The 72,089-nt window shown below is 38.4% G+C and overlaps 1 pseudogene; it reads left to right on the top strand.

Annotated features, from left to right (window-relative positions):
* The first annotated feature begins 49,182 nt into the window (after window positions 1-49,182).
* Window positions 49,183-50,289, top strand: LOC117695250 (inactive 2'-5' oligoadenylate synthetase 1C pseudogene; annotated as a pseudogene).
* Window positions 50,290-72,089: the final 21,800 nt, after the last annotated feature.

The following is a 72,089-nucleotide window of genomic DNA, read 5'->3' as shown; positions in this document are numbered from 1 at the left end:
ATAAAATCCTTTATAAGGAAGAGAAACACTACTGGCTTGGAAATAGAGAAGAAAATATATAACTACTTCAAGTTCCGTATTGCCTATTTAAGTCCTTGTGGAGTTAACACTAAAAGCCCGAGGCTCTGGATTTATCACAGGATCATGTAGTCTTTCTCTGAAAATTCAGCATCCAGTTTTAAGGGGAAATACACTCCATATAGTTAAACCTCGCAGTTGACTAAATGACATAGTCATTTAGTCATGGAGGTATGTCTTCAAAACACCGTTCTGGTGATAGTCCTAAAGAAGCAAGATGAAAGAATAATTGCCTCTGATTACACTTCAGGCAAGTATGATCCTTTTAATTTAATATTTACTGGAGTTAAATAACCACCTTCCCTTATAAACAGCTCAGGAGTATGTTCCAGGATTTCCCAAGGGGGGAAAAAGACTTCAGTGAAGACAAGCCTTTGAATTTTTTTTTGTTTTTTTGGATCAAGATCTTACTTCATCTTTGAATGATTCTCTGCTGAGTGTCTCCTTCCCTGTAGTCCCTAATGTATCTCCTTCCAGGATCTCTCATTCGGATCATTAGCTGATGCTCACATCTTTGGGTCCTGTCTTCCTACAAGAGTCTGTGTCTCATGCTTATCTACTACATCTTCTATCTGGCAAGCACTGGCTGTTTACTCAGTTAATAAATTCTATTCCCTTTCCTCTTGCCTGACCCAAACAAACTGCAGCTCTGCAATCCCAGCTGTAGCTTTTGCCTGCTGTCCTCTGTGCTTAAACTAAGCCCAAGCTGTGGCTTCCTTGATTATAGCAAACTGGGCAAAGTAAATTCAACCTACATTTTGAAAAGCCAGTCATGCTAGCTATTTAATCCAATGGATTGATTTTTGTTGTGTTTTGTCTTGAGAATTATGAATGCATGGAACTAGCAGATACCAACTGCAAGCAGGCAAACTAGAGCAGTAAGCTTAAGACCACTGACCACTCCAACAGTGAATAATCTGGTTTTGAGTCTCATTATAACGTCATTGTAATGTATTAGTCTAATAAAATCCATACCCATGTTAGAGCTGTAACATAAGTAGAGGCATATTTTGAGCTGCATGCTGACATGTGTAAAGTATAAGTCTCTTCCTTTTCCAGGAAAAACATGAATATTAAAGCCCTTCCCCATAAAGTGAAATGCACATCTTTATGTATGGCTATTCTGCTTATGTTGTAGCTATCTGTCTTTTTAAAAATGCTTTCATTAGTATATATTAAAGATATACAATAACAGGCTTCATTACGGCATTTTTATGTATGTACACAATGCATTTTGGTCATATTCACCCCCATTACTCTCTTGTTTCCACTCCAACTCCCACAAATCCCCTTACTTTTCCCAAATAGGCCCCCTTATAATTTCCTTTCATAGCAAACTTCATTAGGACTATATACAGGAGCACAAATAAGGGTTTATTTATAGGAGCATAGGCACTTTACCAGTGGGTACAGCAGTGGAAGCAAGGCCTGTCTTTCCCCATCAATCATTAGCTATGTATATGTCCTTCTTTTAGTGGTTGTTTTAACCTGTGGAGAACCCTGCTAGAGTTAGTTTGTGTCGTCAACTTTTACTGATCCTACTTACCCGTAATTTGAGAATGATTCTGTGTCTAATTTCTGTATTGCAATAAAGAAGCTGACTAATCAGGGACATGATCAAACAATTTTTGTTTTCCTATTTTAATATTTTTGAGACAGGATCTTCACTGTGTAGCCCTGCTTAACCTTGTAGTCTTGGTCCTCCTATTTTATTCTTCTGAGTACTTAGACTACAGATATCCTCCACTATTCTCAGCACAAATTTTTATGTATGTACGTTAAGTATGTACATACCTATGTATATGTCTGTCTATTTATCTATCTTCCAAAATACATATTGTTTTTTCAATATTATTTAATGTATATGAGTACACTGTAGCTGTCTTCAGACACACCAGAAGAGGGCATCTGATCCCATTACAGATGGTTGTGTGCCACCATGTGGTTGCTGGGAATTGAACTCAGGACCTCTCTTATCTGCTTAACCACAGAATATATTGTGATTATGCTTGCCTTCCCCTAACTCCTCCCAGATCTTATCCACCCTGTTTCATCTCCCCATCTCTCTCTGTCTTTGTCTCTGTCTGTGTCTGTCTGTCTCTCTCTCTCTCTCTCTCTCTCTCTCTCTCTCTCTCTCTCTCTGTGTGTGTGTGTGTGTATTACTGACTATGGAACCTAAATTTCTCTTGGGCTTTCGCTCAGCTGTTTGGCTACTTCCTGAGGCCAGCCTTTTAATATAAACAGAAATAGAGAATAAGAAAATAATAGCATGGCCCTGCTTCTAAAACTCAGTCTGTACACTCTACTCTACTTAGTTTATGAGCTCTTCATTCTCATAGTAAGTGTAAATGCTCTGAGCTTCAGCATATCTCACTCATTTTTATACCTTTAGAAACTCCTGGCATGGTATTTATTATCTAATAAGTTTCTAATAATTACTGAACTTTGCTCAATATCTGGCTTATCTAAGGAAGGAAGGGATTACACTGAGAAATATTCGTGGTCTGTATTAAAGGTGGTAAATGTTTATATGTCATATGAAGGATGGAGGCTAGAAATAATTAAAAAAAAACCCTCAAAAAATCTTCAGTGAAAACTTTAAACACTAAGAATACATGGGTGCTACAACATTTTGACTAGTAGTATTCAAACAGCATGTAGAATAAAATACAAAAAAGTCCAGTATAATATTTTCACCAAAAGTCACAAACCATTGGATTGGAAAAGTACATTGAAAGAATCATTAGACTTGGCTAATTCATTCAGAATAAAACGAGTTATTAAATTTTATCTGGCCCTAGAGGCATCCAGATACCTTCATATTCAATAGAAACATTTACACCAATGAGAGAAATGCATACACTATTAAACATGTTCTATGTATCACTAGATCATAAATGAACACAAGTCATTCTTTAAAGTGTCGAACAAAGTCTGGAGTACTACCACGGTAAAAGAGCTGACATTGATTTAATTTACTTCTTGAGATCTAAATTAGAAACTCAAAAAAAAAAAAGATCAGCTAGAACACAGGTCTTCATGATATACTGTAATCAAAGACAGTATAGGATTGAGTCTATAATGCCTAATATTAAGTCTTAAAGGATAGCATTTGGAGATTCTATGATGGAGAGATGAGTTACCATTATCAGAGTGACCTTTGTTCTTCAACTTAATGCTTTATTTCTTGTGTGGCCAATTCACAGATCATTGTCTTGTCTCCCAGACAAAGAAGTCTGAAAGTTGATAAAGAATAAAGGCCTAAATTCACACAATTATATACAAACATGAAAAAAACTAATTTGCTTTCTTATGACTTTTATTTTTACTAAAATAAAAAAATAAACAGGCACTCAAAACACTTCTCTGTGGTTAGGTAGAAAAGAAGAATTGATAATATTTTAAGGAGATGGATTTCACAGAGAACTGTTTATAAGAGAAATACACACATGTGTGTGTTTATGTGTGTGCATGTGTGTGTGTCTGTGTGTGTGTGTGCCATAATTGATATGTATAGATGTTAAAATGTAGCTGGAGAGTCTAGAATCAGGTTTGGAATTTCTGCTTCCTTTGCCAGGGAACTGCTCCATTAATTACTGCACTGTGAAAAGTTGGCCTTCTTGCTCTCAGGCAAAAATCTAACTGATTCCCCATTTCTACAATGTTCAAAGACCAAGAATGGTTTTGACAGTTAGACCTGTTGCAAAATATTTTGAAATGAATGATATCCCATGCCATGTAAAAAAATGAAATTCAACTTTGTATTCACAGTCTCATCCATGAATTCCAGATATTTTATAGCAGTCACCATGCTTACAACAGCCAATTTAAATAATTGTGAAAGCCCATGGGACCTACAAAGCTTACAATGCTTGTTATCTGGCTCTATGGAAGAGTTTGACAACTCCTGCATTATATCATTTATCACATATTTATACCCAAGAAGAAGATATGGCCAAATATATTTAGAGGCCCATTAGTACTGCATACAAGTTAACATCTAAATAAAAAAAACAGTTGTGACAATATGCAGTTATCCTTCAATATATACACACATACACAACACCTGTATAGTTGACCTGTAATGACTGTTAATGTAAGTGATGAAGATTTTTAATAGAGGAATTCATAAGACCATACTAAGACTTGAAATATATTTTTGGTATTTTTTAATCTGCCCTCTTTGTGACTTTGTAATAAACAGGATGGATTTTACTCAGCCTATTCATAAAATTCTTGGAACATGTAACAAAAAGGAAGACCAAAGTTAGATTTTTACAAATTTAAATAAGTTGATTGCTATCAGTTACAATGTGGACTCAATTATACTTTAAAACTCATAAAACTTAAAAACAGACAAACAAACCAAGATGGACATATAGCAATGAAAACAGAGGAAATACCTTTAAAAAATTGTACTCCATCAAATTGGAAAAAATCTAAAAGAAATGGATAATTTTCTCAATACGTACCATTTACCGAAGTTAAATCAAGATCAGATAATCAATTTAAATAGAACTATAACCAATAGTGAGATAGAAACAGTGTTTAAAATTTCAAGACCAGAGCCAGATGGTTTTAGCACAGAATTTTCTAAGAAGAGTTAGTGTTATTACTCTTTTAACTATTCTACAAAATAGAAACAAGGAACATTGCCAAATTCTTTTATGAGTTCAAAGTTGCTCTGATACCCAAACCAAATAAAACCCCAACACAGGAAGATTATGGACAAATTTACCTTATAAAAATAGATGCAAAATTCAATAAAATAATCCACCATGATCAAGTCAGCTTCATCCCAGAGACATGGTGATGCTTCAATATATGAAAATCAATAAATTGTAATCTAACATATAAATAAGCTGAAAGACAAAAACCACATGATTATCTCATTTGGATGTAAAAATGCTCTTTGACAAAATCCAATACTCATTTATAATAAAAGTCCTGGAGATATTGGGGATACAAGACACATACCTAAACACAAGAAAGACAGTTTACAGCAAGCTTATAGACAACATCAAATTAAATGAAGAGAAACTCAAATCAATTCCACTAAAATCAGGAAGAAGGCAAGGTTGTTCACTGTTTTGCTATTTAATATAGTACTTGAAGTTTTAGCTAGAGTAATCAGACAAACAATGGAGATCAAGGGAATGCAAATTGGAAACTAAGAAATGGAAGTATCTTTATTTGTAGGATATATAAGTGACCGTAAACATTCTACCAGCAAAATCCTACAGTTGATATAAACCTTCATCAAAGTAACTGGATACAAGATTAACTCACAGAAATTTGTAGCCCTTTTATATACAGATTGCAAATGGAATAAGAAAGATATTAGGAAATAACATCTTTCACAATATCCTCAATTAATATGAAATGTATTGAGGTAACACTAACCAAGCAAGTGAAAGACATGTGTCTTATTTAGGCTTTTACAGCTGTAAACAGACACCATGATCAAAGCAACTCTTATAAGAACAATATTTCATTGGGGGTGGCTTACAGGTTCAGAGGTTTAGTCCATTATCATCAAGGCAGGAACATAGCATCATCTAGGCTGGCATGGTGCAGGACGAGCTGAGAGTTCTAAATCTTCATCTGAAGGCTGCTAGTGGAAGACTGGCTTCCTGGCAGCTAAGACAAGGGTTTTAAAGCTTACACCCACAGTGACACACCTACTGAAACAAGGCCACACCTACTCCAACAGGACTACACCTCCTAGTAGTGATACTCTCTGGGTCAAGCATATACAAACCATCATAACATATATGACAAAAACTTCAAACCTTTGAAGAAAGAAATTGAAGAAGATATCTGAAGATGAAAAGATTTTCCATGGTCACAGATAGGTAGGATTAACTTAGTAAAAATTGTCATCCTACCAAAAGCAATCTACAGATTCAATGTAATTCCCATCATAACTCTTACGCTTTTTTACCACAGACCTTGTAAAGATAATTCTTAAATTCAAATAAAAAAACAAAAAGCCCAGGATGGCTAAAACAATACTGAACAATAAGAGAACTGCTGGAGGTTTCAACATTCCCGATTTCAAGTTGTATTACAAAGCCCTCATAATGAAAACAATGTAGTCTTGCCATAAACACAGACATGTTGATCAATGGAATTGAACTGAAGACAGAGACATACATTCACATCAATATTGACATCTGATTTTTGATAAAGAAGCCAGAAATACACACTGAAATAAGAAAGCATCTTCAACAAACGGTGCTAATCAAACTAAACCTCTGTATGTAAAAGAATACAAATAGGTCTGTACTTATCCTGTTGCACAAAACTCAAGTCCAAATTGATCAAAAATTTAAACAGAAAACCAAACACAATGAACCTAGAAGAGAAATAATGGCTTATCCTTAAACTCACCAACACAGTAAAAGACTTTATGAGTAGAACACCATTTGTACAAGTACTAAGATCAACAAGTAATAAACGGGACCTCATGCAACTGAAAAGCTTCTGCATGACAAAGGACACTGTCAATAGTACAAATCTGGAAGCTACAGACTGGGAAAATATTTTTACTAACCCTACATCTGATAGAGAACTAATATCCAAAATATATAAAGAACTCAAAAAAACTAGATATAAAAAATCTGAAATAATCCAATTAAAAATAGGTTATAGATCTAAACAGGAAATTCTCAATAGAGGAGTCTCTACTGGCTGAGAAACTCTTAAAGAAATGTTTAACATCCTTGGCCATCGGGGAAATGCCCATGAAAACTCCACAGAGATTTTATCTTACATCTGTCAGAATGGCTAAAGTCAAAAAGCACAAGTGACAGTTCATGTAGAAGAGGATGTGGAATAAGGGAAAGGGAAACACTCATCTACTGTTGGTTGGAGTACATATGTACAGCTACTATGGAAAATAATGTAGTAGTTGCTCAGAAAGTTGGAGATCAATCTAATTCAAGGGTCAGCAATACCACTCTTGATCATATATCTAAAAGATGCTTCATCCTAACACAAGAGCACCTGCCCAAACATGTTGATTGCTGCTCTATTCATAAAAGTCAGAAAATGGAAATAACTTAGATGTCCCCCAACAGAAGAATGAATAAAGAAAATGTGAAATATTTACACAATGGACTATTACTTGTTTAAAATAATGACATCATGAAATTTAGAGACAAATGAGAGGAACTAGAAAAATCATCCAGAGTGAGGTAACACAGACTCAGGAAGATATATATATATATATATATATATATATGGTATATATTCAGTTACAAGTGGGTATTAACTTTAAATAAATGATAACCAATCTACAATCAGTAGACCTGGGGAGGTTAGGTATAGAGTAAGGGACTGGGATTGTGAAACATAGATCTCTCTAAAAGCAGGAAATATAATAGATTTTATGGGTTGAATGGGGGCAGGGCAGGATATGAATTGGAGGATCAGGTGGGAAGGGGGAGGACACATAGTGTTTAGGGAGAGAATGTGGGGAGAGACAGCTAGAATAGAGGGATATTTGAGGGATGGTATACTAACCCAGTGCAGTGGAAAATCCCTCAAATACTGGAAGGTGATTTTAATGAAATCTCCCAATAACACAAGTGATTGGGTCCCAACTGGCCATTTCTTGTCAAAAATACAAGTCTTCCAATAATAAGATTGAGTTGCATTTAATTGAGTTGTTGGCCAAGGAGGTCCTATGGAAATCCCTAAACAACTCAGGCTATTGCTGAGACAATGGGTTGCCCTTCACAAGTTGACTTTGGGTTCCCATTGCTGAGGATAATGCCCACACAAGTCATTGTACATGGAGAAGCCAAAGTGTACCCTACATGGACCCTTTGCTCCCCATATTCTATTGTCTTTGGTGTGTTGAGGTACACTGTGGGCTACTAAAAGAGAATTCAAACACCAACCAAGCTACTAAAAGAGAATGCAGATACCAGCCCAGCCACAAAACCTTTAACCTACAATCTGTCCTGCCTACAAGATATGCTAGGGCAATAATGGCTCAGAACTTGTGGGACTAGTTAACCATTGCTTGATTTGACTTAAGGCTCACTCCGTAAGATGGAAACCACAGCCAGCACCGAGTGATCAAGAACCAGAGACTAGATAGCCCATAGACCTAGAGTAAAACCAAATATTACTTGTTAAAAAGGTAATAATAAATAAAATGACTCTTAATGATATTCTGCTATACTCATAGACAGTACCTTATTGAGCCATCATCCATTGTCAGAGAGGCTTCCTTCTGCAGAAGATGGGAACAAATCCAGAGACCCATAGCCAGACATGAGAGAGAGAGAGAGAGAGAGAGAGAGAGAGAGAGAGAGAGAGAGAGAGAGAGAAGAGAGAAGAGAGGAGAGGGGAGAGGGGAGGAGAGGGGAGAGGGGAGGAGAGGGGAGGAGAGGGGAGAGGGGAGGAGAGGGGAGAGGGGAGGAGAGGGGAGAGGGGAGGAGAGGGGAGAGGGGAGGAGAGGGGAGAGGGGAAGAGAGGGGAGAGGAGAGGGGAGAGGGGAGAGGGGAGGAGAGGGGAGAGGGGAGGAGAGGTGAGAGGGGAGGAGAGGGGGGGATAGGGGAGGAGAGGGGAGAGGGGAGAGGGGAGAGGGGAGGAGAGGGGAGGAGAGGGGAGAGGGGAGGAGAGGGGAGAGGGGAGGAGAGGGGAGAGGGGAGGAGAGGGGAGAGGGGAGGAGAGGGGAGAGGGGAGGAGAGGGGAGAGGGGAGGAGAGGGGAGGAGAGGGGGGGAGAGGGGAGGAGAGGGGGGAGAGGGGAGGAGAGGGGGGAAGAGGGGAGGAGAGGGGAGGAGAGGGGAGGAGAGGGGAGGAGAGGGGAGAGGGGTGGAGAGGGGAGAGGGGAGGAGAGGGGAGAGGGGAGGAGAGGGGAGAGGGAAGGAGTGGGGAGAGGGGAGGAGAGGGGAGAGGGGAGGAGAGGGGAGAGGGGAGGAGAGGGGAGAGGGGAGGAGAGGGGAGAGGGGAGGCGAGGGGAGAGGGGAGAGGGGAGAGGAGAGAGAGAGAGAGAGAGAGAGAGAGAGAGAGAGAGAGAGAGAGAGAGAAATAGCAACAGTGACAGAGAGACCTTTGAACACTCAGCTAGAAATGGGATGTCTCCATCAAATCCCTTCCCTTAGAACTCAGGAAAATCCATGGAAGAGGAAGCAGAAGGAGAGTAAGCACCAGAGAAGATGAACACCAGAACAAGTCCCTCTGAATTAACTGAACAGGGCTCTTATAAACTCACGAAGAAAGAAGCAAAGAACAAAAGCTACAGCAGGGTCTGTGCCACATCCTCTGCATACATATTTGAGCTTTCAGCTTAGTATTTTTATGGGACTCCTGAATGTGTGACTGAGTGGGTCACTGGTCTTGTGCTTACTTTTGGGGCTATTTTTCTTATGTTGGATTTCCTTGTCCAGGGTTGATGTGATAGTTTTGGTTTTATTTTGTTCTGTTTAGTTGTTATCGTCTATAAGCCTATTTTCTTTCTAATGAGAGACAGAAGAAGAGTAGACCCAGAGGGCAGGGGAGCTGGGGAGGGAATGGGAAGAGTAGAGGGACATGAAACTACAATCAGGACATATTGTATGAGAAAAGAATCTATTTTCAATAAATGAAAAAAAAAAACAAAAACAAAAACAATTGCCAATTCCCTGGTACACCTCACTCCAGTGTTCCATTGTATACATATGATTGTATGTTTTCTAAATATTTGAAAACTCAGCCAAAGAGAAAATAAAGGAGCCACTGGAAAATATATTGGCAAATTCTCCTTTATCTTAGACTTTATTTTTAATCAACGGAACAGTAAATGAAATCTTGTCCTTTAAATATCCACAGAATGATGTGTGAAAGGTATAATCGTCCCTTTGTACCTGTGTACCTGTGAGAAATTGACTCTAAGATTCTCTGTGAGCACCAAATTCTGTGATTGTTAAGTTCTTTATCCAAAATAACATAGTATCTGTATATAACCTAGACATTTCCAACTGCATACTTTAATCTTTATTCCATATACTGTAATCTTCATCTCTAGGCTGGTTATATTCATTAATACAATGTAAACCATATATAAATACCCATTTTCTTAAGAAAATAATGAAAGAGAAATGTATGTGCATCCTTAGTGTAGAAAGGAATATTTTTGCTTCCGATGTTTTTGATCCATAGGTGCTGGTGGGAAGACATCTGCCCAATGTAAAAACTCATAACCAGGTGGAAAAGAAAGCAAATGTTCAAATCTTCCTAATTTGATAATTTCATTATTTTCCATAGATTCTAGTGTGCTCTGATATTTAAGCTATAAACAATCAAATCGTCCAAGCATCATCTTTCCCCCTGAATTTGTTAATTTTGTTAATTGGATTACAGAATTTACCATGTTGATCAGGTACAGATTTTTGTTTTGTTTTTTTGAGACAGGGTTTCTCCATATAGCCCTGGCTGTCCTGGAACTCACTTTGTAGACCAGGCTGTCCTCGAACTCAGAAATCTGCCTGCCTCTGCCTTCCAAATGCTGGGATAAAGGCATGTGCCACCACTGCCTGGCGATCAGGTACAGATTAATAGCTTGAAGTATATATGAATTGTAGAACGGTTAAGAATAACTAATTAACAAATGCATTGACACCTTATGTTCCAATTTAGTGGGCTACCCTCCTGTAGCATGGTAATTTGCTGCATATAAGCTGTTGTTGGACAGAGAGTCAATGCCAACAAATAGGATTTCAGAGGAAAACTTTTCTATAAAAATTCTTAATAAATTAAATACATACAAGTTTTTTTATTCTTAAGGATATCCATGAATGTAACAAGTAAAGTTTTTAACATACATTTAATTTATATGGGCTATATGTATATATATATATATGTATGTGTGTGTGTGTGTGTGTGGTGTGTGTGTGTGTGTGTCAGGAGGTATGCAGGTACACATATACACACATACTATGTGTGTGGTGTATATGATATGCAAAACTAACACCATTGGTTGAAATTTTATGTCATGATATTGTGATGAATATGTGGGAGTCAGTAATTCTAAAGGCAAAGTGGGAGATTATGGGAATTAAGGATGAGTCTCAATACAAAGTTTCCTGGAGAATATTTCTTCTGCAACAAATAAGATTGCAAAACAACAACTAAGATCACAAAAGCAATCAAAATTCCAATCTCCTCTGTATTTATGTCATTTGCGAGGTAACTCTGAACATTGTAAACATATTTATGTATTTCCCTATCTCTTGATTCTGGATTTGGCCATGGACTATAACAAATATGACACAAGTACAATCTTGAGTGACACGCGCCCTTTGGAATTTGCCCTTTTTTGCTGCTCATGCACCTCTGAGTTCATTGTGTAATGAATTTCAGGACATCCTAATAGACAATCAGAAGGAAAGAAGCCATCCCAGCTGCAGCTTTTCAGTCCAATAGCCTTGACAACTACCAAACACATGAAATACACTATGCAGCCCAGCCCAGGAAAAAAATACTCTTACATCAGAAAAAATAACCAATACTTGTTATTTTAATCTACCACATTTTGGAGTGGTGTGTTATACAACAAATGGTAGACTAGGTAGCAGCAACTAAGCAGTTTCTGCATTGGAAGCCCAACCACACTGCTCCTGCCTAGAATTTGCCTTACTATGGGGCCCATTAGGTTAGGTCCAATACATGTTACTGGACTACCTGCTTATTACTGAGACTTGTTTATGAGATTCAGTTATCAGAGATAACATGGAATCATGCAAAATCTGGGGAATCATTATGATATAGAAATCACCATTGTAAAGGCCTTGAGTCTTTCAGGTCTACTAGAACTTCTCTAGTATTGTGTAGTCTTAACCGCCTGATATTTATATTTTATATTTAATATATTTCCTGAACTGGTTGTGTCTGGCTCTATTGAGAATCATTTTTATTTGATATTTTATTTATTTACATTTCAGATGCTATCCCCTTTTCTCATTCCCCCAATTAATCCCCTATCCCATCCCTCCTCCTTTTTTTGCATTTGTTTAAATTACATGTAAGTAATAAGGTCAGTTCTAGGTTGAGGAATTAGCAATACAATAGATGCAAATAGTCAAGGGACAAGCAAGACAAAATACCCAGATAGTCAAAGAACATGCAGGACAATAAACAGAGTCCTGTGATCACTCCTGTGATCACTATTTCTAAGGGCTTATCAGGATGACCAAAATCTTTATGCTGTAGAAACACCAAGAATAGAGACAAGGAAAGATGGTCACAGTATAGATTCAGAAGTTAGCATATACCATCTATCTGAAGGTAACTTACACTCATGAAGAGGAAAACTAATTTCTCAAAGAACAGAGACTTTCACTGAGGGCCTTGGTTTCAGGGTAGACTTGGCCGAAAACTATCTCCACCATACTAATCTTGGATCTCAGTTTCTAAACCAAATTATTAGGGAGAAATGGGCTGGATTGTATTTACTGTTTCTTCTGTATTCAGGAGACTTTGAAATCAATCTCAATGCCTCTATAAACATCAACTAATGGTAGATCAAATACATTAATATACAACCAGAAAATTAGAAAATACTGCTAGAAGAAAACATGGCAGGATATTTCTTTTTTTTTCTTTTTTATTAGATATTTTATTTACACTTCAGATGCCATCCCCTTTCCCCATTCCCCCCCTTAGAAAATCCCTATCCCATGCCCCCTTTTCCTTTTTGCATTTATACATTTTTTTTTAAAATAATGTTAATCATAAGTGTTATAAGTTTGGTATTGTTCAATCAGAGGTGTAACCCACTACCCAACCTAGATATATCAACTATCTTTGACTGGTGGAGATATGTGAACATCTGCTGCCCTGTCTCACCCCTCTTTCTCTCTTTCATCACCTAGCTTCTCCTCTCCTTCTTCTCCTCCTCTTCTTACTCCTTCTCTTCCTCTCAGTACTCCTCCCACCTTAGCTCCTCCTACATATCACCCTTCCTGTTAAAATGAAACTTTTCTCTCAAAATACAATTAGAGCATAAATATGCCAATTTGTACCAGTGAGGTACAAGATGGTCCTATACCCAGCCCATCATTTTGTTGACTAACCAGCACCTCTGTCATCTATCCTAACTAAAACATTTAGTTCTGAACCTGGCTTTAGGATGAATGTCAGCTGATGACCATCCACTCAAATCTTTTCTCTCAAGGTAAATAGCCAGGATTGGCTATAAGGCTATAAGTTTTCAACCCCATCAGAAATCCAGTTAATTGAGTTAACTATAATTGTGGGAAGCACAAAGCATAGCTTCTAAAACTTAGCCAATTTATAGAGACCTCTGAACACCTGGACACTCACTCTACTTCAAAACGTTGGAGCATTTGTTCTTCCGCCTTCTGGCCCAGGATCATCTGACAGACCTTAGTGATGCAGAATTATTAAGGGCTGATTACTCTGTCTAGGCAGATATAATCAGTCGACTATTTTGCAAGTGTGTCCTTTTCTGGACAGTAAATTTTCTGTAGATGGGAAGAGGCAATTCTTGTCTAGTGGCTGTCTCACCACAACTGGAGTAACTCCAAAGATGCTCAGTTTCTTCTTAGAATTCAATATAGAAAGCTGTCAGGAGCAGACGGGTCTCTAATCAAAATGAACATTAATACAGAAATGTTTGTCACGTCAATTCTGTGGATTTCTGATGTTTTGAAAACCAACTATCCATGTAAGGTAATCTGGATTGTTGTCTGTTAACTCCACTCAGCTATCTCTAAATAAAACATAGGAAACACCCTAACAATAAACTCCAAGCCATGAATTTGCTATAGTCCCTTAACTCACAGGCTGTCCATCTCAAATCAGTTAAAAAAAAAAGTTAAAGAAGGACTGGGTCTAAGCCTTGTATTCCTAAATGTGTTATACTGGTACAATGCCTATGAGAGTAACAATATTCATCCCACTTTTATATCAATAAGAAGCTCGTACCAATGAAGACCTTAAAATTTGCAATCAAAGTAAATTGGTGCCATTTAAGAATTTATATCTTCATCTTGGTAATAATTGTACAGATTTCTACTAATAGGTTATGGCTATGCAACAAATCCTAGCTAATCCTCTCTATTCCCACAAAACCACTACTTTTCCCTAGAAAGACAGCCCAACATTTACCACCTTAGTCCCCAAGCCCAGGGAATAGGGGCACTGACTTTTCATTAGCTTCTTAAAGCTGATTATGGGCATTGAGATATTAGAAGAGGAGTGGGGGGAAGAACAAATTGGCAAGCCTCTGATGCTGTGTCTTCACTGCCTCCAGATGGAATTCCCGGACCTCAGAGGTTTGAGCAGGTCTGGCAGGCTATGTCAAGATAAAATCACAGACAACTTTTTAAATAGCATTAAGTGGACGAGGCTCCTTTCAAATTTCTGTCCAACAAAGGAAGCATTTACCAGAGTGATGAAATGGACTATTGAATGGGAAAGAATCTTTGTCATGTAATATCAAGAATCTGGAAAATGTTGAAAATATATAAAGATCTCAAAATTTAATCTCCAAAAGTTTAAGTTGTCCAAATAGTAAAAGGAGAAATGAATGGAACACAAAATATAGATGGTTGATAATTAGATTGAGAACTTATTCATCCTCCATAGCCATCAGTTAAAATGGGGACTGAAAACCTGTGACTAAATGGGGGAGGGCACCTACTACTATTATTTTGCTAAATGGACACAGTATTAATCCAACTCTGAATGATTTATTATTATACTCATAGAGTAAGGTATCTCTCAACCCTTATCAGAGAAGTTTCTGTTTGAAGTAAATAACACATAAGCCCACAAAAGGCTAGACAATAAATACTGCATAATGCTAAGCCTTAAGGTGAATCACACACACACACACACACACACACACACACACACACACCACACACACACACACAAAATCAGGCACACAGGCATGCAAACATGCACACATACATGCACATGTATAAACACAACTTCTAAGGCTCAGGGATCACTTCAGAAAGGGAAAAATATATAAAAATGTATGAGAGTAAGAAGTGATAGATGACTAAAAGGAACAGTGTCTTCTAAACACAGCATGACAGCTGCACATATGAACTCAGATCAGTTATGACAGCATTCATAAGACCTGCGAAAGTTCAAGCCAGATCAAATCCTGGCATGGAGAAGGGAACTGGGCATGACATTTCACTACTTGCCATGGAGCAGAAAGAAAGGGTCAGTTTCTCTAAGGATATAACTGCTGATCAGTCAGCCATGCTACATCCTTGAAAAGATAATGTGTCCCTCAGTCCGTACTATCTTATATGACCTTAAAATGGTAAGGATGTTTTAATTTCTACTTTTAACTACATTTATATGTGAGTATCTGTCTGTCTATGTATAGTTGCATGCAAGGTTAGTACCTGTATAGGTGAGAAGACCTGAAGTTATAGGTAGTTTTTGTGCTGCCCAGTGTGAGTGATGGGAATCAAACTCAGTTTCTCAGGAAGAGAACTATGTGTCCTTAAACCACTGGGCAGACTATCCAGCCCTGCAGCGAAGGATTGCAACCACAGGTTTTCTTAATTTGCTTTCATCTATGAATCTTGTGACTCTAACAGAATTTTGAATTTCATACTAAACTGCTAAGATATTCTCAGTTTACATATAAAGGCATTTTGTTGCTGCTGCTACTATTTTTGATGAGTAAAGAAATAAGAAAGTATAAAACAACAATCTATTTAGCTCAAGGCTTAGGGTTTGATTTTTGATTCAGTATTACTATTTCTATTTTGAGATAAGATTTCATTTAGCTCAATTCACCCTCCAACTCTCTGTGTAAGCTGTGGCTTTGAACTCTTGGTCTACTTTCCTCTACATCTAGAGTGTTGAGATTCCTGGGATATACTACCACACTCTGTAATATTGAATGCTTCCAAAACCCACCAATGATTTTCTCTCCAATAAAATCCTCATTAATTCCAATGGAGTGAAAACTGAACTAACATTTCTCTTTTCACTGACCTCTACATCCTTAAAGAAAACTGACTCTCCTTTCCTGAGAAACTCTCAAGTATTCATAGGCACTAAATTATGCCATGTGGGGGAATTGTGAGACCTTCTCCCCTCCATATTGACTGATTTGACCTTGGACAGATTTTGTGTAGGCAATCACAGTCTCTGTGGGCTCATGAGTGCACTGGTCCTATCATGTCTAGAAGACACTGTTTCTCTCTGGTTCCTCCTATCCTCTAACTCCTACAATTGTCCCATCCCCAATTCCACGATTATCTCCAAGCCTTGTGAGGGGAGTCTTATAGATATTCTATTTGTAGCTGAGCACTTCACTGACACTAACTCTGAAGTTTGATCAGTTGTGAGTTTTTGCCTTAGCTACTGTCCACTGCACAAAGAAACTTCTTTAATAAAGTCCAAATGCTGCATTAATCTATGAATAATAAAGATAAACATTAAGATGCCAGTTTGTTTGTATGTCCATTTATGAGAATAATAGTAGTACATTTACCTCCAGTACATTTGAGCTTCCCAATCACATGTTCTTGGACAGATTTATAGACCCCAAAATACAATTGTTATATGATCTTATTTATATATGGGACATAAGCACTGAATCTTTAGATGTGTGTTTACTTTGGAGTATTGGCAGAAGCCAGAAAACTGGAAAAGTATCCTTGGTGGGAAGGGTTGAAAAAACATAGTCTTTCTTAGAAATTTTAAAATATACATTATTTTTACTTGTGCTCACCATGAAGGATAAAACTAAATCTTCAGGTCAAACCAAAATTTTGTAAAGATTATGTGATTTGTTCTCTGCAAGAAATGATTTCTCCAATTTCACTTGGATGTTCTAATATGCAGGTAGGTTAAAGAATACTTGACCTGGAAGGTCACTTAAGTTCAGACTTCCTCAGACTTACCTGTGTTTAAGACTGAAAATCTCATTCCAACACAGAGTCTGACTCAAAATGAGACAGGGCTTTGGACTCTCCATGGTTAACAACTTCTTAGGTGACATTCATTTTCTGCTGTATTGGTTTGAGTGAAAATGGCTCCCATCAGCTCATATGGAGTGACATTATTTGGAGGTGTGGCCTTGTTGGAGGAAGTGTGTCATTTGGGGTAGGCTTTGAAGTTTCAGAAGCTCAAGCCATGCTCAATGTCATTCTCTCTTCTTGTTGCCTGCCACTTCAGATGTAGAACTCTCAGGTATCGCTTCTATCACCATGTCTACTTGTGTGCTGACATGCTTCCTGTTGTGATGATAAAGGACTAACGAGCCAGCTCCAATTCAGTGTTTTCATTTATAAGAGTTGCCATGGTCATGGTGTCCCTTTGCAGCAACGGAAACCTTAACAAAGATACCTACCCTGATAGTACATTACATAAGGCCAGGAAATAGGCCTCAACTGAGGCAGGTGCAATGAAGGAGCTCTGTGAATTTGCTGACTCAAAGCTTCACAGTGACAAGAGTGCTGTCTATATGGACCCATGATACTGTAAGTTGCTTCTGAAGATCTAAAACAAGATGGCATGCTACTCCTTTATATGTCAAGGTCATATATGTCAATAAACATATATATGTCATATATATGTTTTAATATGTCAAGGATATGATGTATATATGGATGCTATTAAGTGAGTTTGAATTGCATAAACGTTTACTATCAAGTCTTTACACTTTAGAGCCATAACATTTTTATTCTGCTTTGAGAATGAAGCTTTCTTTTCGCCTGCTATGATAAAAATGGGCTTGTTCTTTGAGTCCTTTCTCATGCTATTATTATCACCTCTGTCTTATTGGGTTTTACACTGAATAAGGTAGACTTCAGCCAGAGAAATTTGCTAAAGGAAAAATGAGAAAGTAAAGATGACACTCTCCTTTTGGTACCAGGATCTTCCACATGGTCATAAATAGCACCAATTCCTGACATCCAGACTTTGTAACTAGGTTTCCATGTCTGAGTTCTGTCAACAACATCATCAATTGCTTTTATAACATTTTCTTCTGAAGCCTTCTTTGTGCCACTTTATATATCTTCCTAGCCCAGAGTGTCTTCACCCAAAAGACATCTCTCAGGCAACCCATTTAGTCAGTGGCTAATCCAAAATGAAGATGCCGCTGGTCTTGCCTTATCTTACACCAACAGAGAAGATAATCTAATTTCAGGGACTGCATCATCTTCCCTCCCCAGAGTAAAAGAGAATGGGATTTCTTCATAACAAAGTTAACAGGGATATTGTTGTTTCAAAGTTTGCTGACAGGCTGAAGATTTATCCTCTATACTCTTTCTCCTGACTAGTAAGAGAATTGCAGCCCTGGAATCTGTTGTGCCTCTGGGTCACTTGGTAATTTAAAATTGATGACTTGGAAAGAGAATTGAGATAAAGACAATGCCCTGGGACATGTCTTTTTATAGAAAGGTATTGTAATTTGGGGGATGAGGGTAATGATTTCACACAACTCTTAAGAAAAAACAGTGGCTTAGGGATGTAGTTTGATCAATGACTTAATCAGCTAGGCCCTCATGACAACCCCTTCCTGAACACAGAGACAAAGATGTGCAATTTACTGATTAGAAAAGGGGAGCATGAGGTGCTAATTAAAAGCATACAAGTACTATAGTGTATGATTCTATTTCACAATGCTCAAAGTCAAACAAAATGAATCTATGGTAGTAAGAGTCAAAACAGAGATTGCCTTGGGATCAGGGTTAGTAACTAAAAAGTGGCATACTTCTGGAGTGCTTGAAATATTCTGACTCTTAAATATTTTGCTTGAGTGTATTCATTTTTGGGAAGCTCATTTGTCTCTATATTTATGATTTGTATGGTTTTCCTTACATTGTATATTTGATTAAAAATTTGCTGATATATCCTCCAGCACACATAAACATTCTTTTAATCTTGTTGTCTACTTAGGGAATAAATCACAGGACCCAGTAATCATTGTCTGAAATTATATTTACAAGCTGATTGTTCAGTGAAAGAATGGATTTTAACCATTCTCCAAAATTCACATTTTTCTATCACAGTTTGGAGCTGTGTATGTGTTAGCCTTCTTCCTGATCTTAATAGCTTTATTTTGATTGTGCTTAATACTGGCAAAGCCATTATTTGGAAGTAGCTGTAACTTTAATGGACTTCTTTATCTTGTTGACAAATTATAGCTTGGATACAAGTTTGCATTGAAATATGCAGCCTTCCATCAGTTATTAGTCACTGAAAGCACCACAAATCTTAGTGACAGTGGTCACTATCAATACCTGTAGGACAAGATGAGGGACCCTTTTGAATCAAGCCTAGTGCTTCCTGGATACTAATTAGGTCCCTGCACAATGGAGCTGGCTCTGCAGACCATGTAAAAGAATGAATCAAAATGTCAGTGCATTATAACACCGATTCTTCTACTCCCTAGGAACAAATCAGATGTAAATGAATCCTTGGGGCCTTTTAATGTCCTTATTTTGAATTAATTATTTCATTTCTGGGATGGATATGCTTTCCTATGATTCATAAGCAAGTATATTCATTCTATATATTCATAAATAATATACAGAAAAAGTCTTTCTTGAATCTTATTCATCCATAAGGCGGTGTCTAGTCCCCATTGTCACCTCTGGGACTATCTCTGTCTTCTCAAGATTACTAATACATGTTAATACAAATCTGAAAATAATACTGAAGGTTATATCACTCTGTTTTAGAAATGGTCCACTTAGTGTAGTTTAATGCCAATAGCATCAGCATCACTTTTGAGTTTGCTAGAAATGTAGAGCTTTAAGTCCCAGCCTGAATCAGAATCTGCATTTTAGTCTGTTTTATTCTGCTGTAAAGGAATACTGCATATCAAGTAATATAATGAACTGAAACTTCTTGGCTCACAGTCCTGGTGGTTGGGAAACCAAAATATCACAATTCTGGTGTCTCCTGAGGACATTCTTTCTGTATCACCCAATGGTAGAATGTGAAAGGAAGGGGGCAAGGTTGAACTCCCCTTCTACCATGGCTCATGGCATAGTCACATTTTAAAAGTTATTACCTTAGTTATATTGTTATGATGACACATTTCAACCCAAATCTTGGAGGGAAGAAACATTCAAGCCATGGTAATCTGCATTTTCACAAGATCCCTGTAAGATTCACAGTATCTCAACACTGTGTTATACTCTAGGATAAAGCAACTTCCAAATGTTATCTCCCTTCCCAGTTAGTTTCCTGACTTCTGAATCATCTTTCTCAACATTTTCCATCTCCTGTTACCCTTTCCTCCCCTTTCGGATCCTTCTTCCCTTTCTTTTTGACTTATCACAGTGCTCTCTGTAGGGGGCAATACCATATTGCTTCCTAAGCTAGCCAACTCATCAACCTTTGTCTTTGCTTTGAGTGATTCCTCTTAGATTTATTGTTCCTACTCATACATCTGGGACACATATATTATTTCAGCCTAAGAGTGTGAAATCATCACTATAATAACTGTGTATTTTGAGGAGTGGGAGTTACTTTATGATTTTTAGCTCTATCAAGTATGGTAGCTTAAGTATCTGATTTCAGCATTCTAGGCCAAGACTAGTGATACTATGTCTCAAAACAGCAAATAAAGGCCTGGTGAAATGTCTCAGTGGGTATAGGTGCTTTTCACCAAGCTGGATGACCTGAGCTTCATCCCTGGAACACACTGTAGAAAGAGAGAACAGTCTACAGAAAGTTGTCCTCTGACATTTACATACACTCTGGCATGTGAACATGAACACACACACACACACACACACACACACACACACACACAAATTAGTAAATTTGAAAATAAAAAATATAAAATAAATGAAACAAAATATATGAAATTCTTGATTCTTTAATAGCTCATAATGGACTTTTAAAAAACAACTTCTAGCAAAGAAAAGAAATATCATAGATTAGTTACCTCTTTGTTTGACACATGAGCTTCTTTTTGCTAGTTTTGTATCAGAATGAAAATTTCTTTGCTTAGTGCAGCTGGTTTCTCCAAGAAGAGGCATAGTAAAACTCAATATATTTTCCCCCTTTCTTTTCCTCTACTTTTTCAATTTCTTTCTTCAAGAGACAGAGAATAAGCATTTATACCACAAATTATTCATCTAAATGCAGTTGATTTACAGAGTTGCCTTACTGTCTTCTTTGGGCATCTTTTAAAGTTATTGAGGGTTTTAATTTTTAAAAATTACTTTATTGGATTACAACATACTATAAGACATCTATCATAAATGTACAGCTTTGTGAGGTCTCATAAACTGTTGACACCTATGAAGTTAATATCTAGATCAAAACTCTGTATCTTGCACTTCAGAAGGCCCCTTATACATCCATTATAATCTCCACAGGGGTCCATCGCAAGCCATTCACTATTCTGAGCCATAGATATTTATTAAGCTCTTTGTTTGTTATGCCTTATGTAAATGGTATCAAACTGTAATGTATTTTCTTATCTGGCTTTTCCCCTTCAGCAGTTGATAGTGAGATCTTAATCATATTGTGTATAATATAAGTTGAAAATCATTAAGTCTGATTACTGGAATATCTATCTGTCCTACTATTGATGACTCTTTCTATGGGTTCCAGTTTCCATTTAAAATGAATGCAACTACTATGAAAATTCTTATACTCCTTCATAAAAATTTCTAAGTACTTCAGTTGGGCATAGAATAAAGACAAAAAGACTGCTGGGTAATGCTGAGTTTTTAATGTATCAAGACTGATTAGTTTATGCACATCCGTGCCAAGGAAGCAAGTTATGTGATTAGGCAAGCATGCATGCATTCAGACACCCAAGTGGGAGAAGAGGAGCCAACATCTTTTTTCTACCACGTGGAAAAAGGATCTCTCTGCCTACCAGCAGTTTCTAAGTTCCTGCCTCATTCCAGCTTCCCAAGGATGTGGTGTTGATTGCTTTAGTTTATTATGATTTTAATGAGATCACCCTGCTGCTGCAATAGCTTTTCCAAGCATGACACATCCTGGCTCCATAGTGAGAAGCAAGTCAGTTCTCAGCTGTGTGCCAGCAGCAGCTAAAAAAAATTGCTGCTCATGATTTTCTGCCGTGGGATTGCCATCCTTGAGGGTAAATACTGAAGACAGGACAAGCCATAAGCAGAAAGAGGTGGTTGTCCACATGCTGTCACTGGAAATTCTGCCTGGTCCTTACATAACCCTAACCAAAACACCCCGTATGTAGAAGGCCTCAAATCCTTATCATTTAAAATAGCACTTTAGAACAGTCCAACCACTGAGATTGAAGACATGCCTCTGAGAGGCTACTGCTGGGATTCAGTGCTTCTTTCAGGTTAAGAAGGGGGCTTTTAGCTGTTGCCAGTGAGTTAATCCATCATAAATTTGAAAGTCAAAACAGAGTCAATGTTCAGGGCACAAGAACTAGAAAGTTCAACAGAGGTAACAGGGCTAGGAAACTGAAACAGTCTAGTCTTAGAAGTTGAGCAATAATCCTTGGGGCAGTAGTAAAAACATAGCAGGCCAACAATGGACCCAACAAAAAATCAAATCTGAAGTTCAGACAATAGCCAGGAGTCAAATGCCTGCTGAGAAAGCACTTGGATCTCCATTGGTCTGCACATCTGACTGTGTATTTCAACTGATAAATAAAAGGTATAATGAGGATTGTATTTAAAATTATCTGCTATTTGTACCCCCCTTTTGATGTTCATCTAACTTGGATATATTTTAGTCTTGTGGAAGAGGAGGAATCTGGTGATTACTTCATTCATTCATTATTTTCAACCCCAGGAAGTTGAGGACTTTTTCTATTAAGTAACCTTTTCTTTGTACTTATACAAATCACTATATGTGATATATATAAAATGTACTTCTACTGTATACATATTATTTGATGTCATTGTGTTATTTTATGGTGAGAATTTTCGAAGAGAAGAGACATGTTCCCAGAGACTCATTCATGACTAAAAAGACAAAATCTTCATTGCTTTTCTGATAATAAATAATGCATGCTCATAACAAATTTAAAATTCATAGTAACGAAAATAATAGAAAGTAAAAGAGACATGTACTTACCAAATTTGATAAAGAAACAGTGAGAGTTAAAGCTGTGTGTTGCTCATATTTATTATAAAAGAAATATTTTAAAATTTGTGTGGTGACTACTTCCAGTATCCAGTAACAAACTGTTCAGTTGGGCTGTGACATACAGTAAGCATTTGATAAAAAGACATTAACTTTGTCCTTTGCTTCTCCTTTGCTTTTCTCACCTTCAGTCAAGATATATGAAGCAAAGAAAGAGACAATATAAAGGGGGTAACTATATATATCAAAGAGCTTAAAAGTGACAAACTTAAAAAACCACAAGAATTCTGTAAAGATTTTCTTAAGTCTTTAGATAGCTAAAAAATCCAGAAACAATTCAAATTTTCACCGAAGGAAGACGATATAAAGAAATCATTTAATTCAGCAATGAAAAGGAGCAGGTTCACTGACCACCCAAGATTATGATTGAATTTCGTGATCTTTCTGCCTGCTCTTCTAAGACGGTCCCTCAGTCTTGGGGAAGGAACATGATACAGAGATCCTCTTCATGGGACATTCAGTCTCTGCACTTTGACAAGTTGAGAAATTTCTCTGATGATGTCTGAGAGCTAGCTGGACATTAGACTATGGGCAGAGACACAGATGTTGAGGGCAGTTTGACATCATGTAGATTTAACAGGATAATAGGAGCAAAATAAGCTCTTCTGGCTATGACAGGGGCGACTGCACTCATGAACTCACAATGGCTTGTGCTGCCTGCCTATGATCAAGCCAGTCAACATTCTAGTGTGGAATGGAAGGGAATTTATGAGCCCCTACCTCTAACTTAGGCCTATGGACAGTTTATGGCTTCTAGGGGATGCAGAATTAGTTTTCTTTAAGTGTGTGGCAGATGATAGGTCAACCATATTAGATGGCCTCACACTAAGAAGTATAGAGACAGTATAAATTGCCACAGATGAGTTATTAAGTTTTAAAAATGAGGTCATAAATTTGGCAGAGTAGGGAGTTGGGGGGCACACCTGGGAGGAGGAAACAAGAAGAGGGTGGGGTAGATACGATCAAAATACACTATAGAAAATTACCAAAGAATTTAAAATGATTGTGGGTGAATTAGAAAAGTACATATGAGCTCATTTATATTATTTTCTAAAATATGTATCATACAAGGTGATAGAAATCAAAGTGATACTAAATAGGGTAGAGCAGGAATTGGCTGTAGGGAGTCAAAGGACTTCCTAGGATGCTGAGACTATTCTGTGTCCCAAACATGATAGTCTTTGCATAAGCACATATAATTTGCTGAGTTTCACTAATGTATTCTATTATTATTGATACCCTTAACTGCATATAATTTGTGAGCATAAACAAGTTTTTGTTTTTAAAGTTTCATTTATCTATACTTTAAGAATTTCATGTAAACATTTCGATCATATCTTTCCCTCCTCCCTTCTAACTTCACCCAACTCTTCCTCATACCCCACCCAACTTCATAATATAATACCCTTTATAACGTAATGAATCTAACCATAGCTGCTTCTATGGAGATGAGTGTATAAAAAGCCACTGGAGCATGGGCTACCTACCAGAGGCACACACCTGGAAAAAACTGACTCCCTCTCTGTCACCAACCATCAAATAGCTCTTAGCTAGGTGAAGGGCTGTGTGAGTCCCTACCTCATCCATAGCATAACAAATCTGAAAAGAAGCCTGTAATACAAGAGAAGGGACATTAAGCAAATGACCCTATCACCAGGTCAGGGTTCTTGAAGTGTAAATATGAAAGACAGTACTGACTAACTTCTTACTTCTTTTCCCTAGTCAATTTCTCAATGCCCAGAACGCAAGAAACTCACCACCTGAAATTTATGATTCTTAGGGACAATCTTAAGCAATTGGAGCAAAAAGCATTTATGATAAAATATTCCAGTTTACCTGGAGGAAATGGTCAGGAAGTGTTTTGAAAGTGGTTTAACTATACTAGTAAGGAAAGTGACATTCTCCCAACCACCGTTGACTGTCAATAGTCCCTTTGAGAAAAGTGCACCATCATGAGTCCTCTCCCCTTTCATTAATGAAAACACTGATCATTATAATCTTGTGCAAGGCTTGTGCAGACAACCACCTATGCAATAAGTTTATAAGTACATCGGTTGAGTTATGCCCAGAAAACTGTTTTACAGAAGTCCTCCCCAACCTCTGGCTTTTAAAATCTTTTTACACTTTCTCCTGTATTGTTTCCTGAGTCTTTGAGAGGTGATATATATGTCATATAGATATTCTGATTTAAAAAAGGCACTCTATTGTTGCTCATTTCCTGAAATTTAACCTGCTGTAAGTCTGCACTAGCATTTTTTGTTCCCTTTTCTTTATTACTTCCTCCTTTTATACATGTCTCTATGAGTCTACTTTAGCAATACAAACACACACACAGATACACATGCACAGACACACACTAAGTTACTTCATAAAAAATTGAGAAACATGTGTATTTCTGATTAGAATGTAAGATGATATTGCCACTATGGAAAAGCAGTTTTGCAGTTTCCCCAAAAGCAAAACATACAATTATTCTGTAGCCCAGCAATTCTAGATATAGTACATATGTAAAAGAAATGGAGAGGAGGCTTTAAAACAAAAACTTATATGAAAATGTCCATATAGCAGCATCCACAATAGCCAAAGTGTAGAAACAACTGAAATAACCATTAACAGAATGTGGAATATCTATATAATGGACGATTATTCAACCATTATAAGAAATGAAGTTCTGATACATATTATAATATTAACAGACCTTGAAAACATTATGAAAATGAAAGAAAACAGCTCCAAAATACCATAATGAATTGTTCCAGTTATATGAAATATTCAGATTAGGCAAATTCATAAAGAAAATGAGAGGATTAATGTCTACCAAAGGCTAAGACAGTAAAGAGCCAGAATGAGTTGAGGAACAGAACAAAGTTTCTATTTGGCATTATTAAAATAGTCTAAGGTAGTAGTGTTGTGCTGTTGAATCAGAAAAATTTAAATAGGTACATTTTAAACTATGTAAGTAATCTGTCAGTAAATCCTTTAAAAAATTAATCTTGGCCTAGGGAAAGAAGAAAGCACTATAACTTTGGAACTATAAACTTGCTTGATAAATGTCCAAGGACCATAAATAGTGAGAATATATATATATATATATATATATATATATATATATATATTTCCTCTAGATATCCAATTTTCAAAATTAATTCATTAGTTCATTATTTAACAAATGCTCTAACATTAATTAGTATTCTGTGCATCTAGATTCAAGGGTGATTTAGGTTGCCATTGTTTCTGCTTCAAGATAATTACAGCCAAGTTGAAGAAAAAAGGAACAAGAAATTACAGAAATATGTTTAAAAAACACCATAATGAGGTTTGGGATATGATTCAGTTGGTAGAGTATTTGCCTAGTGTGTGTAAAGACCTGAGTTGGAGCCACAGATCTGCATAAAGATAGGTGTGGTAGGTAGTAGGTAGCATGTACTTGTAATCACTGCTCTTAGGAAATAGACATAAGAGGATAGGAAGTTTAAGGCCATCCTTGGCTACATAAAGACCCCTTTAAGAAAGAAAGGAATGAAGGAAAGTAAAAGGGAAGGATAGGTGTAATGTAGTTCTTGAGAATAATTAATAAAATTTATTTCTAACAGTCAATGTGTAGAATAGGGTAGTTTGCTTGGTAGCCAACCTGATGACATTCAACTATTAGCCAATGACCATACTATTCTACTATTGAGATTCAGGAACAAGGAAAGTTGTTTGATATGTTAGGATGGTCCCGCACAAAAGCTTGTGCATTTCCTCTCATTGATACATAGTTATGAAAGGCAGCAAGCAATTTATCTGAGGTGAAGAAGCTTTCATATGCAACTTTCCGTTTGACTCTTATATTGTTACCAGGCCAATATTCTCCATATTGGCTATCTTCTAATTGGCCTCCAATATTCTCCATCTTCTAATCACCATAAAGCCAGGTATGGAACAACTCTGGGCAGCTCCTATACTTTTCAGCATAGCATACTCCATCTTTGCAGTAGGAAGCACATAAACAGCTATGTTCCTCATACCTTCTGTTACTGACTGTCCTAACCTTGCTTTCTGTTGCATTAAGTACCATAACCAAAAGCAACTTAGAGAGATGAAGGTTTATTTGCCTTATATGTTGCAGACCATCACCAAGGGAAGCCATGGCACAAGCTTGGCATAGAAACCATAGAAGATCACTGCTTATAAGTTTGCTCCCAACTTAAGGTTTGGCTATCTTTCTCATTCAGCCTAGAACTATCTTCCTACAGGTGACATCACCATGTTAGGCCAGGCATTTGTCCGTCAAGTAGAGACTAAGAAAATGCACTACATATATACTGATAGACCAATCTGATGGAGAGAATCTCTCATTTGAGGGTCCCTCTCTCGATGTCTCTAGTTTTGACAAAACTAAGTATTATACTTACTGACTCTGGTATGTCTCCATGTGGCCCTGCGTGGTATAGCTCATTTTGAGATCTTTGAATAATAATCTTTTCAATGATCATTCTATTTTGACCTATTGGCTTCACTATATCTAACAATAGGACCTGAATTTCAAACTTGCTTTCTGTAGGCACTGATAGTTCTGGAGATAAGAGGTACCTGATGCCAAGCCTGATCCCTAGGACACACAGAGAGAAAGGAGAAAGTCAATTTGCAACAGTTGTCCTCTGACTGTCACTACCATGGCAAACATGTACTACTCCTGACACAAAATACTACATAAATACATGTAATAAAATATTTGCTTGCTGTAGCTAAGGATAAGCCTTCACACACATCAGAGAAAGAACACTAAGAATTTATACAAGTGGATTTACTCTACTTAAAGCCTAAACAACAGAAGGGAAGATTAGTTCTGCATGTAAAAAGCAAGAACTGTTTGTGCAGGTTTGAATGAAAACGGTTCCTATTAACTCAGATGTTTGAACCTGAGTTTATAGGGTCCTCAATTGGTGGAACTGTTTGAGACAAGTTAGGAGGGGGTGTGGTCTTGGAGGAGATATGGTGATGGGATTCGAGGCATCAAAAGCATCTCACATCCCCAGTACCTTTCTTCTTCCTTCTTGTGGTTTTGAGATGGGAACTGTCAGCTGTTCTGGTTATGATGCTTTTGACCCACTATTATGGACTCTAACACTCTGAAACCACAAGCTCAATTAAATTCTTTTCTTATAAGTTGACTTGCTCTTGGTTTCTATAACAGGAATAGAAAACTATCTAGTAGCACTATGAAAATTAATTAAATCATGCTCACAACAATTCCCAGAACCTGGGACCAGTGTTCTGGCTCAGTGGTAAAGGCAATTGTCATGCAAGCCTAATAATCTGAGTTTGATTCCTGGACTGCATATAAATAAGGAAGGTAAGACCAGAGTTTAAAGAGCTGTTTTCTGACCTTCACATGTTGCCAGGGTCTCTCTCTGTTTCTCTGTCTCTCTGTCTCTGTCTATGTCTCTGTCTCTGTCTCTGTCTCTGTCTCTCTCTCTCTCTCTCTCTCTCTCACACACACACACACACACACACACACATCTCTCCCTCTTTCTCCCTCTTTCTCACACACACATCCAGGCCTTTATAAAAAGAATCCCTAGAAATTATAAACATAAACTTTCTTCTAGTTAAGTAGGTAAGAACTTCAATATCCATGTTTGATAAATGATAAAGAATTTTATAATGCAATATTTGTAAGAATAAGATAGTATAATTAAATTTTCTTTTAACATATCATTGGTGTGTGTGTGTGTGTGTGTGTGTGTGTGTGTGTGTGTGTGTGTGTGTTTGTGCGTGTGTTACTAGAGATGGAACCTAGGCCCTTGCACATACTGGGTAATTGCTCTAATATATCCCTAACTTCCTGGGGTTTTATTCAAAGCCCTTACATTTTTATACTTTGATTTATTATTTTCTAGCTACAAATAATATATTCTCATAGTAAAAATGATTTTTAAACTTACATTAAATATAGAGATTGGGCAAGTGAAATACTTGGTATCAAATAGCAACCATTATCGTGGTAGGTCTTGTCAAAATTGTCTCTTTTGGTACTTGCATCTTGGGAGGAGTGACTATCCACAGAGAACTGAAAATCTTTCATAATCAAATAATCAGCGACCTTCTATGGCACTTTTCTAGCTTGAAGTAATACTGAAAAGTGTTTTTCAATGAGAAGGGTATAAGTAGCTACAAAGAAACTCATTGAAAGAAAAAATGCTTTAAAAGTGATTGGAGCCCAATATCACAGTGTTTCTTTTTAAAGATTTATTCATTTTAATGTGTACAAGAGTTTGTCTGCATGTTCATTTGTGTGTCGTGTGCATACCTCGTGACTACAAAGGTTCGAGGAAGGAATTCAGTCCCTTGGAACTGGAGTTACTTACTGACAATCCTGTACTGCCAGATGTGGGTGCTGGGAACTAAATTTGATTCCTCTACAAGGGCAGCAAATGCATTTTACTGCTGAGCTATCTCTTCAGCCCCATATGATACTCCTGACCTGGGGCTTGTGGTCCAGGATGGAAGTCTGTTCTGGCATAAGGTACACTGACAACAGTGACTCAAGGTGTCAATATAAACTTAAACTGTTAGAGTGCTATCATCCTTTCTTGCAAACAGCATGGCCTGCAGAGATTGAAACCAACCAACCAACCAACCAATTGAGCAAACAAACAAATGAAAATAGAGTGTCCAAATGAAAACTTGTGCAGAGGTAGAGGGCTTGCCTACCATTTGTCAGGATCTGAGTTTTATCCTGGCCTTTATACAAAAATAAAGTTAAATCAAATTAACTGGCACCAATTTAGTACCACAAGAGAAATTCTAGGAAGAAATAGTAACAACAAGAACAATAAAGTAGAACATTATGTTTCATGTATCAGTACAGCATTGAACACATAGTTATAGAACTCCATTTACTTAATTTAATTAAATGGCTATAGAAAAAATAAAATCCCTTCAATTTACAGATGATCAGAGGAAGAGATAGAACAGGAAGAAAGCTAACAAAGACTAAAATATACAATTGTTCAAAAACATCTACCCTTTACTTTCTATGTATTTCTACAGATAAAGCACTTCCTTTCTACATTGATTTGAGTCTTGACCAAAGCATTTCACTTCTTTAGTGTTAAACACTGCCCCAAAATACAATTGGCACAGAACATTCACCTATTATTTCTCAGAATTCTGTTGGGTTGCTAAGGTTCTGTTAGTCTGGCTTGAGTTCATCATTTCCATTTAACTGGATCTGGTAGGCTTGGAATATAGGGTGGCCTCTCATCCTTCATAACTTCCTTGCACATGGTTTCAAGTCATTCTATACTACAGATTGTGATTTCCTCCAGGCTTGTTTTTTTCCCTCTTTATTTATTTATTTTATGTATATAAGTACCCTGTGGTTATCTTCAGACACACCAGAAGAGGATATCAGATACTATTACAGATGGTTGTGAGCCACCACGTGTTTGCTGGGTCTGAAGACAACTTAAACAGAAAGCTATTAATCTTTTCTGACTTGGGTTTGATAATGTTAAAATACTACTATTGGCTTGCTGCATTCTGTTAGTGGAAGATATAAGATATCATTTCCATTTCTGGTGGGCAGAAGATCACAGACAGGGAATGGTAAGATGGATGAGGATCATATATGTAGATAGAAACTATACCATATACCTTGTTTTAGCCAAAAGAAAATAAATGTTCATGTCATTTAAATAGATGCTTCAAGTGGGTTTGAATAGTTTGTCTGAATCTCTTTTGTCTTACACCAAAACAGGCCTTTTATATATCAAGACTGCTCCTTGGTCAAGAAAATGCAAAATTTATAAGCCTAGCATCTAGAAGGCTGAGGTAGGAGGTTCTTGAGTTTGATGCCAACCTAAACCCAAAATGAAATGAAAGAAGAGAAGAAAGGGGAGGAGGAATTGATGCTGGTCATGATGGTGGTAGTAGTAGCAGAGAAGGAGCAACAGTGCCAGCATAGTCTCCATGATGGCCTAGATCCAGAGTCACTCACAGGTCAAATGAAGGAGAACCCTGTCATAATTCAACCTCTCTCTCTCTCTCTCTCTCTCTCTCTCTCTCTCTCCTCTCTCTCTCTCTCGTGCATAAAGTGTGTGTGTGTGTGTGTGTGTGTGTGTGTGTGTGTGTGTATAGGTATATATGTCTGTATGCCCATGCACATGCAGGGAGACACAAGAGGGGTACATTAGGTTTCCTGTTCTATTACTGTGTCATTGAGGCAGGATATCTCACTGAACCTGGAGCAAGCCCACTGACAGCAATTCCCAACAATCTTCTCATTTCTGCTCTCCAAAGCACTGGAGTTAGAGGCACGTATGGCCAGCCAGGCTTTTATGTATATATATATATATATATATATATATATATATATATATATATATACTGGGGATTTGAACTCAGGTCCTCACACAAGCACATCTACATGTACTGTAATCTTCTCAGACTCATAATTTAACCTTTCTTTGTTATATAGTTTAACATAATGATAACATTTGATCAATATAGAGGCAAAGGTAAGATTTCAATTTGGGCACTTGAATGAGAATTCAGCCTCCAAGCCATTTTACTTCATTTCCAAGTAGTATTTCATTTTTTGAATTCAGAAGGCTCTGAAGATACTGAAACAAACTAAGGATTCAAAGAATATTGTTCTATGCATGTGAAATAATAGGGGTTCCAACAAGAAGTTTACTTACTATAAAGAGATATGAGAAATCATACTACAATATAAACAAATACGATACTGTGCTCATTCAGCTAAACTAGGCAATACATTTTCTTTTTTTGTTTTTTTTCCCACAAGACGCGGGAATCGGGAGAGCAGGATTCGAACGCAGGCACCTAAAGACGGTGCGCCCTCTGCGGGTGGCGGGCGCCTTAAGGGCCGAGCCACCAGCGGTTCGCTTAGGCAATACATTTTCATCTCTAAGACCGTTATTTCCCAAATTAAAAGGCTTCTACTTTTTACTTACATTGTCATTTTTAATAAATATGAATAAAGGTTATAAAAGCAGATTAGTAGTTACTTAATTCTTTATCCTAAATCAACACTGAATTTCTTCTACTAACAGTAAATATTGAAAAAGTCAAGGAATTTTAATTTTAAATATCGAGAGTTTGAAGAAATATCTCAGTGGTTAACAACATTTTTTCTTGCAGAGGACTTGAGTTCAGTTTTCAGTGCCCACACTGTGACTCACAACCACCCAAACAGCAGTTCCAGAGAATACAACCCCATCTTACAACAGCTTCAGGTACCAGGCACTCATGTGATTCATATACATACATACACACACAATACACTCTTATAAATGAAATAAATTTAGAAAAAAATTAAAATATATTAAACAGATTTCGTGCTCTTTCAGAGAGCCCCTCAGACTAGAAGTTCAGATAGGCTGCCAGCTGCCAGTGTCCCTCATTATCTCACTATCATGGCCTCCCCCGACCCTTCCCCAGTCCTTTGAGCTCCCCATTGGTTGCTGTGTCCCAGCCACCAACTCCCTCCAGACTATAAGAAGATCAGATAGGTTGCCCACCCAGCAAACTCAACCACTTGTTCAGCCTCTTTGCACCCTATTCCTAGTGACCCTCACTCCTAGTAGCTATACCCCAGTTCCCAACTGGGGTGAAGACTTACTGCTCTATGGAGACCATCCCAATAAAACCAAACCAAACAAAACAACAAAAATTTAAACACAAACACCAACAGGGGCATAGGCTCCTTACTCTACAACAGAAACAACTGAAAGCCTACAGACTCATGGAAACAGCACAACTCTCTACTGATTGGGTCAAGGCAGAAATAAAGAAATTAAATCCTTCCTAGAATTCAATGAAAATGAAGGTACAGCATACCCAAACTTATGGGATACCTTGTAAGCAGGTGCTAAGAGGAAAGCTCATAGCACTGAGTGCCTTTTTGAAAAATTAAAGAGATCTCATACTAGCAAAGTAATAGCACACCTGAAAGATCTAGAACATAAAGAAGCAAACACACCCAAGAGGAGTAGACAGCAGGAAATAACCAAAGTGAGGTTTCAAATCAACAAAATAAAAACAAAGAGAACAGTACACAGAATCAATGAAACAAACAGTTCTTTGAGAAAATTAACAAGAGAGACAAACCCCTTTCAAAAATAACTAGACAGAACATCCAAATTAACAAAATCTGAAATAACAGTGGGAATATAACTACAGACACTAAAGAAATCCAAAGAATCATTAGGTCATGTTTTAAAAACCTATATGCCACAAAATTGGAAAATCTAAAAGAAATGGACAACTTTCTTTTTCTTTTTCTTTTTCTTTTTCTTTTTCTTTTTCTTTTTCTTTTTCTTTTTCTTTTCTTTTTCTTTTTTTTTTTTTTGTTTTGTTTTTCAAGACAGGGTTTCTCTGTGTATCCCTGGCTGTCCCAGAACTCACTTGGTAGACCAGGCTGGCCTCAAACTCAGAAATCCACCTGCCTCTCCCTCCCAAGTGCTGGATTAAAGGCTTGCGGGATCACTGCCTAGGGACAATTTTCTTAATAGATACCACTTACCAAAGTTAAATCAAGATCAGATAAACAACTCAACCAGACCTAAAACCCCCTAAGGAGATAGAAGTAGTCAGTATAATCTTACAAAAAGGTGTGGGGGCCAGGGCCATATGGCTTTAATGCAAAACTTTAACAGACTTTCAAAGAAGACCTAATACCAATACTCTTCAAGTTATTCCACAAAATAGAAACTGAAGTAAAATTTTTGAATTTATTTTATTGGGCCACAGTCACAGTGATACCCAAACCACATAAAGACTCAACAACAGAAGAGAATTACAAACCAATATACCTTATAAATATAGATGCAAAAATAATCAACAAAATACTCCCAAAGCAAATCCAAGAACACATCAAAACATCATCCATCATGATCATGTAGGTTTTATCCCAGAGATCTGGGGGCCATTCAACAACAACAAAAAAATCTATCAGTGTAATACACCATATAAACAATCTGAAAGAAAAAATAAATGTTTGTCCTAATTGGGGTTTTATTGCTGTGAAGAGACATCATGACAAAAGCAACTCTTTTTTTCATTAGAGAGGAAAAATTAATTTCATCTTATATCTTACATTATATTATGAATGATAGTCAGGACAGGAAATCAAACATGAACTTGGGGGCAGTCACTGAAGAAGAGACAAAAGCAACTCTTAGAAAGGAAAACATTTAATTGAGGCTGGCTTAAAATTTCAGAGGGATAGTCAATTATTATCATGAGGAGAAAAATGGTAACATGCAAGACATGGTACTGGAGAAACTCTTAGAGTTCTACATCTTAAACAGCCAGCAGCATGAGGGGACTATCTTTCTCACTGGGCATAGCTTGAGTATCGATGACTTCAAAGCCTTGCCTCCACAGTGACACATTTCCTCTAACAAGGCCATTATCTCCTCCAATAAGGGCATAACTCCTAATACCACCACTTCCTATAACCAAGGATTCAAACACATGAATCTATGTGGTACATAGATATTCAAACCACTTCAATGATCATGTCATTAGATGATGAAAAAGCTTTTGACAAAATCTAACTCAGTTTCATAATAAAAGTCTTGGAGCAATCTCTGATTGCACAATAAAGCCAACACAGCAAGCCAATAGCCAACATCAAATTAAATAGAGAGAAACTCAAATCAATTCCACTATAATCAGGAACAAAAGACCACTGTCCACTATCTCCACATCTATTCAATATAGTACTTGAAGCTCCTGCTAGGGAAATAGGACAACTAAAATAGATAAAAGAATTACATATTGGAAAGAAAAAATTAAAGTATCATAATTTGCAATATATTGGTAGAATGGTAGAGTATTGGGGGTTATATATATATATATATATATATATATATATATCCCAATTTTCTACCATTGAGCAAAGTGGCTGCATACAAAAATATCAGTAGTCCTCCTATATACAAATGACAAAAAGACTGAGAAAGAAATCAAAAAAAACAACACCCTTCATAATAGACACAAATACAAAATATCTTGTTATAACTCTAACCAAACAAGTGAAAGAACTGTATGACAAGAACCTTGAGCCTCTTAAAACAGAAATTGAGGAAGATGTCAGAAGATAGAAAGATCTCATATGCACATGGATCAGAAGAATTAACATGGTAAAAATGGACATCTTACCAAAAGCAATTTACAGATTGAATGTGATTTCCATAAAAATTTCAACACAATTCTTTACAGACCTTGAAAGAGCAATTATCAATTTCATATGGAAAGACAACACAGGATAGCAAAAACAATCCTATACAATAAAAGAACTTCTGGAAGTTTCACATTCCTGATTTCAAGCTATACTCCAGAATAATAAAATCCTCATAGTATAAGTATAAGAACAGATAGGTTGATCAATGGAATTAAAAACAAGACCCAGACATAAATCCACCCACCTACATATGAACTCCTGGTTTTATATATATATAAAATATCCAGAATTATATGATAAAAAACAGAGAGCATTTTCAACAAATAATGTTGGTCTGGCTGCATCTTATATTGTAGAAGAATGTAAATCGATCCATATCTATCACCCTGCAAAAAACTCAAGTCCAAGTAGATCAAAGACCTCAGCATAAAAAACCAGATACACTGTACCTGATAGAAAAGAAAGTGGGGATTATCCCTGAATGCATTGGCATAAGAGACAACTTCCTGAACAGAACACCCATAGTGCAGGCACCAAGACTGACAATTAATAATTGGGACCTTGTGAAATAGAAAAGCTGCTGTAAGGTAAATAGGAAAAAACAGTGGCCTACAAAATGGAAAAAGATTCCTACCACCTCCATATCTTACAAGAGGCTGATTTTGAAAATATACAAATAACTCAAAAAACTAGACATCAAAAGCCAAATTATCCAATTAAAATGGGGTACAGATCTAAACAGAATTCTCAACATAAGAATCTCAAATGGGCCAGAAGTACTTGAAGAAATTATTCAACATCCTTAGCCATTGGAAAAATGCAAATCAAAATGTCTCCGAGATTCCATCTTACACCTGCTTGAATGAATAAGATAAACAAATGAACAAACAATAGCAACAAAAACAAGTGACATCTCTCATGGTGGTAAGGATGTGGATCAAGTGGTATACTCCAAGTGCAATCTTATACTACCCCGTTGGAAATCAATATGGCAGTTTCTCAGAGAATTGGGACTAGAGCTACCTCAAGACCCAGCTATACCACTCCTGGGCATATACCGAAAGGGTGCTCCATCTGACCACAAACATATTTTCTGAACTGTGTTCATAACAGCTTTATTCATAACAGCTTGAAATAGATATCTTTCAACCAAAGGATAAAGAAAATGTGGTACATTTACACAATGGAGTATTACTCAGCTGTTTTTAAACAATAGCATCATGAAATTTACTGGCCAATCAATCGGACTAGAATAAAATAGTCTCTTTTTTTGGCTTTTATGCCATTTTAATTACATGCAATTATTAAGATCAATTCTAGGTTGAGGAACTGTGCCTTCCTCACAGCCTTGAGCAGGCCTAAAAGAATGTTTACCACAATAGAACAAATAATAGGACCCATGTGAAGTTACCCACCTTGGCTGCATGCACAGCCTGCTACAGGACTTAGAAAAATAAACTGACTGCTGAGCTTGCCTTGAGACATCTCCAGCTATGACAAAGAATGGGTTCCCCCACCCATATCCAGCTGAAACAAGAAGAGGTTCTGTGGGGCTTTCCCTTTAAATTAAGAGCTGAACATTAAAATTCGAGCCTTGATCAGAGAATGTTGTCTTGGCTTCATCCTTCTCTAGCCTTCTGTTTCTTTCTTCATTTCCAGCACCCCTTTCAGGAGAACTCAGTTGGTCCTTGGCTGCAGGAGATTACAGGTGGTGCACCAACAAGAGGTCTGAAAATGGGGTACCCACTGAGAAATGCTGTCTTAGGTGGAGTTTCATGGAAAACAGAAGAAGAGTATCCTGCACTTAGTAAGCAACGGACAGCATTGATGCTAGCACTAGTTATTTTTTGGAGGTTATGTTTGCAGGAAGTGTGTTTAAGGGGATACAGTCTAGGCTGAATAGGTGTTGACCAGACACCAACTTCACCTAGTGGGTGACAACGAAACATAGGATAGGAGAATTCTAAATAGGCATTTGTATGAGCCTAAGAGCTGACTCAGGTGAGAGGAACAGGGTTAGAAGGAATTGGGAAACTAAGAAAGCAGGGCACTGAAGAGTAACTATCAATAGCCAGCCCTACACCTCCTACAGAAAAGATGAAGAAGAGTTATGTGGGGAGCCGACAGAAGGCAGCTATCATCCTTGCAGCCATCTTGAGCCATATACCCTGACAAGAGATTTGATTACAGTAGCCTACAACAGCTGAGCACACTCTGATAATATCTTGTTTTAGATACCCAGAATCTTCCCTTGGGTGTGTGAGACTTAAAGCTGTGATTTAGAGCCTAGACTTAAGGTATGACTTAGAGATCAGATTTAGAGACAAGGCCTAAGGGCATGACTTAAAGGTGTGACTTAGAGGCGTGGCTTAGAAGTGAGACATATAAAAGTTGACAGGCAGACAGAAGAGTTGAGTACAACTTGGAACTAGGAATTAAGTTAGAGAGTAAAACTTGGAGTACAACTTGGAGTAGGAATTAGGCAATGATGTAGAAGACACTTGGACTAGAGAACTTGGAAGAAGAATTAGTATTAAGTATTAGGCACTAGGCATTTGGAGGAAGAACTTGGAATTAGACATTAGGCACTTAGCACTTGGAAGAAGTAACTTGGAACTTAGAGGCACTAGGGACTAGGAACTAGGAACTAGGAACTAGGAACTCAAGACTTGGGACTTGGACTAGGAAGAGAGACTGAAGAATAAACAGGATTGAATCACATTCTGTCTGGTCTTCATTCTTCATGTCTGTCCTTTCACTCTCTCTTGCTGAACCCTGACCCTCGGACTAGAGCAGCTTGGGGCAGTGCTAGCTCTAACAGCTTAGCCCCCAAGGCTTTTGGCAGTGCGGGTTCCAACATTGACAGAGTGGTCCAAGGCATTTTGGCCCCCAATCATGGGCTAGAGCGGCTCTCAACATTTTTGACACCCAACATAGGGTAGCTCAGGCTGTGACAGAGTTAGATCTTGAATATGAGAGAGAGAAAGGGTTTCAGAAAAGCAGTTGTCCTCTCTCTGGCTGCATCATCAGCACAAAAGAAGGAAAAGGCTGTTTCAGAGCTCTCCTAGGAACAGGTGAAAACCAGAAGACATCCCGCTTTTCTCTCTGGCTTCTATAGGAGAAATCCTTAGTTCTGCTTTCTTTTTCTAATATCTGTCCTTGGCACACCAATCTGTCCACATGTGTCAATTGTCTGTTTTTTGTTTCATTGTTTGAATGGTATTCTATGTTTCAGGTTCAAAAGAAAAATGGTTAAAACTTCTAGTTATTCACCCCTTGGTTTAGTTTAAGTTACCCTATACCTGTAACCAGGGGTCAACCTCAGCTGGAGAAGCCTTTCCAGGAACTGATTGCACACGCTGCTTTTAAAGGGAATAGCAGCTTTTTGGCTTCTATGATAAGGAAGCTGAGATTTGTTTTTCCTAGAAAAATCTCTGTGCCAAGGTGCTTTTCTCTTAAAATTACAGCTAGAAAAAGCAAGAAAATGTTGTTTGGTATAAACATATAAAATGTGTAGCCACTTCATTTTTGTTTCTGACTGGTTTTAAAAGTATAAATATGTTCTGCATGTCTTGGTTATAGATTATTGGCCTAATAAGTTATTGAGTATGGTTAAAAAATTTGCAACTTTGGTAAAAGAAAGTTGGCTTAAAACTGGTAACTCGGTGTTGGAGTCATTCAGAAACCAGATGTATAAAAGATTTAAAAAACAATGTCTCTTTAATGAGATATTGAACACTGCAGTTGAAGTGTTTATAGAAAGATAAAGAGATGGAGAGAGTATGAAGACCCTTCCTCAAGTCTCAGGAAATCATGACCACCCAAAGATCACAAGGAACCATACCTGGATGCAATCAGCAGAGGTTTATTGGGGAGTTGGCTAACCAAGGTCAAAACTGCTTGTCCACGCAGGAACAGAATTTTGACAAAAGGCCAGCAAGCTGAGGGGTTTCTTTTATAGGGAAAGGGGGGAATTTTCACACGGTTACACATGATTGATTGCTTTACATAGTTTGAACACCAACAGGTTGTAACACTGGAAAGACCAAGGGGGGACCAGAACAGTGGGACATTTCAGAGGAACCTACCCTAAATGATCATTACCAACTATTTCAGGTCAACTATTTTTCACTTCTTCCATCTATAGACTCACCTAGATGGCTTGCATCTTTCTCTGTGGTCAGGAATGTGTCTTCCTGCTTTGGGCTTTTCCCACCCACAGGTGGGCCTACTGCCTGAGGTTTGAGGAATGTAATCCAGTAAGTGTCCTCTGATTCAGGGATAATGTCCTCCACCTGGAATGTGTCCTGGGGCAGTGAAGGCCTGAAATCTTATTTTCAGTTGTTCCACGTTCTGGAACCTGCACTTTTTCTGCCCAGGTCTAAGGGCAAAGAAAAAGTCTACATATTTCATAAAATGGTCTTTATAATTTTTCACTCTACAAGTATGCTCTATGGGTATGTGGAGAGGTATGGGGGAAGGGGATGTCTCAGTGGGCCCACCATGCAGAGGCATCTCTTCCCCCTGAGGGACCAGTCACACACCAGTATAGTATAGAATAGAGTTTATTCAGGGCATGGTGAGGGGGGCAGGAGGGTAGTAGAGGCAGAGAGAGAGAGAGAGAGAGAGAGGAGAGAGAGAGAGAGAGAGAGAGAGAGATTGAGAGAGAAGTAGAGAAGTAGAGAAGCAGAGAAGCAGAGAAGTAGAGGCAGGCCATGACCACATGGAGTGAGGGGGGAGGGGACAGAGGAGCTAGAGGCAAGAGATCAAGAGAGTAAGAGGGAGTAAGAGAGAGGAGGGGGCAAACAGCCCCTTTTATAGTGCCAGGCCTACCTGGCTGTTGCCAGGTAACTGTGGAAAGGAGAATACCTGGATGTTGCCAGGTAACTGTGGAGGTGAAGTTTAGACAGAATACTAACGGCACTATGATGTATTCATATAAAAACTGGCAGCCAAACTTATAACATAAAAGTAATGCACTTGGTTTGATTTTATAAAATGGATTCTTTACATTATTAAAAATTGGTTTAGTTTCCCAAAAATTATAGTTATACTCTAATATTGCAAAAGAAACTTTAAAATATAGTTAAACTGCCACTATTCCATTGGCTACAGTTGGCAGTTCAATCATGAGCTTGGGATTTTTTTGATTCATCCATGTTTATAGAGAATTGCTTAGAGCAGGTAGAGTTGAATAAATGTGTTAAAAAAAAAATCTGTGGCACAGTACAGGCCTGCAGGAAGGATAATCTTTGGGCCAGGCCTCAGGAAATAGGTCCAGATTAAGAACATTTACATTTGAATTAAGACAGTGCACGGAGTGGGCTCAGCAGAAGCTTGTTATGACCAGCCCCTAGAAAGTTGTTTTCCAGTCTTTGTTTATTGTCTTGCTTGTTCCTTCGGGGAGGCATTAGCCTCAGACCCAAAGACATTCACAACAGATAGCTTATAGGCCAGGAGTTATAGATAATGACTATACTGGAGAAATTAAAATTATGCCTGCTTCCCTCCATGGCATTATAGCTGTGCTTGCTAACAAAAGAGTTGCTCAAAGAGTAAGAGAGGACAAGACTGGCCTTCAACTTGGCCTTTATCTGATACTCTCACTCAGGTACAAGGGATTGGTTATTCAATTAATCCAAAACAAAATTAAAACTTAAGATTTATGAAACTAAAGGGGCATTATAGCCTGACTTGCCTACTCCAGCTGCCATTTCAGGAAATGCATGTAGAATTATTATAGATCTAGAAGATTGTTTTTATACCATTCCTTTACATCCTAGTAAAGGTGGGAGGTTTGCATTCAGTGATGTTGCTTGTAATTTTTGAGAGCCCATGAAGTGATGTTGTAGAGTGAAAAATTATAAAGGCCATTTTATGAAATATGTGTAGATTTTTCGCCTTACAGAACTCGGAACTGAAAATAAGATTTCAGGCCTTCACATTCCAGGTGAAGGACACTTGCTGGATTACATTCCCCAAGCCTTGCCCAAGGCAGGAAGGCATTCCTGACTACAGATAAAGATGCTACCACCTAGGTGGGGCCATAGCCCTATAGCAGGAAAAAGTAAAGATAGTAATCTGAAATGGCAGGATAGGACACAATAGCATGGTGAAAACCACATTTTTGAGAAGAATGAGTATGCAGAGTGATCTCACATGACTCTAGATCATTTGGGCTAGATTCTCTGAAATGTTCCACTGTTCTTGGTTACCCCTCCCTTGGTGTTCCCAGTGCTATGTTCAAAATTTGTAAAACAACCAATCATGTGTAAGCCCGCAAAAATGCAACCATTCATGTGTAAGCGAGCGAAAATGCCTTCCTCCCCCCACCCCATGCTATAAAAGACCCTTTAACCCACCACACGGGGCAAAAAAACCTGCTCTTGGAGCTAAAGAGCTTGTCGTTTTTGACCGCTGGCTCCTCCCCTAATAAACCTTGCTGATTGCATCCAGGTATGGTTTCTTGTGATTTTTGGGTGGCCGCAATGTCCTAAGACTTGAGGAAGGGTCTCCGGAGTTTGGAGCTCTTCAATGTCATTAGAAAGTTTTGCCTCAAGGAATAGCTAATAGCCTTACATTATAAAAAAATCTTGTTGTTGTTTTAATACAAGAAGTTAAGAGTTTGAATCTTTCAGTGCCTATTATTCATTGTATAATATTTTATTAGTTGATCTCTCTGAAGGAGTTTTCTACAAACCTTTGCTCTCATATAACAAGCTTTAAAATTTTAGAGTGCTTGTTGCTCCAGAAAAGATTCAAAGGCAAAATCTTTTCAATATTTGGGACCTCAGTTATATCCTAAGCAGATTGTGGCACAGAAAATTCCAATAAAAATGGATACTTGGGGCTGGAGAGATATCTCAGCCATTAAAGGCTAGACTAACAACCAAAAATATTAGAGTTCAATTCCCAACAACCACATGGTGGCTCATAACCATCTGTAATGGGATCTGATGCCCTCTTTTGGCTTGCAGGTATACATGAAAAGAAATGGTTTACTTTTTAACGATTTTCAAAAGCTGTTAGGAGATATTAATTAGTTAAAACCTCATCTTAAGCTTACCATAGGAGAGCTTGAACCTGTGTCTGATATTCTCAAGGGGCATGCAACTCCTAATTCCCCTCGACAATTAACTGATGAGGGAGAAATAGCTTTGCAGAAAGTAGAGCAAGCTATAGGTTATCAACAGATACATTATATAGACTATGATCAATTGTTGGCTGTTTGCGTTATTGCTACTCATGTGCTCATAGCAGCCCTTTGGCAAAAGAAACCATTAATGTGGATTCATCTTTCTTCATCTTCAAGTAAAGTTTGAACATCCTATTATGAAAATGTTGTGTTAGTACAGAATTATAAGATAGAATCCTGAAAGTATTTTGGCTGAAATACTTATTCCTTATTCCAAGTAGGAATTAAATTGGTTATTGGAGAATAATGATATTTGGCCTATTACATGGCAAACTTTTTAGGCAAATTTGACAATCATAATCCAAAAGACAATTTGTTACAGTTTTTCTCTATGCGTGCTTTTGGATTTCCTGTAAGTTTGCATGCAGCCCATAGAAAAGATGTTTACTGTACTTACAGACAGCTCATCTATTGAGAAGGCAGTATATGTAATTAGATCACATGTTCATTTTCTTTAGTTTCCCCCTGATTCAGCACAAATAATTGGATTATGTGCTGTAGCCACTGTTTGAAATGCTAAAAAATATCAAGCTTTCAATTTGTATACTCATAGCCAATATATGGCTCATGGTTTATAATTGCTTGAAATTGTTCCTTTTTTAGATTGCTAATTCTCAAATTTTACAAATACAGCTTAATTTAAGAAACATGTACGTTTCCTTAACTTTATAAGACATTTAAGAGCTCATGTTGGATTGCCTGGACCCAGGGCAATGCCACAACAGATTCGTATACCAGGCAGATTATAGGCCTTACAGAAACAGTTGGCCATATAATCTTATTCTTTACATCACCATAATAGTAATAGCTTGAGACAATAATTTGGTATTTCTAGAAAGTGTGCAAGTCAAATTGCAAAAACGTGTTCTCAGTATCCTTAATTTTTTTCATAATGGTGTTATTCCTTGAAGACTTATACCTAATCTATTATGGCAAGCAGATGTTATTCATTTCTGATTTTAGAAAATTAAACATGTACAGGTGTCTTGACACCTTGCAGGCTTTCTAGTTGCAACTATTTTAACAGGAGAAGCAACTAAATATATAATTAGTTATTCCCTACATTATTTTTCTATGCTTGCTGTTCCATATCACATTATAGACTATGGAATTGACTATTGTATTCAAACATTTGAGATGTTTTGTTGACAATTTAATATTACTCATATTACTGAGATTCCTTATTATCCTCAAGGACAAGGAATTGTGAAACAGATATTATAGAACTTTAAAATAATATCTTTATAACTCTCTGAGTGTAGGAGAAGCAGCTACTGGTGCTTCTGCCCTGGTTTTGCAAGGAACTCTGAAAAATTGGCTTTTAATAACTAATAAGAGGGAGAATTATACCCTCCAAGGTCACCAATAGCACACCTTGCTTTTGTCTTATTTGTTTTAAATTTTTTGCAAACTGATGCTAAAAGTCAGTCTGCAGCAGTTCACCACTGGCATCCAGTCACTTCCAGCTCATTTGCCAGGGTCAAATGGAGAGAACCTCTAATTCATGGAATGGTCTTGACTTTGTTTTAATTTGGGACCACGATTCTCTGTGTTTTTTCACAAAAAGAAAATGGAGCCTGATGGCTGCCTGAAAGATTGGTCCATCAAGTGGACACAGATCTTGAGCCTAATGATTATGATTCTAATGATGAAGATGCCTCGAAATCCTTATGAGCCAGCTGAATTAACCTGGTGAATAGTCTCCACCCTTACTGGAAAGTAAGTGTTTTTTATCAATACTTAAAGCTACCCACTATATACCTGATGACTATACTTTGTGTCTGATCCCTGGCAATTAGCAGCTGGATTACATACCTGGGACATTCCCACTTACAACTTTATTTTCTTCACTGCTTGGATAATCCTGTTGCTTTTAACCTTTAAACCTTGTGTTGCAAACAAATTGGTTGGCTTCACACAGGCTCACTCTCAGCAATCTCAGCTATTCATCATGGCAGCTATCCATCACTATGAAGAAATGCATTGAGTGCATACTCACAGGTACTTTGGTCTGAATGTGGCTTTGGTCTGTATGGGAAAGAGTGTGCCAAAGATGGCCAGTAGTCAAAGATAGGTAAGAGTGTTCTTGAGCCTTCCGGTCTGGGCCAGAGCACTGAGCAGATCTTTTGTGGCAGCTCTGCCCCCAGTCTCCAAGAACCCAGAGGAAGCAGGGATCCCAGGTGCTCTAACTCAGGCAGTATCTTAGGTAAGTAGACAGCAAGGCCTGCCCCAAACAGGGAGTAACTGAAACCCACAAGAACCCATGAAGTCACTCCCAGCCTGGAGCACTGGTTCCTTCCGGTCTGGGCCAGAGCACTGAGCAGATCTTGGGTGGCAGCACTGCCCCTGATCTCTAAGAATCCAGGGGAAGCGGGGATCCCAGGTGCTCTAACTCAGGCAGTATCCTGTCTGAGCTTGAGCACTGAGCAGATTTTGGGCCCCAGCACTTACCCCAGTAGTTACACCCACCCTACAAAGTTCTGATACAACCAAAATAATAGGAAAAATAGGCTTCAGTCAGGGACAGGGCAGGTAGAACTAAGCAGATACAGATGGCAAAAGGCAAGCACAAGAACAAGAACATAAGCATCAGTAACCCAGGGTACTTGGCATCATTAGAATCTAGTTCTCCCACACAAGAAAGTCCTGAATTTCCCATATCACTAGGAAAGGACGATTCAGATTTAAAATCACTCCTAATGATGATGATAGAGGACTTCAAGAAGGACATAAATAACACTCTCAAAGAATTTGAGGAGAACACAGGTAAACAGCTAGAAGCCCTTAAAGTGGAAACACAAAAATCCCTTAAAGAATTACAAGAGAACACAAACAAACAGGTGAAGGAATTGAACAAAACCATTCAGGACATAAAAATGGAAGTAGAAACAATCAAGAAATCACAAAGGGAGTCTACCCTGGAGATAGAAAACCTAGGAAAGAAATCAGGTGTCATAGACACAAGCATCACCAACAGAATACAAGCGATAGAAGAGAGAATCTCAGGTGCAGAAGATATCATAGAAAATATTGACACAACTGTCAAAGAAAATGCAAAATGCAAAAAGTTCTTAACACAAAACATCCAGGAAATTCAGGACACAATGAGAAGAACAAACCTAAGGATAATAGGTATAGATGAGAGTGAAGATTCCCAACTTAAAGGGCCAATAAATATCTTCAACAAAATTATAGAAGAAAACTTCCCTAATCTAAAGAACGAGATGCCCATAAACATACAAGAAGCCTATAGAATGCCAAATAGACTAGACCAGAAAAGAAATACCTCCCGTTACATAATAATCAAAACACCAAGTGCACAAAACAAAGAAAGAATATTAAATGCAGTAAGGGAGAAAGGGCAAGTAACATATAAAGGCAGACTTATCAGAATTACACCAGACTTCTCACCAGATACTATAAAAGCTAGAAGATGCTGGACAGATGTCATACAGACCCTAAGAGAACACAAATGCCAGCTCAGGCTACTATACCCAGCCAAACTCTCAATTACCATAGATGGAGAAACCATGATATTTCACGACAAAACCAAATTTATACAATATCTTTCCACAAACCCAGCATTACAAAAGGTAATAGCAGGAAAGCTCCAATACAAGGAGGGAAATTACACCCTAGAAAGAGCAAGAAAGTAACCCTCTTCCAACAAATCCAAAAGAAGATAGCCACACAAAGATAACTTCACCTCTAATAACAAAAATAAAAGGAGACAACAATCAGTGTTCATTAATATCTCTTAACATTAATGGACTCAATTCCCAAATTAAAAGACATAGACTAATGGACTGGATACATAAATGGGACCCATCATTTTGCTGTATACAGGAAACCCACCTCAGTACAAAGACAGACTCTACCTTAGAGTAAAAGGCTGAAATTTTTCAAGCAAATGGTCCTAAGAAACAAGCTGGAGTAACCTTTCTAAAATCTCCAGCCCGAGAACACAAAAGGAGGGACTCATGGCTCCACCTGTATAGGTAGTTGAGGGTGGCCTTGCCAGGCATCAGTGGAAGTGGACAGCCTTGGTACCTGAAAGTTTGGATCCCCTAGTGTTGCAGAATTTCAAGAGCATGGAGGTGGGAATGAGAGGATGGTGGGAGCACACCCTCATATTAATTGGAGGAGGAAAGATGGGGTAAGGGGTTAGGCATCAGTGGAAGTAGAGGGCCTTGGTGCCTGAAAGTGTAGATTCCCAAGTGTTGAGGAATCTCAAGAGCAGGGAGGCGGGAATGAGAGGATAGTGGGAGCACACCCTCATAGTAATTGGAGGGGGGTAAGAGGTTAGGCATCAGTGGAAGTGTAGGGCCTTGGTGCCTGAAAGTTTGGATTCCCTAGTGTTGAGGAATATGAGAGCAGGGAGGTGAAAATGGGAGGATGGCGAGAGCACACCTTCATAGAACCTCCCAGAATTGTACGGATCAGAAATGATAGAGGCAGGCAGCCAGAAGACTAGATTCCAGAATTCAAACAGACAATTATCTTGATACTAAAATTTGTTTTGAGAATTGTATATTGCAGAATACATTGCCTTGGTGTATCTACTCATCAGGCAAGCTGAGCAGACCTGCTCAAACTTCTGATGTCCTGGAATTCCAGCTGGATGCAGTGAAGACAGTGTCAGAGGTTTATCAATTTATTCTTCCCCCATGCAGTGAATACAGTGTCAGAGCTTTATCAATTTATTCTTCCCCCAACCCCTCTTCTAATATCTCAATACCCATAATCAGCTTGAAGAAGTTAATGAAGAGTCGGCGCCCTCATTCCCTGGGCTTGGGAACTTAGGTGGTTAATATTGGGCTGTCTTTCTCTGGAAAAGTAGTGGTTTTGGTGGAACAGGGAGGATTAGCTAGGATTTATTGCATAGCCATAACTTACTGGTAGAAATATGTATAATTGTTATTAAGATGAAGTTATAACTTCTTAAATGGTACAAAATTTACTTTGATTTCAAATTTAAAGTTTTTATTGGTATGAGCTTCTTATTAATATAAAAGTGAGATGAATATTGTTACTATCATAGGCATTGCACCTGTATAACACATTTAGGAATACAAGGCTTAGGCCCATTCCTTTTTTAACTTTTTTTTAAACTCATTTGAGATGGTTAGACTGTGAGTTAAGGGCCTATAGCAAATTCATGGCTTTGAGTTTATTGTTAGGGAGTTTTCTGTATTTTCTTTAGAAATAGCTGAGAGGAGTTGATAGACAACAGTCCAGATTACCTTACATGGATAGTTGGTTTTCAAAACATCAGAAATCCACAGAATTGACGTTACAACCATTTCAGTATTAATATTCATTTTGATTAGAGACCTGTCTGCTCCTGACAGCTTCCTGTCTTGGATTCTAAGAAGAAATTAAGCTTCTTTGGAGTTATTCCGATTTTGGTGAGACAGCCACTAGGCAAGAATTGCCTCTTTCCATCTACAGACAAAATACTGTCCAAAAAGGACACACTTGCAGAATAGTCGACTGATTTTATCTGCCAATACAGAGTAATCAGCCCTTAATAATTCTGCATCACTAGGTCTGTCAGATGATCCTGGGCTAGAAGGCTGAAGATTTAATGCTCCAACATTCTGTAGTATAGGGACTGTCCGGGTGTTTAGCAGTCTCTATAAATTGGCTATGTTTTAGAAGCTATGCTTTGTGCTTCCCATAATCTCAGTTAACTCATCATTCTGGATTTCTGATGGGATTGAAAACTTACAGTCTCATAGACAATCCAGGCTATTTACTTTGAGAGAAAAGATTTGAGAGGATGGTTTTCAGCTGACATACATTCTAAATCCAAGAAAAAAAAAAGCCAGGTTCAGAACTAAGTCTTTTATTTAGGAGAGATGACAGAGGTTCTGCTTAGTTAACAAAATTATGGACTGGGTATTAGGTCTATCTTGCACCTTACTGACATAAATTGGTATAGTTATGCTCTAACTGTATTTTGAGAGAAAAATTTTATTTTAACAGGAAGGGTGATATATAGGAGGAGCTAAGGTGGGAGGAGTACAGAGAGCAGGAGTAAGGAGAGGAGGAGGAGAAGGAGAGGAGGAGCTAGGTGATGAGAGAGAAAGAGAGAGGGGGGCCAGACATGGAGGCGGATGTTCATATGTCTCTGCCAGTCAAAGATAGTTGATATATCTAGATTGGGTATTAGGTTACTCTTTTGATTGATATTGAGCATTACCAAACTTATAAAGCTTTTGGTTGACATTTAAAAAATTGTATAAAAGCAAAAACGAGAAGGGGGTATGGGATAGGGGTTTTCTAGGGAGGGGAAATGGGGAAAGGGGATGGCATCTGAAATGTAAATAAATAATATCCAATAAAAAATAAATTTAAAAAAGTGTTCTTGAGCTCCTATAGACCTAAGACAGAGACATACATCAATAATGCCATGTATATTTTCCATGACTGGTAATAAGGAGCAATATAGATGCCAACCTAAGCCAGGCACAGTCACCAGGCCACTCTTTACCCTAGACGGGATGAAGTCTTGTGCCCCATCCAGCTGCTGGCACTGCTCATCTTAAAAAACTAAAAAGGGAGGCTGCAGTCAGCAAACATTCCTGCCTCAGGATGGCAGAGGATCAAAGCAGCACTCCTATGGATCTCAGCAGCACTCCAGCTTGGGAGCTGGACAAGTTTATAGAGGATCACATTCTTGGTGACACCACCTTCATTACTGAGATCAGAGCAGACATTGACTTCATAAGTGGTTTCCTCATGGAAAGATGCTTCCAAGGTGCCGCCCACCATGCAAGGGTCTCCAGGATTGTGATGTGCGGCTCCTACAATGAGTACACCGTGCTCAAGGGCAGGTCAGAGATGGACCTAGTGGTATTGTTTAACAATCTCAAAAGCTTTGAGGATCAGTTCAAGCGACAGGAAGAGTTCATTAAACAAATTGGGAAACACCTGTGCCATTTGCAACAAGAGAAACAATCGAGAGGAAAGTTTGAGTTCCAGAGCTCAGAGCAGCCCAACTCCAGGTCTCTGAGCTCAAGCTGAGCTACCCTCAGTTCCAACAGGAGGTGAAATTTGATGTGCAGCCAGCCTATGATGCCCTGTATGAAGTGAGAAAGAAAGAGGAAGTTGACTGTGAAATCTACAACAAAATGTATGCCCGACTCATCTGTGAGTGCAACGTCCAGAACAAGGAGGGCAAGTACTCCATCTGTTTTGTGGAGCTCCAGCAAAAGTTCCTGTGGAAACACCTACCCGAGGTGAAGAACTTCATCCTTCTGGTGAAGCACTGGTATCAACTGTGTAAGGAGAAGCTTGGGAAGTCACTGCCCCCACAGTATGCCCTGGAGCTGTTCAGTCTATGCCTGGGAAAGTGAGACTCCAGACAACTGTGAAGGACAGACAGCCCAGGGTTTCTGGACTGTGTTAGAACTGATCATTAAGTACTTAAAGCTTCGAATCTACTGGACATTTTATTATGACATTATAAATGAAGGGGTCGATGCCTACCTGAACACACAGGTCAAAAAAGACAGAAGGCCTATGATCTTAGACCCAGGTGACCCAACATGGAACGTGGCTGGTTCAAACTTAGAGGGCTGGTGCTTGCTGGCTGAAGAGGCAAAAGCCTGGCTGAAATACTCATGCTTTAGGCTCATTGATGATACCCTCATGGGCTCCTGCGATGTGCCACCAGAGAAAGGATGTGTCTTCCTGTGAGTACCCAGCACTTGGTCAGGAGGCTCTGGAGTCAGGGTCATGTGCTCCTCTGCTGCAAGACCTTGACCTAGAGGACAGGTTGCTGCTCTAGGCTCCAGTGAGGGGCATCCAACCTGTGATCAGACTCCAGGCTTCTGATCCCTGCCTGCCCATGGACAGCATCCTCAACAGCCTGCATCATCTGCCTTACCCTCCAACAGTGCTCTCTAGGAGTCAGACTCTGAAGGAAAGAGAACTCAAGCTTGACGTCCATCTGTCCAGCTGTTGGGAGGTTCTGTCCAAAAAAAAAATGTCTGAGCATCATCAATAAACAACAGCCAGCTGTGAGGGGATGTGTGCACTCTGAGGGATGCGTCCTCATCCCACACAGAAACTGTTCAGCAGCCCACGTGGCCCTGGAGCCTGGGAATCTGGCCAGTGTGCATTGAGGTGTATAGTTTCTGCAGCATGCAGTCTGGGGTTACCGCAGTACAGGAGAATAAAATTGTGTGCACTTTAAAATTTATGTGTGTGTGTGTGTGTGTGAGAGAGAGAGAGAGAGAGAGAGAGAGAAGAGAGAGAGAGAGAGAAATTTGAAGCACTGAATTAAAGCAAACTGCATTGAAATTAAAGGGGGGGGGGGTTGTGTCCTTCTCCCAGCCTTGAGAAGGCATGAAAGTCCTTGTTTACCACAATAGAACAAATAATAGAACCCAGGTGAAGTTACCCACCTTGGCTGCATGTACAGCCTGCTACAGGACATGGAAAAATAAACTGACTGCTGAGCTTGCCTTGAGACATCTCCAGCTATGACAAAGGATGGGTTCCTTCACCCATCTCTGGCAGTGGCCAAGGATGGGTTCCCCCACCCATCTCCAGTTGAAGCAAGAAGAGGTTCGGTGGGGCTTTCACTTTAAATTAAGAGCTGAACATTAAACCTCAATCCTTGATCAGAGAACTTTGTCTTGGCTTCATCTTTCTCTTGCCCTCTGTCCCTTTCTTCATTTCCAGCACCCCTTTCAGGAGAACCCGGTTGGTCCATGGCCACAGGCAGCTATAAGGAACTAGCAATACAATAGATGCAAATAGTCAAGGAAAAAGCAAGATAATAGACACAAATAGTCAAAGAACAAGCGAGGCAGTAAAAAACAAAGTCCCACCATCACTCCTGAGATCACTGTTTCTAAGGGCTTATCAGGATGACCAAAATATCTGAACCTACTTCCATGTCCTAGCCCAAAGTCATTTTCATACCTGAATCCTACTTCTTTGTTCTAAAGTAAGATTTAGATTCCTGCCTGAAATTACTTCTTTGTTCTAGTGTAATGTCAGATTCCTGCCTGAAGCCTATGTCCTTGTCCTTTGGTCAATGTCAGATTCATGCCAAGCAGATCCAAAGCTCTCTATATCTCCCCCTTTTTATTTCATAAACAAGACTAAGTATGTCTTAGGTTATTCAGACAAGAATGCCTTCATTACCCATCATGGAATATGAATTATCATAAGCTATGCACTTTTGACTTAGGTTGGTAAGGCTCTGTGCAGGATTTTACCCATCCTATGCTTGCCAGCCTGTTAAATTAATAACTCTGTCTGGGGGTCTATTTTCAGTTTCAAGCCATGTACTCTGCCTGCCAACATGTTGATGTTGTTAAAGACAAGCTTTAACAGGATGGGCAGGTATAAAAGTATTCCCAAACAAAAAGGGTTAGTGTGATCCAGCTATGTAAGCCATTCTTGAAGCTTGACCAAAATGGAAATACTGACCTCGGGCCATGGATAATTTTATCAGCATTATCTGCAGCATCGAGGCTCAACAGAGCAGCATTCTTTAAATTCATAATCTCACTATAAAGTTAAAACATCCAGAGAGGTTAGAATTATGCCAAATGCCCAACAACTGTCTTTAAACTTTTTGTTAATTATAATGACTATCATTGTAAATTTTTTGGCATGACACTCAAGATGGCTCCTTATTCTTAAACTCTGATCTTCCTTGCAATTATCTGACCTGGATAAAGAGCATCAATCCATTGTTCCAAACACCTATCTAAATCTTCTTGTATACTCAACACATTAGTAACATTTTTTTTTTTTTGCTAAATGATTGACAAAGGAAGATGTCTTAACTTTTTTGCAGAAGCAATTCCTCAGTTTCTGTTGTTATGTCTCCCTTTCAGTTCTGATTTTACTAATTTGGATACTGTCTCTGTGTCCTCTGGTTAGTCTGGCTAAGGGGTTTGTCTATCTTGTTGATTTTCTCAAAAGAACCAGCTCCTGGTTTGTTGATATTTTGTATAGTTCTTTCTGTTTCTACTTGGTTGATTTCAGCCCTGAGTTTGATTATTTCCTGTCATCTACTCCTCTTGGGTGTATTAGCTTCTTTTTGTTCTAGAGCTTTCAGGTGTGCTGTCATGTTGCTAGTGTATGCTCTCTCCAGTTTCTTTTTGTAGGCACTTAGAGCTATGAGTTTTCTTCTTAGCACTGCTTTCATTGTGTCCCACAGTTTTGGTGTAATGTGCCTTCATTTTAATTAAATTCTAAAACGTCTTTAATTTCTTTCTTTATTTCTTCCCTGACCAAGATATCATTGAGTAGAGCATTGTTAAGTTTCCATGCATATGTGGGCTTTAAATTGTTTTTGTTATTATTGAAGACCAGTGTTAGTTTGTGGTGATCTGATAGGATGCATGGGATTATTTCAATTCTCTTGTATCTCTTGAGGCCTGTTTTGTGACCAACTATATGGTCAATTTTGGAAAAGGTACCATGAAGTGATAAGAAAAAGGTATATTCTTTTGTTTTAGGATGAAATGTTCTGTAGATATTTGTTAAATCCATTTGGTTCATAACTTTTCTTAGTTTCATTCTGTCTCTGCTTAGTTTCTGTTTCCATGATCTGTCCATTGATGAGAGTGCGGTGTTGCATTCTCCCACTATTATTGTGTGAGGTGCAATGTGTGCTTTGAGCTTTAGTAGAGTTGCTTTTATGAATGTGGGTGCCCTTGCATTTGGAGCATAGATGTTCAGAATTGAGAGTTCATCCTGGTTGATTTTTCCTTTGATGTGTATCTCTTCCTTATTTGTTTGATAACTTCTGGTTGAAAGTCGATTTTACTTGATATTAAAATGGCTACTCCAGCTTGTTTCTTGGGACCATTTACTTGAAAAATTGTTTTCCATCTTTTTATTCTGAGGTAATATTTGTCTTGTCACTGAGGTGTATTTCCTGTATGCAGCAAAATGCGTGGTCCTGTTTATGTATCCAGTCTGTTATTCTATGTATTTTTAATGGGGAATTGAGTCCATTTATATTAAGAGATATTAAGGAAAAGTGATTGTTGTTTCCTGTTACTTTGCTCTTAGGGATGCAGTTAGGTTTGTGTGGTTATCTTCTTTTGGGTTTGTTGAAAGAAGATTAATTTCTTGCTTTTTCTAGGGTATAATTTCCCTTCTTGTGTTGGAGGTTTCCCTCTTATTATCCTTTGTAAGGCTGGATTTGTGGAAAGATATAGTGTAAAATTTGCTTTGTCATGGAATATCTTGGTTTCTCCATCTATGGTAATTGAGAGTTTTGCTGGGTATAGTAGCCTGGGATGACATTTGTGTTCTCTTAGGGTCTGTATGACATCTGTGTTGGATCTTCTGGCTTTTATAGTCTCTGATGAGAAGTCTGATGTAATTCTGATAGGTCTGCCTTTATAAGTTACTTGACCTTTTTTCCTTACTGTTTTTAATAGTCCTCCTTTGTTTTGTGCATTTAATGTTTGGTTACTATCTGATGGGAGGAATTTCTTTTCTGGTCTAGTATTTGGAGTTCTGTAGGCTTCTTGTATGTTCATAGGCATCGCTTTATGTTAGGGAAGTTTTCTTCTATAATTTTGTTGAAGCTATTTACTGGGCTTTTAAGTTGGGAATCTTCTCTCTCTTCTATACCTATTATGCTTAGGTTTGGTTTACTTTTTGTATCCTAGATTTCCTGGATGTTTTGGGTTAGGAGCTTTTCTCATTTTGTATTTTCTTTGACAGTTGTGTCAATGTTTTCCATGGTATCTTCTGCACCTGAGATTCTCTCTTCTATCTCTTGTATTCTGTTGGTGATGCTTACATCAATGACTCCTGATCTCTTTCCTAGGTTTTCTATCTCCAGGATTATCTCCTTTATGATTTCTTTATTGTTTATACTTCCATTTTTAGGTCCTGGATGGTTTTGTTCAATTCCTTCACCTGTTTGGCTGTGTTTTCCTGTAATTCTTTAAGGGATTTTTGTGATTTTTCTTTTAGGATTTCTGCTTGTTTACCTGTGTTCTCCTGTATTTCTTTTTTTTTTTAATTTGAAAATATGGTATTTATTAGGTTTAGATTAAGATCAGCCAGGTGGAAATGAGATTTTTTGATACTAGAGTAGATATTACATTAATCCAAGAAATTGTCAACACAAATATATTTTTATACAGTCAAGATCACATAGTTATAAGCTGAAATCTTATTTTTTTTCAAATTTTTTTTATTAGATCTTTCTTTTACACTTCAGATACCATCCCGTTTCCCCATTCCCCCCCCTTAGAAAACCCCTATCCCATGCCCCCTTTTCCTTTTTGCATTTATACATTTTTTTAAGAAATGTTAATCATAGGCTTTATAAGTTTGGTATTGTTCAATCAGAGGTGTAACCCACTACCCAACCTAGATATATCAACTATCTTTGACTGATGGAGATATATGAACATCTGCTTCCCTGTCTCCCCCCTCTATCTCTCTTTCATCACCTAGCTTCTCCTCTCCTTCTTCTTCTCCTCTTCTTACTCCTTTTCTCCTCTCAGTACTCCTCCCACCTTAGCTCCTCCTACACATCACCCTTCCTGTTAAAAGGAAACTTTTCTCTCAAAATACAATTAGAGCATAATTATGCCTATTTGTACCAGTGAGGTACAAGATAGTCCTAATACCCAGTCCATCCTTTTGTTGACTAACCAGCACCTCTGTCATCTATCCTAACTAAAACACTTAGTTCTGAACCTGGCTTTTTCCTTGGCTTTAGGATGAATGTCAGCTGATGACCATACACTCAGATCTTTTCTCTCAAAGTAAATAGCTATAAGTTTTCAACCCCATCAGAAATCCAGAATGACTGAGTTGACTATAATTGTGGGAAGCACCAAGCATAGCTTCTAAAACTTAGCCAATTTATAGAGACCTCTGAACACCTGGACACTCGCTCTACTTCAAAACGTTGGAGCATCTGTTCTTCTGCCTTCTGGCCCAGGATCATCTGACAGACCTTAGTGCTGCAGAATTATTAAGGGCTGATTACTCTGTCTAGGCAGATATAATCAGTCGACTATTCTGCAAGTGTGTCCTTTTCTGGACAGTAATTTGTCTGTAGAAGGAAAGTGGCAATTCTTGCCTAGTGGCTGTCTCACCACAACTGGAGTAACTCCAAGGATGCTCAATTTCTTCTTAGAATTTAACATAGGAAGCTGTCCGGAGCAGACAGGTCTCTAATGAAAATGAACATTAATACTGAAATGTTTGTCATGTCAATTCTAAGGATTTCTGATGTTTTGAAAACCAGATATCCATGTAAGGTAATCTGGACTGTTGCCTGTTAACTCCACTCAGCTATTTCTAAATAAAACATAGAGAACACCCTTATAATAAACTCCAAGTCATGAATTTGCTATAGTCCCTTAACTCACAGGCTGACCATCTCAAATCAGTTAAAAAAGTTAAAGAAGGACTGGGTCTAAGCTTTGTATTCCTAAGTGTGTTATACTGGTACAATGCCTATGAGAGTAACAATATTCATCTCACTCTTATATCACTAAGAAGCTCATGCCAATGAAAACCTTAAAATTTGTAAACAAAGTAAATTGGTGCCATTTAAGAATTTATATCTTCATCTTGATATTAATTATACAGATTTCTACTAATAGGTTATGGCTATGCAATAAACCCTAGCTAGTCCTCTCTATTCCGACAAAACCACTACTTTTCCCTAGGGAGACAGCCCAACATTTACCACCTTAGTCCCCATGCCCAGGGAATAGGGGCGCTGACTCATCATTAGCTTCTTCAAGCTGATTATGGGCGTTGAGATATTAGAAGAGGAGTGGGGGGGAGAGCAAGTTGACAATCCTCTGGTGCTGTGTCTTCGCTGCCTCCAGATGGAATTCACGGACCTCAGAGGTTTGAGCAGGTCTGCCCAGCTTGCTTGTTGAGTAGATACACAAAGGCTGATCATTCTGCAATATACAATTCTCAGAACAAATTTTAGTATCAAGATAGTTTTTTTTTTTAAAAAGAGGGCTGACATTTTATTAAGAATGTTGGTTCTAACCGCTTTTCTATTTTTCCCCTCTTTTATTGGATATAATATTTACATTTCAAATTTTATCCCCTTACCATATTTCCCCCACCACCCAGGAACCCCTTATCCCATCCCCCCTCCTCCTGCCTCTATGAAGGTGTTTACCCACCTACCCCCAGCCTCCCTCCCCACCCTCAGATTCCCCCCCCTCAGTGCTCAGCCTTCAGGGTACCAATGATCTTGTCTCCCACCTATGCCCAACAGGGCCATCCTCCCCTACATATACAGCTGGAGTCATGTGTCTCTCCCTATGTGCACCTGGGCTGGTGGTTTAGACCCTGGGGAGTTCTGGCTGGTTGGTATTCTTGCTCTCCTCACAGGGCCACCAGCCCGTATGGTTCACGGTTCCTTCAATTTACTCTCTAACTCCTCCATTGGGAACTTTGATCAGATTAATGGATAGCTGTGGGTATCTGTCTCTGGGTATGTCCGACTCTGAGAGACCTCTAAGGAGACAGCCTTATCAGGCTGCTGTCAGCTTTCCCATCCTGACATCCCTATCAGCGTCTATTTTTGGTGACTGCCTATGGAATGAATACCCAGACACAATGGTCTCCCTACAACCCCCCCCTTCAGATTCTGACCCACACTTTGTCTCCATATTTGCTCCCTTGGTTATTTAGTTACTCCTTCTAAGAAAGACCTAGGCATCCTCACTTGTTCTTTCTTCTTCATGAGCTTCGTGTCCTCTGGTAGTTGAATCTTTGTTGTTTCAAACTTTTGGGCTAATCTCCACTTATCAGTGAGTAAATACCATGTGTGTTCTTTTGTGATTGGGTTACCTCACTCAGGATGATATTTTCTAGATCCATCCATTTACCTAAGAATTTCTCGAATTCATTATTTTTAATAGCTGAGTAATATTCCATTGTGTAAATGTACCACATTTTTTGTATCCATTCCTCTGTTGAAGGGCATCTGGGTTCTTTCCAGCTTCTGGCTATTATAAATAGGGCTGCTATGAACATAGTGGAGCATATGTCTTTGTTATTTGTTGAGGCATTTTCTGGGTATATACCCAGAAGTGGTATAGCTGGGTCCTCAGGTAGTGCTATGTCCAATTTTCTGAGGAACCGCCAGACTGACTTCCAAAGTGGTTGTACCAGCTTGCAACCCCACCAACAATGCAGGAGTGTTCCTCTTTCTTCACATCCTCGCCAGCATCTACTATCACCTGAGTTTTTGATCTTAGCCATTCTGACTGGTGTGAGGTGGTATCTCAGTGTTGTTTTGATTTGCATTTCCCTGATGACTAAGGATGTTGAGCATTTCTTAAGGTGCTTCTCGGCCATTCGAGTTTCCTCAGTTGAGAATTCTTTGTTTAGCTCTGTACCCCATTTTTTAATGGGGTTATTTTGTTGTTTGGCGTCTAATTTCTTGAGTTCTTTGTAAATATTAGATATTAGCCCCCTATCAGATGTAGGATTGGTAATGATCTTTTCCCAATCTGTTGGTTGCCGTTTTGTCTTGTTGACAGTGTCCTTTGCCTTACAGAAGCTTTGCAATTTGATGAGGTCCCATTTGTCGATTCTTGATCTTAGAGCATAAGCCATTGGTGTTCTGTTCAGGAACTTTTCCCCTGTGCCTAGGTATTCGAGGGTCTTCCCCAACTTCTCTTCTAATATTTTCAGTGTACCTGGCTTTATGTGAAGGTCCTTTATCCACTTGGAGTTGAGCTTTGTGCAAGGAGATAAGAATGGATTAATTTGCATTTTTCTACATGTTGACCTCTAGTTGAGCCAGCACCACTTGTTGAAAATGCTGTCCTTTTTCCACTGGATGAATTTAGCTCCCTTGTCAAATATCAAGTGACCATAGGTATGCGGGTTCATTTCTGGGTCTTCAATTCTGTTCCATTGATCATCCTTTCTGTCTCTGTACCAATACCAAGCAGTTTTTATCACTACTGCTCTGTAGTACAGTTTGAGGTCCGGAATGGTGATTCCCCCAGAGGTTCTTTTATTGTTGAGAATAGTTCTCGCTATCCTAGGTTTTTTGTTATTCCAAATGAATTTGTAAATTGCTCTTTCTATCTCTATGAAGAATTCATTTGGAATTTGGATGGGTATTGCATTGAATCTGTAGATTGCTTTTGGCAGGATAGCCATTTTTACTAAATTAATCCTGCCAATCCAGGAGCATGGGAGATCTTTCCATCTTCTGAGATGTTCTACAATTTCTTTCTTCAGAGACTTGAAGTTCTTGTCATACAGATCTTTCACTTGCTTTGTTAGATTCACTCCAAGATAATTTATTTTATTCGTGGCTATTGTGAAGGGTGTCATTTCCCTGATTTCTTTCTCTGCCTGTTTATCTTTTGAGTAGAGGAAGGCTACTGATTTGTTTGAGTTGATTTTATATCCAGCCACATTGCTAAAGTTGTTTATCAGGTTTAGGAGTTCTCTGGTGGAAGTTTTAGGTTCACTTAAGTATACTATCATATCATCTGCAAATAGTGAAATTTTGACTTCTTCCTTTCCTATCTGTATCCCTTTGACTTCCTTTTGTTGTCTAATTGCTCTAGCTAAGACTTCCAGTACTATATTGAATAGGTAAGGTGAGAGTGGGCAGCCTTCTCTAGTCCCTGATCTTAGTGGGATTGCTTCAAGTTTCTCTCCATTTAGTTTGATGTTGGCTACTGGCTTGCTGTATATTGCTTTTACTATGTTTAGATATGGGCCTTGTATTCCTGATCTTTCTAAGACTTTTAACATGAAGGGATGTTGAATTTTGTCAAATGCTTTCTCAGCATCTAGTGATATGACCATGTGGTTTTCTCTTTGAGTTTATTTATGTAGTGGATTACATTGATGGATTTCCGAATATTGAACCATCCCTGCATTCCTGGGATAAAGCCTACTTGATCTTGATGGATAATTGTTTTGATGTGTTGTTGGATTCGGTTTGCGAGAATTTTATTGAGTATTTTTGCATCAATATTCATAAGAGAGATTGGTCTGTAGTTCTCTTTCTTTGTTGGGTCTTTCTGTGGTTTAGGTATGAGTGTAATGGTAGCTTCATAGAATGAATTGGGTAGTGTTCCTTCTGTTTCTATTCGATGGAATAACTTGAAGAGGATTGGTATTAGGTCTTCCTTGAAGGTCTGAAAGAATTCTGCACTGAAACCATCTGGCCCCGGACATTTTTTGGTGGGAATATTTTTAATGACTGTGTCTATTTCTTTAGGCGTTATGGGACTGTTTAGGTGGTTTATCTGCTCCTCGTTTAACTTTGGTACCTGGTATCTATCTAGAAAATTGTCCATTTCCTCCAGATTTTCCAATTTTGTTGAGTATAGGCCTTTGTAGTAGGATCTGATAATTTTTTAATTTCCTCTGTTTCTGTTGTTATGTCTCCCTTTTCAGTTCTGATTTTATTAATTTGAATGCTGTCTCTGCGCCCTTTGGTTAGTCTGGCTAAGGGTTTGTCTATCTTGTTGATTTTCTCAAAGAACCAGCTCCTGGTTTTGTTGATATTTTGTATAGTTCTTTTTGTTTCGACTTGGTTGATTTCAGCCCTGAGTTTGACTATTTCCTGCTGTCTACTCCTCTTGGGTATACTAGCTTCTTTTTGTTCTAATTCTTTCAGGTTTGCTGTCAAGCTGTTGATGTATGCTCTTTCCACTTTCTTTTTGTGAGCACTTAGAGCTATGATTTTTCCTCTTAGTACAGCTTTCAATGAGTCCCACATGTTTTGATATGATGTGTCCTCATTTTCGTTTAAATCTAAAAAGTCTTTAATTTCTTTCTTAATTTCTTCCTTGACCAAGTTATCATTGAGTAGAGCATTGTTCAGTTGCCAAGTGTATGTCGGTTTTCTGATGTTTTTGTCCATGTCAAAGACAAGTCTTAATCCATGGTGGTCTGATAAGGTGCTGGGGATTATTTCAATCTTTTTGTATCTGTTGAGGCCTGTTTTGTGACCAATTATATGGTCTATTTTCGAGAAGGTACCATGAGGTGCTGAGAAGAAGGTGTATTCTTTTGTTTTAGGATGAAATGTTCTATAGATGTCAGTTAAGTCCAATTGGTTCATAACTTCTGTTAGTTTCATTGTGTCTCGATTTAGTTTCTGTTTCCATGATCTGTCCATAGCTGAGAGTGGGGTGTTGAAATCTCCCACTATTATTGTGTAGGGTGCAATGTATGCTTTAAGTTTTAGTAAAGTGTCTTTTATGTATGTGGGTGCCCTTACATTTGGGGCATAGATGTTGAGAATTGCAAGTTCCTCTTGGTACATTTTTCCTTTCATGAATATGAAGTGTCCTTCTTTATCTTTTTGATTACTTCTGGTTGAAAACTGATTTTATTTGATATTAGAATCGCTACTCCAGCTTGTTTCTTGGGACCATTTGCTTGGTAGATTGTTTTCCAACCTTTTACTCTGAGGTAGTGTCTGTCCTTTCCACAGAGGTGCGTTTCCTGAATGCAGCAAAATGTTGGGTCCTGTTTACGTATCCAGTCTGATAGTCTATGTCTTTTTACTGGAGAATTGAGTCCATTGATATTAAGAGACATTAAGGAAAAATGAGTGTTGTTTCCTGTTATTTTTGTTATTGGCAGTGGAGATATGTTTGTGTAGCTACCTTCTTTTACGGTTTTTGGACGATTACTTTCCTGCTTTTTCCAGGTTGTAGTTTCCCTCCTTGTGATGGAGTTTTCCACCAATTATCCTTTGAAGTGCTGGGTTTGTGTTGAGATACTGTGTAAATTTGGATTTGTCATGGAATATTTTGGTTTCTCCATCAATAATGATTGACAGTTTTGCTGGGGTATAGTAGTCTGGGCTGACATTTATGTTCTTTTAGGGTCTGTATGATATCAGTCCAGGATCTTCTGGCTTTTATGGTCTCTGGTGAGAAGTCTGTTGTAATTCTTATAGGTCTGCCTTTATATGTTACTTTGCCTTTTTCCCTTACTGCTTTTAGTATTTTTTCTTTGTTTTGTACATTTGATGTTTTGACTATTATGTGGCGGGAAGTATTTCTTTTCTGGTCTAAACTATTTGGAGTTCTGTAGGCTTCTTGTATATTTATGGACATCTCTTTCTTTAGGTTAGGGAAGTTTTCCTCTATAATTTTGTTGAGAATATTTACTGGTCCTTTAAGTTGGGAGTCTTCCCCCTCATCTATTCCTATTATCCTTAGGTTTGGCCTTCTCATTGTGTCTTGGATTTCTTGTATATTTTGGGTTAGTAGCTTTTTGTATTTTGCATTTTCTTTGACAGTTGTGTCAATGTTTTCCATGGTATCTTCTGCACATGAGATTCTCTCTTCCATCTCTTGTATTCTGTTGCTAATACTTGTATCTATGACTCCTGATCATTTTTTTAAGTTTTCTATCTCCAGGGTGTTCTCCCTTTGTGATTTCTTTATTGTTTCTACTTCCGTTTTTAGATCCTGCATGGTTTTGTTTAATTCCTTCTCCTGTTTGGTTGCATTTTCTTGTAATTCCTTAAGGGATTTTTGTGTTTCCTCTCTAAGGGTTTCTATCTGTTCTATGAGAGTGTTATTTATGTCTTTCTTAAAGTCCTCTATCATCATCATGAGAAGTGATTTTAATTCTGAATCCTGCTTTTCTGGTGTGATGGGGTGTTCAGGGCTTGCTATGATGGGGGAACTGGGTTCTGATGATGCCATGTAACTTTGGTTTCTGTTGCTTACATTCTTGCGCTTGCCTTTTGCCATCTGGTTAATTCTAGTGCTACCTGTACTTCTGTCTCTGAAAGCCTGTCTTTCCAGTTGTCTCGCTTTTGTTTGGTCTTCTAGGAGTCCAGATGTCTTTGTGATTTTTTTCCAGCTGCCCTGATTACAGTGGTATCTCTAGGATGCCTCAGGATATGGTGCCTCCAAGGTAGCAGTCCAGCTAGATGTCTGCTGTTCTGGGTGCAGTGTCTCCTCTTGGATATCTCAGGGTATGTTGTCTGACACTCTGAGTTCAGTTGTTCCTCTGTGGCTCTGGGTTGAGCGGACCTTCCAGTATGTCTCAGGTGGAATCCGGGGTCCACACAACTGCAGACCTGGTAGAGGTCTGGTCTGGGACTCAGACCCTGCAGGCTTCAGACCGGAGGGGGGGCGAGCAGCAGAAGGAGCGTGCTAGTGCTGGCTATGGGTTCTATGGATCCCCCAGAATGTGTCTGGGGGGCTCCTAGGTGCACTCACTCGCAGGCCTCAGACTGCAGGAGGGGCGAGCGGCGGAAGGGGCGTGCTAGTGCTGGCTATGGGTTCTATGGATCCCCCAGAATGTGTCTGGGGGGGCTCCTGGGTGCACTTACCCGCAGGCCTCAGATTGCAGGAGGGGTCTCCTGTATTTCTTAAGGGAGTTATTTATGTCCTTCTTAAAGTCCTCTATCATCATCATGAGAAGTGATTTTAAATCTGAATCTTGCTTTTCTGGTTTCATGGGGGCATTCAGGACTTGCTATGTTGGGAGAACTATGTTCTAATGATGCCAAGTAACCTTGGTTTCTGTTGCTTATGTTCTTGTGTTTGCCTTTCACCATCTGGTTATCTTTAGTGCTACCTGCATTCACTGTATCTGACTGGAGCCTGTCCATCTTGTTATCTTGGTTGTGTCAGAACTTCTCAGAGTCCAGCTGTCTCTGTGACCCTGTGATCCTGCGATCCTGTGTGTAAGAGCTCCTGAAATTTAAACTGCTTCTGGGATCCTGAAATCCTGGTGTGACCAAGCTTCTGAGATCTTCTGATCCTCTGATCCTATGTTCCTGGTTGTTTTAGAGCTCCTGGGAGGCTAGCTTCCTCTGGGTGTTGTGGGATTGGGTGCAGAGCTTGCACCCAAGGTTTGCTCAGGGCACTGGGGCAGACTGTAAGGCTAGAATGAAATAATCTTAAGTGAGGTAACCTAGTCCCAGAAAGACAAATATGATATATACATAACTATAAGTGAATAGTAGCTATAAAATAAAGAATAATCACAGTACAGTCCACAGACCCAGAAAGGCTAAGTAACAAAGAGGGCTCTAGGGGAGATGAATGAATCTCCTTGTAAACAGGAAATAATAGATATCACCTGTGTCCTGGAGGGAGTGATTGGAATTTGGGGCCATTTCTGAGGCAAGATGTAGAAACCCAGAGCAATGGAAACTCCCAGAAATGTATGAGGGTAATCCTAGCTAAGACTCCGAGTAATAAGGGACACAAAACCTGAACCAGCCATCTCATATTTCTAGGCAAGATTTCCAGTGGAGGGATTGGGATAGCAACACAGTTAAAAAACCGTTGGCCTGTAATATGTCCTGCCTGCAAGATGTGTTGTGGTAAAGGTGGCAAAAATTTGTGGGAATGGCCATCATTTATGATATAATCTATAATCTTCTATCTACAGTCATTCCTTTGTGAATGCATTTAACTTTTGGAACTTCAAATACAGTCTACATGTCAATGACTTTGGACATCAGAGTAATGTTTGAATGAGTTATGACTCTTGGGGCTGTAGGGATAGAAAAAAACGTGTTTCAAAGTCAGGCAGGATTTGAATTTTAGGGAGCAAATTATGGAAACTTAGAATCTAAATATTTCAGCATACCCAAAATTCTTATAGTGACACCCTATTCCCTCAGTGTATTTGTGAGTAATTGGAGTTTTTGAGAGGTAGATAGGATTAGGTAAGTTCATGAAGATAAGATTTCTATGAATGAAGCTAGAGTCCTTGCAAGTACTATAAGAGAAGTTGTTTCTTTCCTGCTCTCCAGATTTCAAACAGGTTGACACCCCAATATATCACTTCCACCCTCTAGAATTGTAAGAATTTTTTTTGTTCTTAAGAAGCCATGCAGTCTGTAGTAATTTGTTAAAATGGCTCCAACTGTCTATAATACTCTATGCCTGATTTCTCTATCACTGGACAAGGGACTTTGTCTTTGACTATAGTGTAGGCACAGATACAAAGAGAAGATATACACATATACTCGGAACCAAAAAAAAAAAAAAAAAAAAACAATAAAGTTAGGTGTAGGGAAATTATTTAAACCTAGTGTTCTATGTAAGCAAAGAAATGAAAGTGAAAAGTGTGTGTTGGGGGATGTCTTGGTTGTTTTTTTTTCTTTTTTTCTCTTCTTTATTTTTTCATTTTTTGTTTTTACGCTGAAAGTCCAGCAAGTTATATTCACATTTCTCACAAAATTCTTAGAGAAAAAAGATGGAGAGGAGTTTGGAATGCCTCACCAAATTATTTTATTCCATTCTCTGTACTTGGTTGAATGAATTCAGCAGCCCTCAGCCACACTTTAATGGCACATGGCCACATCTGGCTTTTCTGAGCTCACACAGCTGTTCTGTCAACTCCCTGAGGGTTTATGTCCCCTCCTCTTCTCGAAAATTGCACTGCCTGTTGGCAATTAGCCCTAATGAAGCAGCAGGAGTTTCCTGAGGGGAATGCATTGCTGACAAGTATAATTATGGTTAGCAGCTGTGGGGCCTCTGGGGCTGCAATAGGAACCCATCCACCTGTCTGAATGTACAGCCGGACTGCTAAAGCTGCAGCTGGCAGCCGGTTGGACACTCTGAGCCAGGCCGCCATGCACCAAAAAGAAGACTCTGGCTCATGGAAGCCAATTGAGAGTAAATACTTCAAATGCTCACATTTCTGTAACTCAGCTGCATGCACTGTGAAGCCACAGCAAATCACAATTCCCATTTTCCAACTGATTGTGATCATTGTTGTTTTAGCATTCCTAATGCTGTTGCATATATGTACAAAGAGTGAGTATTCCTACAGAGATAAGGGAGATCTAATTATTCATATATTTTTGAAAGGCAAGTGGGGATATGTGCCACTATTTAATAACTAATAACTGTTGGATTAAAAAATATCAGTATAAGATACCTTCATGTTCTCTTTCTGAAGAAGACTTGGAGTTCTATAATGAGAAAGGGTTTATAAGGATTGCTTTTAGTGTGTATATCTATTAACAAATATACAATAAATATATTTATAATAAATAAGTATATGAATATAAATAAATATATATTTAAAAGAGGCTAACAGCCTTTTCACTGGTCATTTAGAATCCTGGGACAACCATGCTGCAAGAAAATCCAAGCTAGTCTCCATAAAGGCTGTATGGAGTTAGATGCCTTGGCTATGATATGGTTCCATTTTCCAGACCATGTCATCCAAGCCATAGCTCCAAACACTACAAAATAGAGGTAATCTGTTCCAACAACACCTCATCTAAGTTCCTAAACCACAAATTCTAATATATAGTAATAAATAATAATAAATTGTTACTTTAAACACCTACATTTCAGAGAGCTACATACATAATAGTAAATAATATAAAATGTTCACATTTATGTATCTAGTTGAGAATATTTTCCAACTAAATTAAAGTTGACTGAACTTTTAAAACACTGATAAGTACCTCAAGAAATGACAAGAAACACTTTGATAGATAAAAATGCCAAGACCAATTCAAGTGCACAAAGGATCAGATGTCCCTCCTGCACATACAGATAGGTTGAAATATGGGGAATATAGAAATAAACTCAATGAAAATTTATAAAGCAAAATTTGTAAAGAAACCCATTTTAAAAGTTAATATATACACATTTTCGTTAACTATACAAGACTTGAAGTATGTATTAGTTAATAATAACAAAACCATAATGATTATCATGACATTAAAAGCTGAGCATTGAAAACATGTAGCTAGATTTGTACAATTTATACCAGAGGGGTCTTTGTTTACTCATGAACAAAAGACATATTTTATTGTAATTTTCGTCTTTCAAAATGTATTATTTTGCCGGCTTTGTGGTGCATAGATTTAATCCTAGCACTCAAGATGTGGAGGCAGGGAGATAGCGGTAAATTCAAGGCCAAGTTGATAGACATAGCAAGTTCTAGGCCAGTCAGAGATACACTGTGAAACTCTGTCTCAAAGAAAGGAAGAAAGAAAGAAGGAAAGAAAGAAGGAAGGAAGGAAAGAAGGAAGGAAGGTAGGATGGAAGGAAGGAAGGAAAGACAGACTGTCGCTTTTTGAGAGGAGGCTTAGTGCTTAAGAATACTCACTGCTCTTCCAAAGAACTCAGGTTCAATTCTCAGCACCCTCATGGCATCCATCAATCTTCTATCACTCCCATTCCAGGGATATCCAATACCAGCTTCTGGCCTCGTTGGGCACTATAAATACATGATTCATAGACAATTGATGAGGTAAAACACATACATAAAATAAGAATAAATAGATATTTTAAATGCATAATATAAAAAACTAAAACATTTGACTTTGTGCTTTATAATTCATATGTATTAGTAGAGTAGGTATATGTAGAATTTTATACATCTCTTTGTAGAGACACATATATCTATGCCCCTTTTATAATTAATTTTGGGGCACTAGGGCTCAGCAAGTAAAAGTGTTTTGCACCAAGCTAATAACCTGAGTTTGATCCCTGGAATCCACATGATGTAAGAGAGACTTGACATTCAAAAGTTGTCTTCTCTCTCCATGCTAATGCCATGGTATATATTCCTCCTTGGCCTCCACAAAAAATAAATAAATGTGAATTAACTTTTTAAAAGTATACATACAGGATCAGACCTGCCAATCCTTCCTGGCCCATCTTCCCTGCACATTGAGTTCTCTGGGGCACCACTAACTGTCATGAGCCACCAGAGCTATCCCCAGAGGACCTCCATTATTCCGACACCTCTTCACCCACCTTTATCAGATCTGTGGAGCCTGAACCATACAGGTTAGATTACCTTCCTCCATCCATCTTCCCTGCTCACTGAGTCTTCTAGGACACCTCAGCTGCCCTGAGTAGCTTGCTATCTACACTGGAACCTCATTTGCTCACTATCACTCAGCCAATCATTATCAGACCTGCTGATTCAGAACCATACACCTGTAAGGCCCCCATGAAGGGAGGACCTCACCCAAGCCTCAGGAATTCGTGGCCACCCATTAACTCACAAGACACTGAACTTGATGCAATAAGCAAGAGGTATATTTCGATCAACCTGTTGAGGTCAAGACCTGTAGCCCATGCAGAGGCAATGGGGTCTGACCCCGGGGCTTTGGAGACAGAGAGAATTTAAAGCCCAAAACCACAACTCGGGGGGGGGGGGGGAACCACAACCCAGGGGGAGTAAGGGAGGGCTATTGGAGAGCACCTGTGGAAAGTCCCAGCCCATTATTCAGTTTGTGACAGGGCACAAGGAACAGGCTATTCTCTAAGAGCCTATATGTAATTAGCCAAGTTCCTGGTATCCAGGATGTACGGGCATGCTGAGAACTCCCAACTCAAACTCTCCTGGTATCCAGGGTGCACAACTCAAACTCTCCTGGTATGCAGGGTACACAAGGATGCTAACTTGAACTCTCAGCTCAAACCCTATTCAATCTATCGTATGGTCAGTTTTTAGTTCCTGATACCCATAGCGCTTGGTCACGCTATCTTGAACTCCCAGCTCTGAACTCTATTCAATCTATCATCTATTTTGTCTTGTGGATAGCTAGTTTCCTAGGACCCAGAACGCAGAACAAGCTGATCTGCACTCTTGACTCCATCTGTGGAAGGTTTAAAATTTTTTAACTCTTTCAAGACTTTAGATTTATAAAGCAGTGGCATGTTTAAATGAGGATTAATGGGCTACTTTAGTAAAAATATGGAAGACTTTATTACTGAGAGTGATTTAAACTGTGCAGACCTGGCCCAAGAGGTTCAGTGGAGAATTTCAATATGTGGCCTAGACACTGTTTTGTGGTATTTTGGTGAAGAATGTGGCTGCTTTTTGCCCTTGTCTGCAGAGTCTGCCTGAGGCTAAGGTGAAAAGACTCAGATTTATTGCATCGACAAAGAAAGTCTCAGAAACACCCATCATAGACTTTGTTCTCTGGTTAAGTCTCATGAAGAGCATTTTAAACAAGCATAGTACGATGAGAAAGGGAAAATATAAAATACGTGGTTGGAATATTAAAGGGGCACCCAGAATTAAAATGGAGCTAAATCCTGTGTTCAAGGATATTAAATTGAATTAAGGGAGTAGTGACCTTGAGGCAAGATTCCACTCAGCTAAATTTAGGTCTAGTTTTGGTAGTTTACACCATTAATCTCAGCAGATAAAGGCAAGCAGATCTCTGAGTTCAAGGCCAGCCTGAGACACAGCAAGTTCTAGGTGAAGAAAAGCTTAACTCCAGGCATGGCAGTACACACCTTTAATCTCAGGAGAAGGACATGCAGATCTCTGAGTTCAAGGTCAATCTACAGAGCAAGATCCAGGACAGTGAAGCTTAGGCAGTGAAGGAGTTGGAAAACAGAAAGCTAGTGATAATATAATAGAACAAAGGGAGCATATTCCAGCTCCAACAAACAGCAGAACATGGCAGCTTTGGCCATGTGGCTCTGGCTTTAGAGTCAAGAATAGAAGAAACTATTTAGCTAAACTAACCAAAAGACAGAGTGACAGTATCCAAATAAACAAAATCAGAAACAAAAACTGGGACATAACAACATATATTGAGGAAATTCAAAGAATCATTAGGTCTTACTTCTAAAGCTTGTACTTCACAAATTGGAAAATTTTAATGAACTGGATAATTTTCTAGACAGATACCAATTACCAAAGTTAAGTCAAGATCAGGTTAACTATTTAATCAGCCCTATAACCCCTAAGGAACTAACAGCAGTCCTTAAAAGTCTCCCAACCAAAAAAAGCCCAGGGCTAGATGGCTTTAATGAAGAATTATACCAGAATTTCAAAGAAGAGCTAATGTCAATACTCCTCAAACTATTCCACAAAATAGAAACAGAAGGAACACTGCCAAACATATTTTATAAAGCCACAGTCACACTGATATATAAACCAAACAAAGACTCAACAATGAAAGAGAATTTTAGACCAATTTTTCTTATGAACATTGTTGGGAAAGTACTCAATAAAATACTCACAAACCAAATCTAAGAACACATCTAAGACATCATCCACCATGGTCAAGTAATCTTCATCCCAGGGATGCAGGGATGGTTCAATATATGAAAATCCATCAATGTCATCCATCATAAAAACAAACTAAAAAAACCACACAAATGATTCTGAAAAAGTCTTGGACAAAATCCATCCCCTCTTCATGTTAAAAATCTTAGAGAAATCAGGGATACAAGGCAGATACCTAAAAGTAATAAAAGCAATACACAGCAAGCCAATAGCCAACATCAAATCAAATGGAGAGAAAGTTAAAGTAATTCCACTAAAATAAAGACAAGACAAAGTTGCCCACTCTCTCCCTATTTAACAAAACAACTAAAGGAGATCAAGGGAACACAAATTGGAAAGGAAGAAGTGAAAGTATTGCTATTTTTGGATGATGTGATTATACATAAGTGACCCTAAAAATTCTACCAGAGAACTACAGCTGAAAAACACCTTCAGCAAAGTGGGCTGGATACAAAATTAACTCAAAGAAATCAGTAACCCTCCTTTATACAAATGATAAAAAGGCCAAGATAAAAACCAATACCCCTTTACATTAGCCATGAATAATATAAAATATCTTGGTGTAACTCTAACAAAGCAAGTGAAAGACCTGTAAGACAGTAACTTCAAGTTGCTAAAGAAATAATTTGAGGAAGATATCAAAATATGGAAAGATCTCCTATGCTCATGGATCGGTAGGATTAACATAGTAAAAATGGCCATCTAACCAACAGTATTTACTGATTCAATGCAGTTCTCATCAAATTTCCAATACAATACTTTATAGACCTCGAAAGAGCAATTTCCAACTTCATATGGAAAAACAAAAAAACCCAAGATATTTAAACAATACTGATCAATAAAAGAACATCTGGAAGTATCATCATCCCAGATCTCAAATTCTACTACAGAGCAATAGTCATTAAAACTCCTTGGTACTGGTATAGGAAGAGACAGGTTAATCAATAGAATTGAATTGAAGACCAAGAAATAAACCCATATACCTACCGACACTTGATTTTTGGTAAAGAAGCCAAAACCATACAATAGATCAGGGAATGCATCTTCAACTACTGGTACTGGTCTAACTGGATAGCTATCACCGTGCACAAAACTCAAGTCCAAGTGGATCAAAAACCTCAACTTAAAACTGGATACACTAAATATAATAGAACAGAAAGTAGGAAATAGCCTTCATCTCAGTGGTACAGAAAACAATTTCCTAAACAGAATACCAAGGGCTCAGGCTCTAAGATCAAAAATTGACAAATGGGACTTCAATGAAACTGAAAACCTGCAAGACACAGGAAATTGTCATTAGGAGAAAAAAGCAGTCTGCAGATTGGGAAAGGATCTTCACCAACTCTACATCTAACAGAGGGACAATCTCCAAAATTTATATAGAACTCAAGAAGTTAGACACCAACAACCCAAATAAACCAAATAAAAAATGGAGTACAGAGCTAAACAGAATTGTCAACAGAGGAATCTCAAATGGCTGGGATACACTTAAAGAAGAGTTCAAAGTCCTTAGTCATCAGGGAAATGCAAATAAAAACAACTCTGAGATTCCATTTTACACAGGTCAGAATGTCTAAGATCAAAACTCAAGTAATAGTGAATGTTGGTGAGGAAGTGGAGCAAGGGGAGTACTCTTTCATTGCTGGTGGGTGCACAAACTTGTACAATCACTCTGGAAATCAATCTGGTGGTTTCTCAGAAAATTAGGAATATTTCTACTTCAAGACCCAGCTCTACCACTCCTAATCATATAGCCAAAAGATGTCCCACTATACTACAGGGACACTTGCTCAACTATGTTCATAACAGGTTTATTCATAATAGCCAGAAACTGGAAACAACCTAGATGTCTCTCAACTGAAGAATGGATAAAGAAAATGTGGTGTATCTACACATTTGAATGATATTCAGCTATTAAAAACAAAGGCCTCATGAATTTTGCCAGCAAATGAATGGAACTTGAGAATATCCTTCTAAGTGAGGTAACCCAGACCCAATAGGACATGTATGGTATGCACTCACTTATAAGTGGATATTAGCCTTAAAACATAGGATACCCATGCTCTACTCCACAGACCCAACAAAGTTAAACAAGAAGAAAGGTCCAAAGGAGGATGCTTGAGTATCATTCAGAAAGTGGAATAAAACAGTCAGAAGGCAGATGGAGGGAGGAAATTGTGTTGGAGAGGGGACAGGGAAGTGAAGAGGAAGAGGCTCAGGATCAGGTGTGGGGTGAAACAGAGGAGATGATGAGATGGCCATGAGAATGAATGGAAATCTGCAGCTGGCAGGGCAGGGGATGCATCTCCAGGACATGCCTGAGAGCTGCAATAGGGAGGCTGTCTAGAATTAATGGTAGTGACCTTAGCTGAAACTCACAGCAGTGAGGATATAAAACCTAAAGAGGCTACCTCCTGTTGCCAGGCAGGAACCCCAGTAGAATGATAGGGACACCAACCTACCCACAAAACTTTCAACTCAAAATTTAT

This window comes from Arvicanthis niloticus, chromosome X (genome assembly GCF_011762505.2).
Source record: "Arvicanthis niloticus isolate mArvNil1 chromosome X, mArvNil1.pat.X, whole genome shotgun sequence".
Taxonomy (NCBI): Eukaryota; Metazoa; Chordata; class Mammalia; order Rodentia; family Muridae; genus Arvicanthis; species Arvicanthis niloticus.
This window is presented reverse-complemented; position numbering and strand designations above follow the sequence as displayed.